Raw genomic sequence first — 72,089 nt, forward strand, 5'->3', positions numbered from 1 at the left:
AGAAATCTTTTTTTTTTTTTTTTTTTTGGTGGCAAGTCAGGGGGAGGGGAGGTGGTTCACAGGCAAGTTTGTTTGCCATTTTTGTTTTATATTTCTTTCCCCTTATGTTCTTATAGATATTTTTCCTGTCTTATGCAAGGTATGTTATGACAATCAAACATTTTTTAATGATATGAGATCTTTTTTTGACCACCTATTTGCAGGAAATATGTAGCAATGCATGCAGAAGGCAATGTTGAAGGCAGAAACAAGTTTGTGCTTAGATTATTTATTTAAGCCCTTTATTTTCCACAAGTCAACAGTTTGCCAGCCTGAGAGATGTTCCCCAGTCAGAGACTCTATAAATAACATATTTGCAAAATTTTTGTAATTCCTCAATACCCAAACCGTCTCTGATTTTTCTCCATTGTATTAAAAGGGAGACGGAAGCTGTCACCACCTTATAAATCTTTGTTCTTGCCTTAAAGAAGGATGGTGTTTGTTTTTTGTTGTCTCTGTGTGTGTCACCTGCTTTGGAGGACTGGTTTCTTATGGCTTAATCTGAGAATTATTACTGAAATCATGCTTTCTTAGGTGTCTTTCTGAGGCCTTATTGGGCATCAGCTGTATGCTTTAGTCTGTCCTCATATGTAGTCATATAGAATCTCGCTTATGTTGAAACTCAAGTATTCATTTCCTTTTCTTGTTGCCATTTGTTATTTTTTGATTTATAAGCTACGAAAGTCATGTTTTTTGCCCTACTTATAACATAAAGTTTTTTAATGTTTATCTCAGGGCTTATACCTATAATATTAGTGCTTATCCCACTGAGTTGAAATGCCTAACAATATGTTGCTAGAAATAGCATATGTTTCAGGGCAATTTTATGTGGCATTCAAGTTAATTCTTTTATGTCCTATAGGCACATTCTATACTATCCAGTGACCCTAGTGTAGTTAAAAAGAAGGTCATATATACTTTAATTTTATTGATCTTGAAACCATTTTCTAATTGTAAAATTTAGAGGCTTTGAAATTGGGTGTATCTTAAACTTTATGTTGTCTGATGGTTGTATACATGCTTTGCTGATTATTAAATCTTTGACAAGGCAATCTCAATTACTTTATTCTTATGAGACTATACAACCTGCTTCTAAATGATTCACTTCAGAGAACACTTTGAGGAATCCATTGTGATTAAAAACATGAATTGACCATATAATATACATCTTTACCACAGCCCCACTTGAGAATCTAATAAAAGCTATACCTGTTCGACCCATAGGTGAAATTAAATGATAAATCACATATGCACAAAAATATTTTACATCCAAATTCACAAGATTTTCAAATTTCTTGAATATTAACCATGGGCAAGGTATTCTTATATTTCAGATTATGAAGTCTTTAGAGTAAATGTTAAATTTATAAACAGGTTTAAAATGAAACATCTTTCTTAATGACCTTGGAACCTACCCTTGAAATCTAACAATAGACAATTTAACTCTGATTCTGTGACTAATATTGAGTACAATTTACACTACATTTCTGTTTACATGTTTGACTTTCAACTTTTTTTTTTTTGCTTTCAACTTTCTAATTTGAATGGTCTTGCCTTATTTCTTAAAGGGTAGAATAATTGTAAATGTCAGACAATATCACTTTTGATAGTTACCTTAAAAATGGTAGTTGCCAAGCAATCTATATTTTTATCAAAATATATGTGTGAATGTCATTAGTAAATAGCACTATCCAAATTTTGTCAAGGAAAGTTAAACTTTTGAAAGATATAATTAGGTTCCAGAAAACAAAGTAGTTTAGCAATATAAATGTGTTCAAGAATTTAAAATTAAAGGTAAAGTAAATGTATCCTGTTTTAACTCAATCTGTTCCTTTATTTACTTAATATCCATGTTCATATCAGTATAACTTATGGAATATTAATTGTCTCATTATTACAATGAATCTCTATCACTCTAATCTTTATAGTGCTCACAAGTAACGAAATATATTACTTCTTAATGTATTATACAGAATTTGTGCTTGAGAGCTGTTAATTAATTTATCTATGATAGCTCTAGGTTGGACATTAAACTCTTGTTACCATTCAGAAAGCTCATCCCACCCCCCCAAACATGAATAGAGTTAAGAGTCTATTTCATTTCTTTCCAAAGTCTAGAGTAAATCAAAACTAATAGTATGTAAGTAAATAAGTAAGCAAGTAAATAAATAAAACATCAATATCATATTTATTGTCTCTAGGGGTAGGTGAACTCTGCAAAGTCATAATTGAGCATAAACGGTTCAGTCTCCAAGTACTGTAACCTCTTGTTCCGAATGAACATTTGTGCACATGGATGTATATAGACTTTTGCACATAGCAGGTTGGCTTATCTCTGAATGTGTATTTAAAAAAAAATTAGTGTTTTATTTTGGCATTGTTTCACACTTAAATAATTTCCAAAATAGTACAAAGTATTACCATGTACTCTTCACACGGAATCACTAAATGTTAACTATTCCCCACATTAAAAAAGAAATGCTTTCTCTGTGCCTCTTTCTGAAATGGTGAAATACTTAAGAGTAAGTTTAGACATAATGTCCCATTAGCTCTCAATGTGTCAATGTACATACCCCAAAAAACAAGAATGTCTTATATATATGCACACTGTGATTTTAAAAGACAGGTAATTTACAGTGTTATGGAATTATTTCTTCTATATTCAAGCTGTATCTATTGTTTGCTTATTCATTTTACAGTAAAAGAAAATTCAGTTTGTGGATTCAACCCATGAACATATGCCACATCCAGTTGTTATTGATTTTTAATTGAATCTAGAATTGTCTTTCAATCCTTTTTTAAATTTTTATCTTTCATGATCTTGACATTTTCTAGGAGTGCAGGCCAGTAAGGAAGTGACCAAAGAATGGTAAAGATGTGTGAAATGAAAATAGGGGTCAGCTCGAAGTACTCTGGTTAGCTGAACTGGGGACTATTTGATCATCACAGGAATAATGGCAGTAACGGATTATAACCCATTAATAAAATAAGAACTCATGAGTCCATACTGATATATATACAAATTAGTAAATAAAAAAGGAAAGCTTCTCCTTAGAGCATAATTTCAACCCCCAAATGCAGAAGCAGGTGGGGTCCCTGGGAGGATCAAAAGCATCTGCCTTTGGCTCACGTCATGATCCCAGGGGCCTGGGATCAAGCCCTGCTTTGGGCTCTCTGCTCAGCAGTGAGCCTGTTTCTCCCTCTCCCTCTGCCCCTCTGCCTGCTTGTTCTCTCTCTCTCTCCCTCTCTTTCTCTTTCTCAAATAAATAAATTAAACCTTAAAAAAAAATGCAGAAGCAGAAATGCAAATGGATTGTCACAATTTGGCAAATGCAATAGCTACAAAAGATAATGGCAAAAATCATCAATGGATGCTATAGCTATCAGAAAAAAATATGGTGAAAAATAAGATATTTCCAGGATCCCAAATCATTTCCTATAGATACTTATTGATGCAAAAGAGTTAAAACAGCAGCTTTACAACAGAGAATCTTAACAGACACCTTAACCAAGTGGTAAAAGTTATCAACACCAATAATGAGATGTCAAATGTCTCTTAATATAATGCACTGAGAAGGACACATCAGCATTTCTGTGATATTCTGGCCAAAATGGATTATCCAAACTTAAAGATGAGAAAACATGAGATAAAGCTAAATTAAGGAACATTCTACAAAGTAACCAATCAATACTCCTTAAAAATAGTATCTGAAAAATGAGTTTTTTCTGTTTTGCCCCCTTTTTTCCCTTGGTGGAACTTTTTTTCTTTTTTTCTCCATTCCATGTTTTATGTTCTCTTTTTTGTTTCCCCCCCCCCTTTTTTTTAATCTCATATAAAACTTCTGGACATAATGCACTCTAGATGTCACCATGAGAAACTTCGTCATGTAACCTCATCTCAGCTCAGTTCAAAAAATATTTATTGTGGGAGTACCCTGATTATAGACATAATTCCTCTTTCCCTATCTATACAACAAAAGCTTTCTTTTAGGCCCATTCACTATGCTCTGTTTTATAGTAATATGACAGTGATGATTAATTTACCTTACTGAGACCTTCAAGGGGATGGTCAATGGCTTACTCACCTTTGCTTCCCAGGCAGTATGCATTGCTAGTAAATAAGTTGAATTTGAAATCTATGTTGGGGTCTTGACACTTTCCCTTTGTGTGTCCATCAAGGCATGCCACAGATCCTCTTATTCTCCTATAGTTCACATCATGTTTCCATATTCCTCCAACTTAACTCAAATAGATCTATCTGTAGTGCTCACCATTTCTTCCTAGCAGTTAACAACTCAGTTTTCTAAAGGAGATTCATTTGTATTTGTCTTTTTATAGGTCATAGAAGCAGTTATGTGAATATTGGTCAAAAAAGAATCCAAAGCCACTCATAATACTGTGTTAGATGTAGCATTTTTAAATTATATTAAAAAGAAAGCAAACTTTAAAAAAATATATAAAGCCTTACCTTTAGCAAAATTCCTCCTGAACATGCCCTCATTTAGGACATTTCTGGCTACAATAGGTTGCAAACTTTATTCTCCTAAAGTATTAAATGGAACTTTTTTTCCCCCTTGAAGGTCTCAGGAAGGTAAATTAATCATCACTGTCATATTACTATAAAACAGAGCATAGTGAATGGGCCTAAAAGAAAGCTTTTGTTGTATAGATAGGGAAAGAGGAATTATGTCCATAATCAGGGTACTCCCACAATAAATATTTTTTGAACTGAGCTGAGATGAGGTTACATAATAAAGTTTCACATGGTGACATCTAGAGTGCATTGTTATGTCCAGAAGTTTTATATGAGATAAAAAAAAAGGGGGGGGGACAAAAAAGAGAAGAACATAAAACATGGAATAGAGAAAAAAAGAAAAAAAGTTCCACCAAGAGAAAAAAGGGAGCAAAACAGAAAAACTCATTTTTCATTTTTTTTTTTTTTAACTGATGTGTGATTTCTCCCTTTACTAGTCAATGATTGGATCAATTTTGTAGCTGATTTTTTTTTTTTTCTGTTTTCAGGTAGGATAAACTGATTCACTATGGTCTTTAAAAAAGTCCAAGAGAAATTTAGATTTGAGTTCCTTTTATTGTGATATTTCAATAAGAGAATGAATAATTAGGAGGAAATGTGTTAATAGAGAGATTCTCATGTAATTATCCATATGGGAGGTTGACAATTAAACCCAACATTGGTTACAGCTCACCTTTTTCAAAAGCAAGTTTCTAATATAAAAGATTTTTCTGAAGTACTGCTTTTACCCTTGAAGATAATAAACCTAGGTTCTAATAATTTAAATGTCATTGAATGATCTGTAGCTAGTATTAAACCATATTATCTGCATTTTACATGTTTTACTGTTTGCAATTAGCTTTCTCTATTCTCCCTTCAGGCTTACATAACCCAAATAAAACTTCTAAAAGTTTTAAAATATTCTTATTTTTTCATCAAACTTAATAAGAATGTGTTGCATTTTATAGAGATTAGTATGGCTATTCTTATATAGAGATTGTATAAAATTAGGAAAATAATACATTGATATTTATTAACTTAATAGTTGATATTGAATAGGGAATAGCTAACACAGTATTCATCAATATAATTTTTTTTAATACTACATCCCCAGTTGCATTATATGGGTCAGTAAACTACAACCTGTGCACTAAATCCATCCAGAAGTCCAAATGTGACCTGTGACCTGTTTTTGTAAATAACATTTTATTGGGAAAAAAAAAGCCATTCCCATTCTTTATATAAACTTTGGCTGTTTTCTATAAATTTTCTTTCTATAATTTTTTTTTTGACTTAAGGATTTTCCATATAGAATGAATTTCCCACAAAACTTAAAATATTTACTATCTGACGTCTTACAAAAGTTTGCTAACTCCTGTGTTACAAGAAAATTTTCGGGCAAAATACCTGAGAATAGGTTGTACATATTTATTTATGTTAGGGAATATTTGCAATAAATGTTCACTTAGCTTCTAGTTTTATTTAATAGTGAAAAAGAAATTTTAAACTCAGTGAATTTTAGAAAAGAGTATTAAACGAAGTAATTCCTTATTTACTAATCTAACCCATTTTCAAACTGAGGTAAGTAGATAAAATATTGTCAAATAAATATTATATATTTTCCAAAGACTTAACCTTTGCAAGCATATATTTTGGCCCCATTTTGTATTATAAAGAACATGATTGTTTAAATCACTATAAAAATTCTAGGGTTTTGCTATTTCTTTCTGGTTTTACATGGATTCACCTATATATCTTTTTAGTCACTGATATTCACACTTATTTAGGAAAATCAATTCTCCTTTCTTTTGCAAATGATGAGTGGTATTCAGTTTAAGATACCATAAAGTTGTATTTCTGAAGAAATATTTAAAATGAAGGCCACTACTGAGAAAATTCATTGGTCATTTCAACCCGGTTTGTACATATATATATATATATATATATTTTTTTTTTTTTTTCAGTTATCGTCAATATAAGGACATATTTAGCCAGAGCAACTCCATCTTGGTTAAAAGCCATTTTGTTGCTTGTGCAGTAAAACTTAAAATGACCCTGCCCCCCTTCCCCTAGAGAAACATACTTAGAAGTAAGTCTGGGAAACCAGTAAAATATGGTCAGCTAGTTCCTGATAACAGAGCCCAGAATACAAGGCCAGGCCGGTCAGTTCCTGAGAACAGAGCTCAGAATACAAGGACGGGTAGGGCCAGGCGGAGACATCCCATCAGTAAGAAACACACATACTTTTTCTCTAACCACCAAAGAATGTAAACCCCCCTTTGTTTGGGTGCCAACCTTGAGCACCAATTCTGACCAAAGTAATAGGTCAGGTCAAACAGCTACTATAGGGTAAATTGTAATTCAATTGGCCACCTGCGTGTGGCCTAACATGACTATGCAATATTACAATCTCATTGGCCACCTATGTGTGGCCAGGCTTTTGCTCTGTGAAAGTTAGTCTGTGAGGCTGGGATGGGTCGCTCTCTTCGGAGACGGCCCTGACCCTTCAGTTAGTTGATTCATGAGCCTGTAAAATGGGGGTGGTCGCTCTCTTCCGAGGCAGCCCTGACCAGTCAGTCAGCCAATTCTTAAATCTGTAAGCTGGGGGTGGTCACATTCCTCAGAGACTGCCCTGGTTGGTCAGTCTGATTTCTAATGCTTAGCATAGAATAGAGCTTTGCATAACTTTCACCTTGTTTCAGTCTTGTTCCCCTGGCCAGTCAGTCTGACTTCTAATACTTATCATAAAATAAAACTTTAAATAACTTCCACTTTGTCTCAGTTTCATTTCGTTTAATAACGGACCTAACAGTCAATGATTTTTTTTTTTAAGATTTTATTTATTTATTTGACAGACAGAGATCACAAGTAGGCAGAGAGGCAGGCAGAGAGAGAGAGAGAGAGAGAGAGAGGGAAGCAGGCTTCCTGCGGAACAGAGAGCCCGATGCGGGGCTCGATCCCAGGACCCTGAGATCATGACCCAAGCCGAAGGCAGCAGCCCAAACCACTGAGCCACCCAGGCGCCCCCAGTCAATGATTTTTATACTGAAAGTCAGTTAAAGTGATTTTTCTCTTTCTATCCATAATGAAATATCTACATATGCAAAACAATATTTAGCAACCCGTTTCAGTAATAAAATAGTTTTCACTGATTGATTATGTTCAGTAGTTGTAGTTGAATGTGAGAAGTAGCTTGAACTTTCTATTTCTATTAAGCTATGGATATAACAATTTTAAAATTTCATCCATGTGCTGCTTAAAGTCATATTGAATATCTCCATAGAATTACATTTTAGGAATTGCTTATCAAATGCAACAGTTTCTTTAACCACTATGGACTCGGAAACTAAAGGATATAAAGTGTCTTGTGCCCTGTTACCTAAGTTCTCATTGCAAGGCTCCTTCTTCTTAACCTGCTTCTGCTATTAACACAGTATTTGTAAAACTAGTACCGAAAATAGTAATTCCATTTTACTGTAAATATTGCTGGAAGTTTTCAAAAACAATCAGGCTTACATGCATTAAATTGTGGAAAAGTAGTTAAGAATGAAAAATTTAAAAACATATATTTTTTATATACATATGAAAAATTTAAAATTACTCATCAATTTGGCATGTCATAACTACACATAAAAAAGAGACTGTTTCCATGCTAATTTACTACCTCATCACATTTGAAGGAGTAACAAAGACTGCTTGAGTATTTGGACAGCAAAAGTAGTTCAGTGTGGATAACCAAAAACGAATTCAACTAATCCAGTTAGATGAGCAATAATTAATAAATAACTGATATTCATTAGAAATTGAGACTATATTAGCTTGTTCTGTTTAATCAAACAAGTTTTTTATTTTTGTTCAATTTAAGTTATTACAGAATGTGGGCTGAGCACTTTTTTAATATATCATTGCTTTCATACACAAGAATAGCTACACCTTTTAAGTAGAAAAATTTGAATCATAATGAAGTCACGTGGGATTTTTTCCTGTTGTTGGTCTCCTTAGGTATCAATAAAAAGCCTTGTGGGTGAACACAGTAATCTAACTTTTAAATTATGCTTCTCAGAGTTTATAATTTTATTTTAGTTTCAAATTATTGCCCTGGTTTTAGCTCTAAGATCTTTCTTTTTTAGAGGCATAATTAACAAATGGAAAATTATTATTTCTCAGAAAATAAACAATAAATATAATATTTGCATACAAATGAGAAAATAGGAAGTCAGTATTTTTAATAGAAACAATGGTTTTAAACTACTTATATGCAGGGCAGCTTTATATATAGAACTTTAGAGAGAAACAACAAAAATTAATCATTGTTTAAAGGAATATAAGAATATTCAAATAACTTTAATAATAGAAAGTAGTTTTATTAAAATTATCATTGTTTTTGTTATGACTTCAAAATCTTCCTTTTGCTTATTTCTTAGGGTTAATATATATTTTTTCTTAATTTATTTATTTGACAGACAGATCACAAGTAGGCAGAGGCAGGGAGAGAGAGAGAGGAGGAAGCAGGCTCCCTTCTGAGCAGAGAGCCCGATGTGGGGCTCAATCCCAGGACCTGGGATCATGACCTGAGCCGAAGGCAGAGGCTTTAACCCACTGAGCCACCCAGGCACCCCAGGGTTAATATATTTTTATCATTAATTTTTAATTTCCATTTTTAGCATCATGAACTTTTTTAGTCCTTTCTTCCATTTATCTCTCTTCCTTTATTATTGTTTTATACAAACTGTTTTAAAATAGAGTTAGTCACACTTGATAAAATGTTACTACCTCTCTTGATCTTTCCATCTTCCTGCATCATTTCATCTATTCGTCTTGTAAACTCTGCAACAAGCAAATCATTTTTGAACATCAGAAAGTAGTCAAAAGTATCAATTTGGTAAGCATACATTTTTACCAAAACATAAATTTTTAAGCATACACTTAAAAGTATAAACTTGACTATAATATGGTGGTTGGTTTGGTCAAATGTTAGTTTAGGTGTTGTAATGAAAGAATTTTGTGAATAATATCTGCAATGAGTTCATTTTAACCAAAAAAAAAAAAAAAAAAATTCCTTGTAATGTGGGTGAGTCTCATCTAATCACTTGAAGGCCTTTTGAGAAGAAGAAACCTGAGAGAAAGGAATTCTGCTTAAGACTGTAACATGAGGGGCACCTGGGTGGCTCAGTGAGTTAAGCCTCTGCCTTTGACTTGGATCATGGTCTCAGGGTCCTGGGATCAAGCTCCACATCAGGCTCTCTGTTTAGCAAGGAACCTGCTTCCCCCTTCTCTGCCTGCCTCTCTGCCTACTTGTGATCTCTCTCTGTGTCAAGTGAATAAATAAAAAATCTTAAAATTTAAAAAAAACAAAGACTGTAACCTGAATAACTTGTCCAGTTTCCATCCTGCTCACACAGTTGTAGAGTCTCGTGAGTCTGAAATCTACACAGCAAACAAGCCACCTGGAGACTCAGGCAAGAGTAGAAGTAGCAATCGTGAGTCTGAAATTTGGAGAGCAGGACCGCATGCTGGAAACCTAGGCAGAAAATATGTTACTTTCATAGTAACTTTTGTAATCAAAAAGAGTGAGTTTTCCTACTCTATTATCATGACTGTTTAAATATTAGGGTTTCCTTGAATATGCATATTAATTTTTTCATGACTTTATTTATTTATTTGAGAGAGAGAGGAAGAATATGAGTGGGAAGGAGAGGCAGTAGAAGAGGCAGACTCCTCACTGAGCAGGGAACCAGATGCTGCCTGATTCCAGGACCTGAGATCATGACCTGAGCCAAAGTCAGACACTTAACCAACTGAGTCACCCAGGTGTCCCTTGCATATTTATTTTAGGATCAGTTTATAAACCCTACAAAAAGCCACCGGGAATTTTTATAGTATTGCACTGAATCTATAGATCATTTATGGACTAGTGCTTATCCAAGAACTTGAAATGCCATTCCACTTATTCAGGTCATCTTTAATACCTTTAAATAATGTTTTGTAATTTTCAGTGGTAGCAGTCTTCTGCTTCTTTTGTTAAACTTACTCCCAAGTATTTAGACTGTGTTATGATAGTGTAAATGGAATTTTTTTCCGTCTTAATTTTTGGATATTTATTCAAATCAGAAATGAAACTGACTTTTGTATACTGCTCTTGTATCCTATAAACTTGCTGAAATTATTTATTAGTTCTAATAGGTATTTTGGATTCCTCAGGATTTTACACATAATATAATGTCATATGCAAATAGAGATAGTTTCCTCCTCCCTTTCTAATCAGGATGTGTTTTATTTCATTTCTTTCCCTAATTACCCTCTAACATTGGCGGTACAATGTAAATAGAATAGATGAGAGTGAACACCTTTGTCTTGTTTTAGATGTCAATGGGAAAGCAGCTTATTTTTCACCATTATATATTATGTTAGCAGTGAGCTTTTTGTTTAAAGGAAATCTCATTTATTCCTACATTTTTCAATTGTTTTATCAATTCCACAGTCAGTGTACAAATCTTTTAATATACCACTGGACTTTTTTTTTTTTTTTGCTAGTATATTATTAAGGACTAATTGCATCTGTCTTCTTAAGAGATATTAACCTTTAGTTTTCTTCTCCATGGCATCTTTGTCTGGCTTCACAACAATGTTAATACTAGCCTCCTAGAATGAGTTGAGAAATGTTTCTTACTCTTCTAGTTTTTGGAAGAATTTTTAAAAGATTGATGTTAAATATTTATGGCATATAATCCTTCTAACATGCTGTTAGTTACCTAATTTGTGGAGGATTTTTATATCTATATTCATCATATATACAAATACATGCGAAATTTGTCTGTTGTTTTCTTGTGAATTCTTTGTCTGGTTTTGCTATCAGGGTACATTTGCTTCACAAAATAAGTTGAGAACTATTCTTCCTCTTCTGTTTCTCAGAAGAACTTTATAAAAATGAGTTTTAACTTTTCAAATATTTGGTGGAATTCACCAGTGAATATCTGGCCCTGGGCTTTTCTTTGCTCAGTGTTTGATTATTCATTCTCATGTTGTAGGTGTCATTATTATTACTTTTTGTGTGTTTTGAGTCAGTTTGGTGGTTTGTATGTTTCTAAAAACTTGTCCATTTCATCTAGTTGATCTAATTTATTGGTGCACAATTTTTCATAGTGTTCTTTTTTTTTTTTTTTAAAGATTTTATCTATTTGACAGAGAGAGATCACAAGTAGGCAGAGCGGCAGGCAGAGAGAGAGAGAAAGAGAGAGGAGGAAGCAGGCTCCCTGCAGAGCAGAAAGCCCGATGTGGGACTCCATCCCAGGACCCTGAGATCACAGCCCGAGCTGAAGGCAGAGGCCCAACCCACGGAGCCACCCAGGTGCCCCTTCATAGGATTCTTTTAAAATTATTTTTATTTCTGTAAGGGTTATAATATTTTCCTTACTTTGATTTATTTTTTTTTTAATTTTTATTTATTTATTTGACAGAGAGAGGTTACAAGTAGGCAGAGAGGCAGGCAGAGAGAGAGAGGAGGAAGCAGGCTCCCTGCTGAGCAGAGAGCCCAATGCAGGACTCGATCCCAGGACCCTGGGATCATGACCTGAGCCGAAGGCAGCGGCTTAACCCACTGAGCCACCCAGGCGCCCATTACTTTGATTTATTTCTGATTTGAATCCTTTTTACTCATGGTAAGTTGGCTAAAGTTTTCAATTTTATTAATCTTAAAAAAAAAAAAAAACTGGTGATTCACAGACCTGTACCCCTGGGGATAAAAATATATGTTTATAAAAAATAAAAAATCAAAAACAAACAAATAAATAAATAAATAAATAAAAATTATAAATAAATACACCTTTAAAAAAGAAGGGGGGTGCCTGGATGGCTCCATCACTTAACCATAAGGCTCTTGGTTACACCCCCGGATCATGATCTCAAGGTCCTGAGATCAAGCCCTGAGTGATAGGTTTGCACTCAATGGGGAGTCTGCTTGAGATTCTCCTTCTCCTTTTTTCTGCCCTTCTGCTCTTGCTTTCTTTCTTTTTCTCTCTACAATATAAATATTTTAAAAAAACACGTTTGTTTTATTGATTCTATTATTTTTCTACTGTTTGTTTTATCTACAATCTAATAGTAATTATTTCCTTCCTTCTAGCTCTGGACTTGGTTTACTTTTTATTTATTTTTTTCTTTCTCTGCATTCTTGCTAGCATTTTTTATTTTCACTATTTTTTATTTTAGTCATTTTAGTAGTTGTGCAATATCTCATTGTGGTTTTAGTTTATATTTCCTTTATGATTAATAATACCAAATATAATTTCATGTGTAATTTTCCATCCATATATCCTTCCCATTGAAGTATTTGTGCATATACCCTACATATTATTCAACATACTATTATTCTTTTACTATTGAGTTTTTAGAGTTCTTTATATATTCCAGATGCAAGTCCTTTGACCCGTATGTTGTTTATAAATAATTTCTCCATGATCTGTAACTTCTATTCATTCTTTTTTCTTTTACCTTTAAGCATAGCAGCAGTTTTTAATTTGATGAGGTCCAATTTATCAATTTTTTTCTTTTTTCTTTTTTTTTTTTAAGATTTTATTTATTTATTTGTCAATATTTGTCAAAGAGAGAGAGAAAGCACAAGCAGGCAGAGTGGCAGGCAAAGGCAGAGAAAGAAGTAGGCTTTCTGCTGAGCAAGCAACCCCCCACCCCCTCCACCCTGCCAATGTGGGACTCAATCCCAGGACCCTAAATCATGACCCGAGAGGAAGGCAGAAGCTTAACCGACTGAGCCACCCAGATGTCCCAATTTTTTTATTTTTTCAATTGTACTTTGGATATGAAATCCAAGAACTACTCATGTAGGCCTGGATCCCAAATATTACCCCTCATTTTTCCTAGAAACTTTTACATTTAAATCCAATATGCATTTTGAGTTAGTCTTTATACACAACGTGTGAGGCTTAGGTCATAGGTTGAGGTTCCATTTTGTTTGTTTTTTGTTTTGTTTTGTTTTGTTTTTGCCTGTGGATGTTCTAATTACTCCAGTACAATTTTTTGAAAAAGCTAGCCTCCTCAATTGAATTGCTTTTGTATCTTTGTCAAGAAACATTTGGGCGTATTTATCTGTATGGATCTGTCTCTGAGTTCTCTATTTTGTTCCATTGCTTTATGTATTTATCCTTTGCCCATAGAATAGCCCTGCCCCCATTCCATGGTTTCACTTTCTGTGGTTTCAGTTATGCTCAGTCAACCAGGGAAATATTAAATAGAAAATTCCAGAAATAAGTAATTTATAAGTTTTAAATTTTGTGCCATTCTGAGTAGTGTGACAGAGTCTCATAGTCTCCCTCTGTCCTGCCCAGGACTTGAATCCTCCCTTTGTCCAGTCTATCCACATTGTATATAGTAACCACCTGTGAGTCACTTAGTAGCCATCTTGGTTATCAGATAAATTGTTGGAGTACTGTAGTGCCTGTGTTCAAGTATTTTACTTAATAATGGCCCCAAAGCGCAAGAATAGTGATTCAGTTCAGATATGCCAAAGAGAAGGTGTACAGTGCTTCCTTTAAGTGAAAGAGTTGAAAGTTCTCAACTTAATGAGAAAAGAAAAAAAAATCATATGCTGAACTAAGATCTCTGATCATATCTACTATGGTATATTATTATAATAGTTCTATTTTATTATTAGGTATCTTGTTAAACTCTTACTGTGTCTAATTTGTAAGTTAAACTTTATCACAAGTAGGTACATATAGAGGAAAAAAGAAATACAGGTTTCAGTACTATCTGTGGTTTCAGGCATCCACTGGGGGATGTGGTATATTATATTTATTAAGTATTTATTACTTATTAGTTTTATTTTATTAATTAATTTTCAAATGAGAAACAACCATTGTCTGTCTGGAATATTTTCAAAGTAGTCATAGGATATAATTATTTTTAAACATTGCTGGATATGATTTGCTAATATGGGGAATAGTTACATAAGCTTTTGAATTTCTCTACTTTTCTCTTAGCATAGTGTGTTTGATTCATTCTTGTTGCATGTATCTCTAATTTTTCTTTTTATTACTTTCATTGTATGGATAAATAGATTTTGTCCATTTTCTGATTTAGGAACACTTGGGTTGGTTATACTTTCCACTGGTTATGAATAAAGCTATGATAAGCCTTTGAGTAAAGGCTGTGTGCAAACATAAATTGTTAATTTCTCTGGAGTAAATACCTGGGAGGAATCTGTATTTCAAATTGTTAGAATATATTTAAATTTGTGAGCAATGACCAGGATATTTTCTAGGATGATTATAAAATTTTATAGTTTATATTCACAAGTACTTGGTATGATCAATTTTATTTGTTTGCTTCAATTTTACATTTCTGTGGTTAAGTATGTAGTAGCATTTCATTTTGGTATTAACTGGCACTTCTCTAATGCCTAATGATGTTGAGCATTTTTTGACGTGCTTATTTTTTATCCATAATTCTACTTTGTTGTAGTTTTGTTCAAATATTTTGATCTCCTTTTTGTCATTGTTTGCTTTCTTATTATTGAACTTACAATTTTTTAATATATTTCAGACATAATTTCTTTATTAATTTTTCACAATCTGTGACTTGTCTTTTCATTTTCTTAAACTTTGAATATCAGAAGTTATTACTTTTTATGCAAACCGATTTGTCAACTCATTTTTTACACATTATTCTTTGGTTTTCTAAGGAGTCTGTGCCTTAGTCAAGGTTCCAAATATATTGTCATGTGGTTCATCTTAGAAGTTTTATAATTTTATGCTTTATATTTAAGCCTTTGATCCCTTTTGTGCTAATGTTTATATAGGTTATGAAGAATAGATTGAGGTTAATTTTCATGTTAGTAAAATTTTTGTTTATTTAATTCCCAAAAGGTATCATATATACTGTGTGGTAGTATTTAATATAGTAAATAATACAATTTTTTTATAATCAAACTTCTTAAAAGTCAGTTAATTGCTCTTGACCTTTTTTCAAAATATCTGGGCGGTAGCAGTAATAGCACTGCTTCAATTCATATTTTCTTGTATGCTGAGCTAAGCCATACTGTCCTATAATACAACTTGACCAAATATATTAAAAGATCCCAAGGCTTATGTTTCAGAGAACTTGTTTCATTTTCATAATTATCTAGAGTTGACTGATATGTTACTAAAAACTCAGGCATGGTTCATAAACTTGATATATGCATTTATATAATTATGTACTACATATAAAAATAGTGGGAATGCAAGATATGTCTATTTTTAGGGACTTTATATTAAAATTTTCAAACAATTAATATTTCAAGACGTCTCAATCCATTGCTTTTTCCTTCCCCTAGGTAATTGTTTATATTTTTGATATTTAAAATGAAATATCTTTAGGACCTTAAGGGAAAGAAAACCAAGATCATAACAAAAAATTCTATAGGATATAGTGATATATATGTATATGACTACTTAACACATTCTTATTCTCAAATGTATTCTTAAAACTAAAAGTAATTAAGTTTAATGTGAATCATATTTAAGGAGATAGTAGACACTGTTGATACTCAGAAGTATTGTTCACCAGTCTCCGTTTACTGAAATACAATTTATATATTGTATACAATACAAGATATATTTTTTAAAATTTGATTTATTTATTTGACAGAGAGAGAGTATCTGTGTGAAAGAGAGAGAGAGAGCACGAGAAGGGGGATGGTCAGGGAGAAGCAGACTCCCTGCAAAACAGGGAGCTCGATGTGGGACTCCATCCCTGAACTCCAGGATCATGACCTGAGCTGAAGGCAGTCGCTTAACCAACTGAACCACCCAGGTGCCCAATTCAAGATATTTTTAACCTATAAACACCTTGTTTATTTATTGTTAATTTATTATTGAGTTATGGTATAATTTTGAGTATTATTTTTTAAAGTATCTTCAATTTTCTTCTCCTGAGGTTACTGTCAATATTGATGAGAGCATTTAATTCTGAATAGTAAACACATAAATGAATGAATAACCATATTCTGTCCATTTATTTTCAATTATTCTTAATAAAAATAACAAAATTATGATATGTTTCTGGGAGAATTATAACCATAACCTATAGGATTTTAAATTATTTTCCAAATACTCTCTAAAAACTAAACAATTTTCCACTTGATCAAGTAGGTATCTTGATGTTCACCTAATTTTTAAGTGGATATGTAGTTTAAATATTTTATTAATACTTTATTATTTTACTATGCTGTGATAATGCCAACTTTATTAATAATCTAAGGGAAATTATTTTTTAACATAGTCTACAAAACAGTTTAATCTGTTTATTTCACCTGTTAACTTGTGACACTTGTTTGCTCCCTCGTTCGTTTTTTAGTTCCCACATTCACTTCAATTAAAAAAAAAAAAATTGTGCTGAAATGCCTCAGTACAGGCAGATCCCCTTATATCTCTGCACTGAGAAATACAATAGATGAGTGCACTCTTTTGTCTCTTTTGTGTCCTATAAAGATACATATGCTTCTTTCCTTGTTTTGCTCTATTACATCTCAAATTAAATGCTTCATTGTATAAAGAAAAGAATTACTGTGTTAAGCTTGACACAGACATCTTTTCATGCTCTTTCAGGAACTTCCCTGAATCAAGGGACTGACAAAATGCCCTTCCTCAAACTTTCTTCAGCTATCTGAAGCTAACTTATGTCTGATTCCTTTTCCAATGCCCAAAATGAACATTTGTCCCATATAGTTTTCTAAATTTAAAGAAAAGTGTATGTGAATATCTCACCAAATCATTACTTTATTTGCACTATTATAACTCTGAAGTCCATTTTACAAAGTGGCAGTGTAATTATGAAATGCAATGTTCTGCCTGTGTAAAAAGACCTGTAAAAATATAGAATTAAAGTGTATTGCGTTCAGATTAAATACTTACATGTAATTGTTCTTGAGATAATTATTTCTGTATTGTATTTCTTGAGTTTAGAAAGAAAACACAAAAGACATGGGTTATAAATGCATATATTTGTGTAAATTTGTTTATATGCTTATTTTATATATTAATAAAAATAAATACAACACTAGCAACTTCACATTTTTATGTTATTTGTACTTTAACTGTTCAGCTACACCCTAAGCTAAATTTTGTCCTCTATTTATCCATAAATTATTTTGAAGTGAAAATGTTGGTATGCATAAATTATTCCATAGATCTTAATAACAAGATAAAGATAGTAACAACATCAAAAGAATGTTAAAACAGAAATGTTGTTATAATCTGGTGTAAAAGGTTATGAGAATGGCTAAAAAGCAGTTAGGAGGTATGGTTTAAAGTAAGTTGAAAGCCACAGAGATACCTGTATGCTTTGTTTAATTTTAACAAAAATATGAAACTTTTATTGGAAGATTCTGATGTGATGAGTCCCATCTGCTCTTATTTTGTTATATAACAATTTGCATAAAATCTATTAAGTTTTCTCTATTGCATGCTCCAGGAATTTAATAACCCAGAATTATGGATGATATACTGTACTTGGTAACAAATGTTAATAAATAAAAATTGTACTTCAAGATAGAAATGCATATAGAAACTAATATGTAATTTTAGAGAAAATAAAATGATTGCAAATTGTTTTCATCATTTTTAGTAATTAATTTGTTCTAATTAAGAAGGTGTGATTTGTATTTCTATGCTTCTAGTTCTTTGGAGTGTTACAGAAAATGAAGTTTCATCATTAACTTGGTTGCACATAATGGGTATCATAAAATGTGTTTTCTTAGTCTTTTTCTTCTCACTTACTTTCTCTTCTTTATAAAGTAATGAATCCACATGAAATTATGTGTTAGCTGTAAAAATGGAAAGGTTTGCTTAAAATTTTTTGTTATCTGTGCAAACATGGTATTTACAAAGCCTTGGGTACAAGAATGCTATCCCTTTCTGCTCTTTAAGAAAAGTTATTATTCTCTCTTCCAATCTGAATTATTCCTAAGTTTGGCCTCCACTGGAGGAAAGAATACTCAAGACATATTTTCATACCAGAGTAATCTTTTAGCATAATACCTACACTTTAGATACATGGGTTCCATCCCTGTACTCTGCTAAAGCTAAGGTTATCATACAATGCAAATGTATTCAACCTTTCATTAAGGACCTCTATTTAAATTGCAAATGTTTGAAGAGTCTATGCAGGTGTTTCTGTACAAATGGAACATACTACAATACATAAAAAAGAGCTTTGGATCATAGATCCTTATACTCAAATTTGGATTTTAACTCATGTTAGCTGAGGGAACTTAGGCAAAGTTATTCTTTAATGATAAGGGTCTTTCCAGAAATAAGGAAACCCAATAGTAATCACTATAAAGGATTAATGTGTAGATCAAATAAAATAGAAAATATGTTGCCAGTGCCCAGCATGGAAAAATAACAAAAAATGGTAGCATTTTTAAAGCAATTCATTTTTGTGTCTATTTGAAACCATGAAGCAGTCTGTCTTTGTAAACAATAATTTGTGAAAACAAATACACATTATTATAATATTCCCGACACTTTTTATAATTTTACATTTTGTCAAGCAACAGCACAAGTGAGACAATGTAAGTGTGATGTGTGTGCGTGTATTCTCTCCTTTGTATCTGTCAGCCCCATTAACGATAAATAAACATAAGTCTGAGTGACAACAATAATTCATATATTCATGTGGTTTCAAGTCAACCAAAACCTATTATTTTGACCTATTTATCTTTGCCATTATTGTTATTTTAGGAAGGGGCTAAAAGTAATTTAGCTTTTATTCTTAAGGTTTTCTCTTAATTCCCCATGTTTTATTCACTTTGGAACAAAAATTGAGAAAAATGGCCTCGCCAGCCAGACAGCCAACCAATCAACAACTGACTATTGAGTATGTATTATGAGCTGGACACAGATGTGTCCAGCACATAATACCTCCAAGAAATAACAATGAAATAGTCATATTTTCTACATGAAGAGAGTCTCAGTTTAGTCAAATATACACAAGTACAGTGCAGTAAAATGTGTTTCTTATATGGAATATATAAAAGACACTAAATGAGAGTGACCGACCCAATTATTGACTGAGCAGAGATATGATAGTCAACATAATCCTTGAAAATTTTCTGGAAGTATTAATGGGAATTCACATAGTAGGGAAAAAAATATGTCAGTTGTTTGAATAACAACAAAAACAAAAGGCCTAATAGTTTAAAAAAGGATGAGCTTCAAATGATTATAACTCCTAATATCTCTACTCAGTATTTTTCCCAAATAACTTCATATTCCTCCATTATTAATCAGTATAATGTTGTTTAGAGTGATTATTTTAGAGGAAAATTTTAAGATAATAAACCATATATAGTAACTATTATTTGACAAGGTTATCAAAAACTACTAAATATCAAAAGCCCTCCATGTAATATTTGATAATGTTGCTACTGTCTCCCCAATTTATACATAAATATATTTTGGTGAAAGCAGATAACTATTTCTTTGATCTGTGATCATATAACTGATAAATGAATGCAACTATGTTCAAAATAACCTCCAGCTTACTAAAAATTGTACATTTCTGTCTGGTTATACCACTTCTGACTCTTCTCATTTTTAAATCCTTTTATTTTATCCCCCACCCCCGGCCCCATAGAGTAACTAGTTTAGTGGCTTGGACAGAGCTATTTCTCTATATCACACTTACCTCACTCAAAACACATGTAGTGAGTGCCTATTATTGGTTGAATACCCTTCTAGCTTTGCGCAGTGGCAGTATCTTAGCCAATGAGGTTTATCCGAGGCGCGATTATTGCTAATTGAATACCCTTCTAGTCACAGTAGAAAACTAAACCACTCTTGCCTAGAAACCTGTCCAATGTGTAAGATCCATAGACCACAGGTAATTGCAGTGTATAACTTGAACACATGAGTCTAACATGTCTGGAGTATAATTATGATCTTCCTATTTCTGTAAATGAAGTTTAAAATGTTGACACACACTGTCAAAACAAAAATTGCACTGAACAAAGTTCAACATTCAAGGATACTTTCTGCAAGGCTTTTGCAATAGTGAAGAGGGGACAGAACTCATTTTGAATGCAATTCCATTCAGACAAAGGGGGGGGGCAGGTAAACACTGGAGGAAGATAGTAGAAAAGTACTAGAGGACTTCAAAGGGGCAGGGATTCATGGATGGGCTGTGCTAGATGCATTCTGTTCTTCCTGAGTTTGCAAGTTCTTTTTTGTTTGTTTGTTTCTTTATTCATTTGAAACAAAGAGAGACAGAGAGAGAAAAAAAAGGGGAAAAGCTCATGAATAAGGGAGAGAGGCAGAGGGAGAGGGAGAAGCAGACTCCCTGCTGAGCTGGGAGCCCAATATGGGCTCTGTCCCTGGACCCAGAGATCATGACCTGAGCTGAAGGCATAGGTTCAACCATCTGAGCCACCCAGGCACCCCCACAAGTTCTTTCATTTTGATTAGGTAGCTTGCATTTGCTCATTAGTGCTCATCACAGTTAGTCTCTTGCCTTCTTACTGAGACAGGCAGATAGGGGTGCTGTTTTCCTTGATGGTTACATTTTAAAGGAATGGCTCCCAGGAACTTGAGAACATTACTGGGTTGTAAAACTGGTGAGAGGCTTTTTTAGGAGATTTACATCTCAAGGGGGCAGAGAAAGAGTTTACATGTTTTCTAGAGTAAATTCTCTAAGAAAAAAGTCAGGGTCTAGAGTCAGGTAGAAGATTAAAATTTAGTCAAAATGAGGGAAACATTAGGCTTCCTTGGTCACTAAACATGCTGGATTGTCAGGAAGCACATTTTTACATACTGTTTCTTCCTTTTTATCTCCACTGTGTTATTCAAGGCCCTTGGGTACTTAAATCACACTCTGGTCACTTAAGGGTTAGCAAAGTCTTGTTTAATGTATTTTGTTTAGAATGAAAATCATTGCTTCCAAAACTGATATAGGCAACATTTTCAACTAGGAAATCTAATATTTTTTAATAACTAGATTTTTTTCTGCCCTTGAAAAATTCAAAAATCTGTCCTCTTGAGCATTTGTATTTGTAGTCCTTATCTCTTGTATAATCTAAAGGAAAATTACAAATTCCATAAGCAAGTCATGGGAAGCCCTGGTGTCTAAAAGTCCACTATAGCCATTTAGGTCACTGATCCACTCTGACATGTGGTATAGCTGTTGGATATTCTTTAAGTGTTCTTTGGCTTTCTCTGAGCCCAGAACAGTGTGGCCTCCCAATGATGAAGTCTTTGATAAAATCTTATTTTTGCACGAGCCACAATGAATTCATCTTTATTTAAGTAGACTTACCTATAGTCAAGGTATAGTGAGTATTTACTGTAGATAAATGATTTCAGAGAGTAATTTAAGAAGCTTGTATCTCACATGTATACCAGATCATGCTCATATTTTGAAGGTGTCCTTTTAGTTGAAAAACTATCGAATAATGGACCAATTTCAAATGTCATCATTACATGAAGTTCTCCACTTTTTTCTCTCTCTACACTATTTATTCAATGACCAGCATGAAGATATGGAGTTTGATTTTACAATATTGGCAGAGGTTCTAAGTCATTTGAGATAACTAATTTGACTATTTTATGTAGTTGCATTGGACTAGACATCTTGGCCAGCATCCAGGGGACAAAATTTAGCAGACAGAATTTTTGGAAAATAAGCAACCCATGTAAACAAAAGGTCTTAGAATTTTAGTTAATTTTTTTTATAACTCTGCTTCCTGAAATAACTAATCAAGCTTATTTACATTATTCAGCTAATAGTATTCAGATGTAAGGATAAAAAAAAACAATGCTTTTAAATTATTGAAATATTTCAATAATGTTGAGTTTAGTCTGCAGGCAACCTTTTATGAGTGAGATCAATAGTTTACAGTAAATCCAGTAGCAATACATAATTATTAAATCAATCAATAAATTAATTAACACAGCCCTTATGAGAGGACTGGAAAACTTAAAAGTCAAGGGGAAAAGAAAGCTAAAACTATTAGTTTACAATAAGGCTATCATTGTAAAAGATCAACCTATATTTTTAAAATCTTCTCAAGATAAATTAATTACTTTTCTAAAGTATATTCTTTTTATTTTACATTTTAATATTCTATATAATATTATTTTACATCTCTGTATGTAAACCAATATTGAAGACCCAGAATAATAAAACTTGAACAAATATGCCATAATATTAGAACCAACTGATTTGTCATTTTTTTTAAAGATTTTATTTATTTATTTGACAAACAGAGATCACAAGTAGGCAGAGAGGCAGGCAGAGAGAGAGGGGTGGGGGAAGCAGGCTCCCTGTTGAGCAGAGAGCCCAATGCGGGGCTTGATCCCAGGACCCTGGGATCATGACCTGAGCCGAAGGCAGAGGCTTTAACCAACTGGGCCATCCAGGCACCCCATGATTTGTGATTTAACACACACAAAAAGTCTTAAATACAGTCCACTAAATTAAACTGGGACATTTATAATTCAAATTTACATTGGTAATCCTAAATATAAATAATCCTCAGAGTCTTCATATATAGGAAAAAATTCTTCTGTAGTGTTTATCTAGTAGCCACTTTTAAAGCTGTGTCTGGAAAAATCAATAAAAATAAGATTCAGGAAGTTTTTCTAGTTTAATTTTAACACAGAGCTTATAAGATTTAGCCTAATAAAATTGGGAAAACAAGAAAAATTAAGTTTGTGAAATTGATTTTTAAAGAGTAGAGATTTTCTAGAGCTCAGCAGGTATGTGATGGGATTAAGATACTTTCATAGCTAAAAATATTATTCAAAAAACAAAGATGAATTCAACATGGGCTTGGTTGCTATAATTGTCTACAGAATCAGGATTTAACTGTCATTTTAAATTATACTTTTTAGAGAGGTTATGTTAAGTGTGTGTGTGTACGTGTAGATGTGTAGATGTTTGTATGTTTTAACACAAAATGCAATGAACAGAAGCCATCTGGAAGTTAATTTCAATTAAGTTGCATGGAGAGGCAAAACACAGAATCATTTTAGTGTAACAATGACGCTGGCTTTTAGTAGAATATCCAATAAGGGAGATTTAAAAAAGAAGTTTTCCTATTCACTGTCATTCCAATATTCACAGAAGAAATCAATCAAATAAAAATCCTTATCTTCAAAGGTCAAAATATGGGCGTTGCAAGTTGGTAAAAAACATACTCGAATTCTATGGCTGTTATCAATCTCAGCTCTTCAAAATGCAAATGGCAGAAAACACATATTGGCTTAAGAAAAAAAGAGTGCTTATTAGCTTAAGTAACTCAAATGTTCCAATATGGTTATAGATGAACATTCAGATGGTCAGGCCCTTTATTTTATATTTCCACTTTAAATTCAACTGGATTTCCCCACCATATGAGTTGATCTCCAGCAGTACTAACCTTACTTTCTATTTTTTTGGCAACATCAAAAGAAATAGATTGATTACACTTAAAATAGCTCCACCAACAATTCTAGCCTAAGTCTCATTGACCTGGGGTTGCATACCCATCCCTGTTGGTCATACCGGGTTTAAGACTTTTGCAGTCATAAATATACACTGTAATGGCAGTTTTACACAAGAAAGTCTTATTTGTTGCTCAAGGCATGACTGATGTAGATCAAAAGGCTCTTTCCCGTCCTTCAGTCATGTCATTTCTAACCTATGATTTTAAAATCTCTATAGCAGGGGAAGAGACAGAAAACACCAAAAAAGCACTGTGAACTGACTTGCCAAGAATTTAATCACATGCACTCACCTGAGTGAAGGGGAGCTTAGAAAATATACTTCCCTATAAGTCCAGAAAGGAGGAAATGAAATAGGATTGTTTCTGCCACATGTTTCCTTTCCCGATCATTTTTCAGAGAGGTTTGGTTCTCTAATGGACCAGACATATCCATTTTTGAATCTGGGGTGGTTATGGAGATCAACATTGTTCAGTTTCAGTGAGAATTAAGATGGATGGTGTCACAAAGGAATATAGAGTTCCTTTTATAGCCAAATGAGGGAATAGAGACAAAGATACTGGCGAGGCTCAAAAAACCAAACTGCCCAGAATGTAAACAGTTGTTCTTAACAAGATGAAAATAGAGAAATATATACTTTTTCAATTTTACCAAATTGAGTCAGTTACATTTGAGTAACTGGTTTTTAAAATCAACCTTATCTTCTCAAAAAAAAAATTATATATATATATATATATATATATATACATATATATATATAAAATGAAATTGATAGGCTAAATCATTGATTAAAAATTTCAATGGAAAATACTATGCTTAAAGATGCTATATTTTATTAGGTATATAAAAGTAGAATTAGGGACGCCTAGTTGGCTCAGTGGGTTAAGCCTCTGCCTTTGGCTCAGGTCATGATCTCAGGGTCCTCAGATTGAGCTCCACATTGGGCTCTCTGCTCAGCGGTGAGCCTGCTTCCCTCTCTCTCTCTGCCTCTCTGCCTACTTATGATCTTTGTCAAGTAAATAAATAAAATCTTAAAAAATAAAAAAGTAGAATTAGAATTATATTACTGTTTGTAATAGGTAACTTGTAGAGTTAAAGGGCTCTAAAAGTATCTGAGTTACTGATACATACCCAAATCTGTGAAGATTATTTATGTATTTTTTAAATTTTTTAAATATTTTATAATTTATTTGAGAGAGAAAGAACAGGGGAAAGGGGAGAGGGAGAGGGAGAAGCAGACTCCCTACTGAGCGGGGAGCCCCACATGGGAGCTCTATCCTAGGACCTTGGGATGGTGACCTGAGCTGAACCAACTGAGCCACCCAGGGTGCCCAGTCTGAAGACGAATTTAGATTTTTTCAGGAATAATATATTCATGGAATCCTACAATTAGGAAAAAAGCATAGAAGTCATCTAACTCAACAAGAATATTATATGCAAATGCCTTATTCATGACCCCATGTAGAGTATATAGAATATGTGGTAATGGTTGTCATTTTTATATTTAAATTTAAGTCATACACTAATATATTAATAGCTACCACATTTTATTTATAAAACTATCATCAGAGTTTAAAGAAAATTCAGTTTTACCTAAAAGTTTTAGTAAGATTAATAGAATGTTCAAGTGTAACCAAATAAATGTGTTGTACAGACAGGAATCAGAAGTTCTGAACAGTAGTGTATGTAAAGCTAACATCATTATTTATTTCTTGGCATTTTATTTCTCAGGTACCAAGTTGAATTGATCTGCTATCTTTATTAGAATTTTTTTTTATCATAATGTATTATGTAAATGAATTTCTAGTCCATCATAGTCTTGTTTAGTTCTTTAAAATACTATATAATAGCCTTAGGTTATAAACCTGTATAGCTACATTCAGTCTGGATGTACCTAAGGTTACTGACCCCTATCCCCACGCTGAAGAAATTTTGTGTAAAAATGTGGTATCAGGGATCCTGGAAAGGTAGAGATTGTTCAGGGCCACCTGGAAAGCGATCCTGCTGGCTTTGTTATGATGAGATAGTCTGGCTGAGGCAGTGTTTTAGTTACCAAGGGACAATACTTATAAAAGCATTTATTTTAAGAGAAGTGCAGAGATTAGCAATGTGAATCTTTTAAGAAGATGCTGCAACCTGGAATATAAAAAGATTATTGAAAGACAATAATGTGTCTGTGTTTTCAGCTCTAACAACACATGCATGTAGTATGTCCCTAGAGAGAGAGAGGAGGACAAGGGAAGCCATACTAATTTATATTCATTTACTTGTTCTCTGTGCAAGCAATTACTGAATCCCTGGTTAAGTAAATCAGAAATAAATTTGTCTCTTCCCATCAATCCATATTCCATTTGAAAATTTCCAAAGAATATTCATTGAGTTTCTATTTATATTACAGCTCACCCCTGTGAGGTAATTAGTTAACTCAATTAGTTAATTCATTTTCCCTTATCTAAGTAACTCAAAATGACCTTACTGAAATTTATTAAGTGTCAAAATCTAACTTCCTTTCCACAGAAAATTTAGGCCATAAAACAATATATTATATGACACCATGAGAATGAAATAACCCAAATCCAGAAAGGGGGAAATTCTATAGTGACCACATTTAAATAATGCATTTAAATAGTTGACCCTTGAACAACACAGATTTGACCATACAGGTCTATATATATAAATGCAGTAGAGCACTATAAATGTATTTTCTCTTCCTTATGATTTTCCTAATATTTGCTTTCCAGGGAGATAGACCAACCAAGAAACAAACCCTTAACTATAGAAAACACAAACTGATGCTTACTGAAGGGGAGGTGGGAGGGAATGAGTGAAATAGGTGATGGGGATTAAAGTGTGCACTTGTGATGAGCACTGGGTCTTGTATGGAAGTGTTGAATCACTCTATTGTACACCTGAAACTAATCTTACACTGTACGTTAACTAACTGGAATTCAAATAAAAACTTGAAAAAGTATTTTTCTTTTCTCTAGCTTATTTTATTGTAAGAATACGGCATATAAAATATGCAGCATTCACATTATGTTTTAACTGTTTATGTTATCTGTAAGGCTTCCAGTCAACAATAGTCTTTGAGTAGTTAAATTTGGGGTGAATATAAAGTTATACACAGATTTTCAACTTCACAGGAGTTAGCATCCCTAACCCCCATGTAGTTCAATGGTCAACTATAATCAGCAGAAAGAGATAAACTGAGGGAGAAGCTTTAATAAATTTTAAAATGGTCCATATTTTGATCTTAACTCAAACATCAAAAACAGCAACAAAAAAACAGCAAAGCTATATTTTTGATACTCTTCAAAAAGAATATAGACCATAATACATGGTATGAATGAATTATTTTTAAACTTTTTGGTGTGCTAACAGTATTATAGTGAAATCCTTATTCACTTGTGATATACAGTAATGTGTTTATAGGAGAAGAAAAAAGTGTTATTAGTTTCTTAGGGCTGAAGATGAAGTTGGGAGAGACTGTGATTTAAGTGAAATTCCTTAGAATTTTATGCTGATGGCATTCTTGAGTATTAGAGCCATGTAGCAGTAGTTAGCTGAGAAAGAAATGAGGTTATGCTTAATGTATCAGACAGTATCACCACTGTGGCACTCAGTAGGGTGTAACAATGAGTTATAGCAAGAGGCATTCTATTACTTTGCATACATATGTATAATTTTTTTTTTTTTTTTAAAGAAATAACAGGCCCACAATGGAGTCACTGGTGCTAAGCCTCATGTCAGCAAACCAAGATTTAACACCTAACCTAACTGCATTTTCAGCCCCTTCCAGGAAACTAACCTTAAGTAGTCAGTCTGGAATTTCCTGATCAGCACTAGTGAGGTAAACCGACAGGCCCTTTATATCCCCTAAACAAAGGCGACCTTGTTTGAAATAATACATTCTTTGCCCACTTCTCTCTATAAACAACTTCCATTTTGTACAGCTCATTGGATGGGGATCCTTACTATTCACTAGATGGGATGATGCTCAATTCATGAACCACGGAATAAAGCCAATTAGATCTTCAAATTAACTCAGTAGAATTATGGTTTTTGCAAAGTTCATATATACACATACACACATATACACATAGACATATATCTAGTTAGTTCTTTTCCTTCTGTCCTTGAATATTTCATAAACTTTTGAGGAGGAACCAAAATAATTTAAATTGGCTGTTTAAAAAATTCTGTTACAAAGCTTAAAAATTAAACTGAACTTTTGTCCCCAGTGAGAATATTATAGTCCCAAACAGTTTGAAAGGGATGTATGCTACATTAAAAATTTTTCCCACAACTTTTAAGATAACTCTATATTTTTATTATCAAGGTGGATATATTTTAATTGAGATCTAGTTTTAATATAATTACTGACATATTAACACCATCAAAATCTAATAATTAGACATTAAAAAACCCAAAATATTTTGATATTTCAATATGAAATTCAATAAACACTCTGTATGTAGGTACTTTTATAACCCTAAAAAAAGCTTTAAATAAATGTTTAGACATTATGGGCAAGATGGTACCAAATGCTATGATTTTTTTTTTTTTTTTTTTTTTTTTTAAAGATTTTATTTATTTATTCGACAGAGAGAGATCACAAGTAGGCAGAGAGGCAGGCAGAGAGAGAGAGGAGGAAGCAGGCTCCCTGCTGAGCAGAGAGCCCGATGTGGGACTCGATCCCAGGACCCCGAGATCATGACCTGAGCCGAAGGCAGCGGCTTAACCCACTGAGCCACCCAGGCGCCCCCCAAATGCTATGATTAATGTTACTAAACAGTTTCTATTATAAACTTCTGTTTTCAGAACCTGACATGATTCTGAAAAAGTCTCGGTTTGCACTAAAGTGTCGCATGTTTTGCCTCTTTCCCTAGGTGATTTTTTTCTCACATGTGGGAGGAAAATCTGTTCCCTTTTTCCAGCAAGTGAGAATGTGGGAAATATATTTTTCATTGTAAAAATAATTTGCTACCTATTTGTATTTAAAGTAGTTCAAATGACATCCTCATATAACTATTTAAAATAATTCTTTACTTTTTATTTTGATTATAAAAATTACACATAATTATTGTAGAACCATTTAGAAACATAGAAACATTTAAAGAAATATAAAAATCCACACACAGAGATAATCACAGTTCATATTTTTTTCTTTGCCACCTTTAAAAAAATACATACAATTATTGTAAAAATTAGAATATACAAATATATAGCAGCAAGCCATGTTTTAAATATCTTAAATTGTAATTCTAAATGTCTCCATAATAACTCATCAATGAAAGAGCTATAACCTTTTAATCAATTATCAATTATCTCCAATTTTTTATTATAAAAATTTCAAGATGGGATATAACCTTATACACACAAATATGGTTGTTTTGTTTCAAAAACTTTCTTGAATTGGACAAATCTTCTTTTTGTTAACTGATATATGATCTCCCATTTATTGAGGACAAAACTAGATTATTTTCCCATCATCCTTTACAATTATGGTGACCACATAGCTAATTTTTCTCCAATCAAATGTTAGTAGACTTAATGGGCATCGCTTGAAATCTTCCTAGTAAAATCTCTTGGTATGACACTCCATGTTCTTTTTCCATCTTGGAAGACTGGCAAGATCCCCTTGGAAATGGTTAAATTTAATATCTGCTATGACCTTAGCTTCCTAATAATTATCTGAAGAAAAGTTTGCTGATGACTTGAATACTTGCTCAGGACTTTTAACTTGAGAAACAGACTTCTTGTTCTTTAAGATACTATAAGTTTATCATTTATTTACTTTTTAAAGATTTTTTTAAATTTATTTTAGAGACACAGAGAGAGAGAGAGGGCACTAGCAGGAGGGGCGAGGAAAAATAAGATAATTTCAAGCAGACTCTGCTGCTGAGCGTGTAGCCTATATGGGGCTCAATCTCATGACCTGAGCTAAATCAAGAGTTTGTAGCTCTCAACTGACTGTGCTACCCTGGAATACCTTCCCTCCATTTTAAAATATTTATTTATTTATCTATTTGAGAGAGAGAGAGAGAGAGAAGCTACTATAAATTCAGAGTATTTTTTTATACCACAGTTTAGCCTACCTAAACTAATAACATTTGAGGACTTTTTTTTAAAGATTTTATTTATTTATTTGACAGACAGAGATCACAAGTAGGCAGAGAAGCAGAGAGAGGGAAGCAGGCTCCCCACTGAGCAGAGAGCCCAACGCCGGGCTTGATCCCAGGACCCTGAGATCATGACCTGAGCCAAAGACAGAGGCTTAACCTACTGAGCCATCCAGGGACTCCACATTTAAGGATTTTTAATATGTATGATTAAACTGTCTTCCAAAAACTTTATAGTAACTTATAGGTAAAACAATACTGAATAGTATTACCAAGTCAGCACACTTGCAAACATTGGGGACTTACCAAACGTGGCCCTAGTAGGGAAAAAAAAGCGGGGGAAGCTTATATTTACATAATTCACATTTATAAGTCTATATACAAGGTTATGGATCTGAATTGTATATAATGAGATTACAAGGGATAGAATACTGGATGTAGTAACATGGGCTTCACTACCACTGCAGTCCCTGAAACACAAAGGGAGAGAGGAATTACCTCAATTTGAGACAGAGAAGGGTGTGTTGAATGGCCGTTTGACAAGAGCCAGAAGGCAGAAATAGCCAATTTTGATTTTGTGCACACATCCCAGACACCCAAGCATAGAAATCAAAGTCAGAGAGTGATTCAAAAGAGAAACCTAACAGAGTGGGCACAATGCACCCCGTTTGCCCCTTAGTATGTATTTTTATTCTTCCTATGGGTAAAAGGTACACAAATCTCTTTAGCATTGTTATCATAAAGAGTTAGTGACAATTCAATCACTGCTACGCATGCAATCTAAGAGGTGAGTTACCAGTGTTCTTCATAAAAAATAGTGTAAAACAAAGAAGGAAAAATAAGTAAATAAAACATGGCTGCTTCCCTCCTTACTTCAGGAGCTAATCCTAAAGCCTAAGCCCATGTTTTCTTATACATTGTGCTGGCAGCTCGCTGTTTAGGGGTTCTTTACAAACCTGGATGAACATTTGTTTTTGTGGAAACTGAGCTTTTGTAATAATGTCTATAGTATCTATTGGATTATTGTGGTTTACCATTGACCAGAATTTAAGAAGAGTCATAAATAACACTCCAGTCAATTTCCTGGGTTCTGAACATAGTCATTATTGCTCTGATTGTACAGAAGCATTCCAATGTGGCTGCTAATTTACCCTGGCCAATACAGTTACCCACATATCTGACTGTTAGTTAAGCTATGAATATAAAATTGCCAAGAGAAGGTCCTTCCCCTCCCTGTAAGAAGTGAACTGGAGGAAATAAATATCTAAACATTATTCTCCTCTCTGTCTTGAAACCTCAGTCAACGCCTTGAGCTGGAGAATTGGCTAGAAACCAGAGGGTAGAGGTATGCTTCAGAATAGACCATACAGGTTAGCACTGGTGAACACAAAGAAGAGTGAAAAGGTGCAGTATAGGTCAGAAGAAATAAAATAATGATAGCCAGAACTGGAAAAATTATTTTTAACATTCCATTTTCAATGGAAAATTCAAGATCATAGAGAACAAATAATAGAGAAAAATATGATTAAAGTAGTATATGTATTCCCCTTCCATATTTTTCATGGAGAAAAATCCCTTAAATACTCACTCTAGTAATAATACTAGATATATAGTATATACAGATACACTAGGTGTATAGATATACTATAATAGTACTCACTTAGTAATAACCCAATTTATGGTTTTAATCTCTTGACATACAGAGTGCTTTGAGCCTATCTGGCGAATTTCAGCTTTTGAGATGCATATGTCATTTTAAATCACTAAGTTGGTATTTTTGTTTATATATTAGTCATGTTAATCTCTTTCAAGTTTGCTGGTGTGATTTTGAATGATATAATCTTGTTCCTTTTTGTTTAATGTGAGAAGCTGAATGCAGATGTAAGATCTTCAAAACAAGTAGCCTACTTCACAAAATAAACAGCATCTGTCCAAGACTATTAGAAGAAAATTCTAGAAACAGGAGAACGATTTTTCAATCTCCTTTGCATGTTTTGTTCTCTTTATCTTTTTGATTATGTCTTTTCTCATTGTCAGTTTAAGTATATTTTTATATCCAATGTTCTTGGTACATCACAAACTAGTTTAAATTTTAGGCAGTTAGCTGTAGAATACAAAACATGCTCAGGTGTTTTGTTTTGCTTTGTTTTTGGCTTGCCAAGAAGAAGGATACATCACTGCTAATGACTAACATTTTACACAAACATTACAATCTAAAAGAAAGGTAACTGGGCTATCTAAGGTAGACTTGGAATCACGAAGGCTTGATAGGATCTGGACAATAAGAGATCATGGCTGTCAAGTGCATTCTGTACTTTACGAGCATGCTTACTATTATTTTTATTTGCCTCACATATCTGTTGTCTAGAATCTCGAATGGCTTTAGACAGCACAGGATTAAACAAATGACTAAGAATTAAAAGAGGATAAAATATTATTGATGAAACTTCAAACACCTATAAGACCTCAAACTAAAAAGGTCTTCTGAAGAGGAAACTGATCTTCATGAAGAATCAACACATAGTTGAGCATTGGGACAATTGATAATGGTGTGTCTTACAGGAATTATTGATAAGGAAAAAAAATCATACATTCACATGTATAGTTAGTTAGCTAGAAAAGGCTCAGTATTCTTTGTCCATAAAAATGAATAACTATAAAAACCAGTTTAAAGCCCAACTTGATTATATTGGTCACCTAGAGAGGTCATAATGCAACCCTACAAACTGCATGGCTTAAATAACAGAAACATTTTCTAATTGCTCTGCAGACTCTAAGTCTAAGACAGGGTGCCTTGCGTTAGTTTATGGTGAAACCTCTCTCCCTTGCTTATAGATGGCCACTTTCTTGCTGTGTCCTCAGAGGGCCTTTTTTCTGTGCATACATAATCCTGGAGTCTCTTCCTGTTCTCACAAAAACATCAGTTAATTACCTCTTTAAAGGTCTTATCTCCAGATACAGTCACTGTAGGGATTAGGGCTTCAATATATGAATTTGGGAAAGGGAGGAGACACGAGTCAGTCCATAATACTGACTTATCAGTGACAACCTTCATTAGTTACCAGCTTCTGAAGGACAGTAAAATCAACTAGTAATATCCAAGCTCCAGTAAACATACTTCCTTGGCTAAAGCTCAAAATCTCTAAACACACCTGCTTCTAAAAGAGTACCAATTTCTGGTCCTGTGCTTCCTCAATTCTTAACAGCAGTTTAACTTTTTAACAGTGTATTCCCATAAGTTGAAGTTTAGCTTTTCTTTTTTAGATATCGAGTGAGTCTCTTCCTTTCAAAAAAAGGTATATATTACAATTTCTGGATTTAAAAAATAGCAAAGACCAAATTTAAAGTGTGTTTTATATTAAATGCATGGTGACTTCACACCTAAACACCCGTCTCCTATGATTTATCATTACTATAACAAAAGCAGTCTTTCTTTTCATCGTTGCTCTTCCACAAACACCTTTTCCCTTTTATGCTCCTTCAAAACATTTAGAATAACTCAGTTTTCTTCAATCTTTAATCTCCTTAGACAATTTCTAGTGACATTGTTCAGGAGCTATAGTTTTTATTATCCTGTCTCTTATATTTATAGGATTACAGAACAGTAAAAATTAGGAGAATATTCTTAGTCCTTTTATATATATTATATATATATTGGTTTTGCCACCTTGGAATCTGTAAAGGTTATATGACATGTGTTTTATTTATTTATTTTCCAAGATTTTATATATTTAAGAGAAGCAGAGAGTACAAGCGGGATGAGGGGCAGAGAGAGAAGCAGGCTCTCTGTTGAGCAGAGCAACGGATGTAGAGCTCGATCCCAGGACCATTGCCTGAGTTGAAGACAGATGCTTAACCAACTGAGCCACCCAGGTGCCTCATAACATGTGCTTTAAAGAAAAACAACTGGATAGTTTTTAACTTTCTGTCTTCTTATTTTCTATGTTACTGGAAGAAATCAATTTTGGTTACTTTGTCAGTGTTAATATAGATGATTTAGCCTGTATATGGCATATGTCACTAAAATATATATGAAAGTATGTTGTAGAGTTTAAGATGTCATATTTAATATTATGTATTTATATTGTTTTATTTAAAACACTGATAAAGTTAGTTTTATTTTAAAGCTAAACTATGATCTTTAGTTACTAACTTGTATACTTGTTATAATTTATATATAACATTTTATTTATGCAATTATTTTTGTTTGTTTACTTATTTTTAAATATTTTATTTATTTGAGAGAGAGAGAGCGTAAGCAGGGGGAGCTGTAGAATGAGAGGGAAAATCAGGATCCTTACAGAGCAGAGAGCCTGATGTGGGGCTTGATCCCAGGACCCTGACATCATGACCTGAGTCTAAGGCAGACACTTAACCAACTGAGCCACCCAGGTGCCCCTACATATTTTATATTACATTATTTTATATTATAATATAAAATATTGTAAAATAATATTACAATATTTTATATCACATTATTTTATATAATTATTTATATAACAAATACAATATAGTGTTTATGTTCATATAAGATATATATCAACTTATCTTAAGACTGTATTAAAATTTGCAAATATAATAAAAGATAATATTTCATAAAATAATGAAACTTACACTTTCTAGGAAATTTTTGGCGATAATTAAAATCTCTTTTTTAAGTTCTTTATTTTTAGAAAGACAATATTAAGGGTTTCTAATAACCACTGATGTTCATTTCTGAGTTTAAAAATAGTCTTGCAGTGCCTGGGTGGCTCAGTGGGTTAAAGCCTCTGCCTTCAGCTCAGGTCATGATGCTAGGATCCTGGGATTGAGCCCCGTGCATGGGGCTCTCTGCTCAGCAGGGATCCTGCTTCCTCCTCTCTCTCCCTGCCTGTGTCTCTGCCTACTTGTGATCTCTGCCTGTCAAATAAATAAATAAAATCTTAAAAAAATAAAAATAGTCTTGTAAAGGGATGCCTGAGTGGCTCAGTTGGTTAAGCATCTGCCTTTGGCTCAGCTCATGATCCCAGGGTCCTAGGATGGAGTCCTACTTCAGGCTTCCTGCTCTGTGGGGAGCCTATTTCTCCCTCTGCCTGCTCTGCCTGCTGCTCCCCATACCTACTTGTGCTCTCTCTGACAAATAAATAAAGAAAATCTTTTAAAAAATAGTCTTGTGGGTGCCTTGGTGGCTCAGTGGGTTAAAGCCTTTGCCTTCCGCTCAGGTCATGATCCCAGGGTCCTGGAATCAAGCCCTGCTTTGGGCTCTCTCTTTGGCAGGGAGCCTGCTTCCCTTCCTCTCTCTCTGCCTGCCTCTCTGACTACTTGTAATCTCTGTCTGTCAAATAAATAAATAAAATCTTTTAAAAAAATAGTCTTGTAACTATTTCTTACATATAAGTATTATATATGTTCATATCTTAAACCTTCTGAAAATTTTCTTTGATTTTGTTTTTCCCAAATTCAGCTTAATAAAACTGTTAAGATTCTATGGCCAAAGGAAAAACAAAGATTTGTTTCTTCACTTTAATTAAAAAAAAAAAAAAAGGTCACCTGGGTGGTTCAGTCAGTTAAGTGGCTGCCTTCGGCTCAGGTCATGATCCTGGGGTTCTGGGATCGAGCCCCGCATGGGACTCTCTGCTCAGTGGAGAGCCTGCTTCTCCCTCTCCCTCTGCTTGCTGCTCTTCCTACTTGTGCTCTCTCTCCATCTCTCAAATAAATAAAATCTTTAAAAAAAAAAAAAAGAAAAAAATGAGAATAGTTTGGTTTGTTTGACATCCTTTAGATTTTAATTATCTCTCATTTTGAGGGCTCCTTTGTTTACCAAATCTAGGGTAAAAAAAGAAAAAAAAAAGCATATGCCAAAAAAGAAATGAAGGCATTCTAGGTTAATTATGTATAATTAAAACATATTAATATGAGTGTTTTAATGACTGCATACTTCTCAGGTTAAAAGAAGCATACTTAAGTTTTATGTATGGACTGACGTAATAACAATCAACAAATCAATTTTTTAAATGAAAAAAACAATTGCGAAATACCCTTGTCAATCATTTACATCCACAATACACTTCATGGGTAAATTAAAGCTTCGGGAGATTTGCTAATGTCTTCCTTATCACTTTCCTCACATCGTTATCCATCAATGTAAGACCCTAAACTCACTCACTGTATTAAAAAAGTATTCATGCCCAATACAGACCTTATAAAAACTCTTTCGAATATCCCCAATTTAATGTTTTGTGTCAATGATTCATAGCAAACAGGTGTAAAGATGATGACAGTATCATAGACATAAATTCACCATTAAAATACAAATGTCTCCCAAAAGTTAAATAAACTAAAAATGACTAAATTGCTCATTCTTACCCAAGCTTTCCAGCTATCAAAAGATAAAAAACAAGTATGTATACACATGGTAGATATGATTTTGGGATGTGCCTTGATCATTTTGAATGATTTGTCAAAAGAATCTTCCTGACATCTATAGGATTGCCCATAAAAATAGAACAAACCAATTAAAATGAATTTTAGGTGACTTGCTGTTACATTGGTAGGCATCAGAAAAGTGGAATGTCAAAGCACTGGCTTAGAATTGCAGAATGTCTTAGCTGATGACCACAAAAACCACCACTAACCAAACCAACTGCCCTCAGGAATGAACTATAAGTATGATCTGGTCATTGTTACATCATTTTCATGATAGACTGATTGAGGCTTGTCCTTGCCAGTGAGCTACTGTTTTAATAGTAACAAAAAGCAAAGATAGCTTTTTTTTGCTCCTCAACTGGGGAATTCCAACATACCTTTTCAGTAGTTAAGGATACAATGTCTTTGGGGCTTGCACTAAAGAATTTTGCATATCCTTGCTTTGATTTAAAATACCCATTGTCTATATCATGCTCATCTACAGGGTACACTTTATGCAAAGAACTCTAAAGGAAGGTAAGTGTGCTTAATTTAGACGAGTGTCCTTGAGGAATAATAATATTCCTTTTTGTATCTTGTGTGAACTGCAATCTAATTATGGAATAATGTAACTAAAAAAGACTTGCCAATTTTGTTTCTGATTTGTTTTTAACCACAAATGAGCATAAATATGCTCTGGAGGCCAACTCAGTAGTTTAAATCCAAGAACTAGTGTTGTTTTAGATCATTTTGGGGGCCCCGAGTTTTTCTTTGGTAGTCAATGGGAACTTGTGCTATAACAAACACTTCTTGTTGCACTTAAAAATGAAAAACGAGGATCAGGTAGAACAATAAATGAATAGTGTAGTGAAAATGAGCACTTGGCTTTCTAGAGGAAGCCTAGTTATTCTTTGAGATATGCCTTCCTGGTATGTGTTTGTTCTTCTATGTTTCTGCTTTCAGAGATTATTAAGACTTATAATTATTTTGCAAATGGAAATCACCTGTATTGCATTGGCCAATACATTCTCTCCAAAGGCCTAAATGCTACTGTGCAAGCATTGTCACAGAACATGATTCAACAACACATCTTGCAGTCAAAACACATGAGCAAATTATTCTAGTTCAACTTCTCAACACAATTCTAAAAAAGCATGGAATGAGGTTCTAATAGCATCACGTAGGAGCAATAAGCAGGTAGGCCATCAGAAACAACACTCACAGAATATATACAAAGATTAAACAAGTCCTCTCTGTGACCACTTTCTGGCAATTTTTAAAATAAGAGAGATACAAAGATACTATATATTTAAAACGATGACTATGCAGTCTTCATTTTCTGACTACTTCTTTTATACAACACTAGCCAAGCTTCCTCTCACCTTCCAGATAAAATCTCAGAGGATGCCCAATAACTAAGTCCCTGCCTCCGCCAGCACTCAATCCAGAAGTATCCTTAGTTTCCTTAAACCCCCTTTAAAATCATCCAGCTCAATCCCAAATCCTATAAAAAGCCCCTCACAACTCCCTTTTATCAAGACAGCCCTGGTTTTCATATTCTCTTGCTGCTGAAATCTAAATCAGCCTAACTATGAATTCAAGAGTGTTCTTAATGGTCTTTGGCTGATGAGCTCTTTTTTAAGGCAATACTTTTTGAGGGGCTTTAAAGAAATTCATTGATTTTAGTTAATCTTACATTTACTATTTGAAAAAAATAAAAACAAACAAATGATATATCAATAAAGAGACAAAACCATTAAGCTTCATTGGGATATATACCTCAAGAAAATATTTCGGCTACCAATTATCAAATATCTCAAATCTAATAATTTCAATGTATTTTTCATGTATATGCAGATCTGTAATACCCACAACTCTCCAGATTTGTTTTCCTCTATTTTCCAATATTATCGTCTACAGAATCAGTGCAGTTTTTCACTGTTTACTCAGTTTTGTCAAAGTCCCCTGAGTCTGCTGATATGCCGGGCATGCAAGCTGAGTTGGGAGGAAGGTGTTATTTGACCCTAAGGGAGCACAAAAATTTATTTACAACAGAATGAAGTTCATGTGAAACATTTGCCACATTTGTTCACAGGTGACATATATTAAAAGGTAAAATATGTTCTTCATTTTACTTAGTACATAGATTTTTTTATATAAAGATATGGGAGAATTTTCTTTTGCTTAAGATGTGCTGAAAAATTACTATCAGATTTGAATGTATTTCATGAATATGAAACATATTCAGCAATAGAACTTTGGAATATGTTTCTCACAGTGCCACCTTTGCTGGTGATTTCTTCTTTGTTTGGACTGCCTTTTGCCTCATCAAGTTGATGGCTAATTTGCTTCATTCTCTTTGGCTCATGTGTCATCTCTAGGAGTCCATCCTTGAACTGTTTAGACTGAATTAGTGTCCCCTTTTCTGTGATTCCATGGTACTCTGTACAAATCTATCATCCCATATACCTAAATGATTTTTTTTTTAAATTCTGTGAGAGAAATCTTATCTTACTCATTTTGTATCCACAATGTCTAGTTCAGTGATTAGATAGTAATATTCCAGGAAATGTGTGAAAAAAATAAATGAGTAGTTATAATCTCTTTAAACAGTAAAATCTACTAGAGACAACCAGGTGCTTCTTATTTAAAATACATCACTTTGAAAACCTAACAAATACTCCCATATTTGCTATTATGACTGATTAAGTGTTCTCTGCAGTGTATAATGAAATTACTTTCTTTGTATTGAGAGAGATTCTATTGCACTATTGAAAAAATATCAATTAGATACTAATTAGTCTTGCTTTCTGCTTGTGGAGGGCTTGAGGTGAATGGGTGTGGAAGAGAATGGGAGCAATAATTAAGTAAACATTTAGGCAATTCAAACCCTGTGCTCCTTGCAGATAAAAATGCAAATCAGGTTTGCAATTTAACCTTCACACAGACAACCAGGGCAGATGCTAATGAATCTAACATGTTTGTCATGAGTAGTTTAGTTTTAAAATCATTGATTTCTTTACAAAGAGAAGCAGTGAAACATAAACTGAAGTTGTTATGCTGCACCAAACCTGGAAAATTAAAGGCTGCTAATGGTCTTTTGTAATACATTGTGAGAATAATGATTATGAAAATGCTCCGCAGTTTTGATGAATCACTCTCATCTGGCAAGAGGTCTTGACTTATTTGACAGAAGGTGCCTTGCATAGATCAGCATAGAGAAGTGAGAGATAACAGCTATTGTGCTACATAATAGTGTAATAATACAACATTTACAGGGTTTTAAGTGCAAGCGAGAAACAATAAAAGTGAAGAATTTCACAGTTAAGGAGGAAACATACCATTCTGCCCTTTAGCACAAAGTCACAACCCAGAATTAAGGGACTCATGATTCGGGGTGAATGGCATAGCTGCTTTCTTAAAAAAATAGTCTGTACCAATTACTCAAGCCTTACCTTCTCTTTCTTCCTTTCTTTCTTTCTCTCTCTTTTTCTTTCTCTCTTATACTGAGGAATACACAAACTTTCTTTATAACACCAGGGTAACCTACCTTAAGTCTTAATATTTTACTATTTAAGGTTTTATTTATTTATTTGAGAGAGAGAGAGAGAGACAGCACATGCAAGTCAGGAGAGGAAGAGAGACAAGCAAACTCTGAGCTGAGTGCAGAGTCCGATGTGAGCCTCGATATCATGACCCTGAGATTATGACCTGAGCTGAAATCAAGAGTCAGAAACTTAACCACTGAGCAACCCAAGTGCTCCAAATCTTATTATTTTATTTCTTAGCTCAAAAAATATGCTGGTGACTAATGCCAATTTTATGATATCTAAACATTCTGATTCAGCTTTCTTGTTTGTTCCAAACTGGGATACCTCACTTCTCTGTTTATTAATTCCCTCTCCTCCAGTTACACACTCTACTAGAATTACTGTCTCTTTCTTGAGGGCTTCTATTTGCAGAAGTCAATCTCCTTCTTCAAAGTTCCTTTCTTTCCTGTGACTAATCCATAATAATCCTTACTCATTTTTAAAGGCCCCTGCAAGCCAAAACTTCTATAAGAATAACAATTTTTACTGAATGCTCATTATTTTTACTGAATGCCCAAATGGGCTAAGTGGTTTATGTGCGGTGACTTATTTTAATCTTCATAAAATCCTGAGAAGGACATAGTAATTATTACCATTTCACAGGTGAGGAAACCCAGATTGAAAGAAGTTCTATAATATTCCTTAGGTCTAACGTCTACTATGTGGTAGGATTTGAATTTGGCTCTGATGGATGGACTACGAAGATTCCTTCCTGGGGTGCCTGGGTGGCTCAGTGGGTTAAGCCTCTGCTTTCGGCTCAGGTCATGGTCTCCAGGTCCTGGGATCCAGTTCTCCATTGGGCTCTCTGCTCAGCAGGGAGCCTGCTTCCCCCCTCTCTTTCTGCCTGCCTCTCTACCTACTTGTGACATCTCTCTCTGTCGAACAAATAAATAAAATCTTAAAAAAAAAAAAAAAAGGATTCCTTTCTGTGCTCCTTGTGAACATGTTACTCTTAATTCAGAAATTAGCTATTAATTATCTTATTGTTATTTTCACATGAATAATGTAATCAAGGCTAGATGATAAGATGTAAGAAATCACAAGTTATTTTTTCTTTCTGAATCTCTAGAATATTTAAAATATTTACTATGAAATTTATTATTCAATATACAATGATATGTACACATGAATAGGCACACACACAAACCCCAATCCTGGTTTTAAAGAACATATATCAGTTTATAAAATAAACTTACTTTTTTAAAGATTTATTTATTTATTTTGGGGGGGAAGTGCAGAAGGAAAGAGCCTTTCAAGCAGACTCCCAACTGAGCTGGAGCAAGATGTGGGGCTTTGTTCCAGGGTCCAAGAAATCATGCGTGACCTGAGCCAAAACCAAGAGTCAGATGTTTAACTGACTGAGCCACCTAGGCACCCCAGAAAAATGAATTTATTAAAATGGGAAGTTAACTAATACTCATGATAAAAATAATAATTTAAAAGAGAAAATGTAGACATTTGGTTGAAATATAGAAAATTGCAATAGGAGAGTTTTGTTTTATTTTGTTTTGTTTTTAGGGTTTATTTATTTATTCCAGAGAGAGAGAAGGAGAAAGAGCATGGGGGAATGGGCAGAGGGAGAGGAAGAATCTCAAGCAGAATCCCTGCTGGGTGGGGAGCCCAATGTGCATCTCCATATAATGACACTGAGATCATGACCTGAGCTGAAATCACAAGTCAGATGTTTAACTGACTGACCCACCCAGGTGCCCTGGAAAGAATTTTATTAAATGTCTGCAATGAAATCCTGCATTGACCTGGGGACTCTGAAATCCCCAATGAATTTACAGTTTATAAGCAGAGGCAGATCAGTAAGCCAGTGAATAAAACAAGGACTATGAGAAACATATTGTAGACATAGAAGCAATGTATAGTTCTTCTAGGAATATCTTCCTAGAGACTTGGATGCCCAGGATGATCTAGGGTGACTGAAAGTTAGCCAGGAAAATGAAGTGGAGAAAGATAGTCCATGGCAAAAGATAAAAAGAGATAAATTGGACACCAGGGAAGAGTGGTCATAGCACATTAGCAGAAAATCAAATGATTCAATGAAACTGGACTTAAAAGTACAAAGGAGCCAGTGGCTAGTGATGAAGCCATAGGTATAAATGCATGCTGTGTTCCTGATTGTCTTTCCTGCCTTTCTACAAAGCTTTGAGCTTTGCCTGGAGAACTTTGGCCGTTCAATAAAACTTTTTACGAAGAGAGGTATGCAATTAAATACCTTATTTCTAAAATTACTGTGGTAAAAATGCTGAAGGTGATTAGAGGGGTTAACAGTGAATTCTGAAACATGTTGTTACAAATCAAGAGTGAAATAATAAAGCCGCGGGGAAGGATATTTAAAACATATTCAGAAACTAGAAACCATGGAACTAGGAAAAGAACATTTGAAAGAATAAGAGAGAGGGAATTGCAAAGAAAGAAATGTAGTATGTAACTTAAGAAACTGGACAGATGTGGAGCAACTGGCTGAAAAGGCAGAACAAACATGCCAACAGCACACTGCGGAGATGATAGGATCAATTTGAATAATTATATTTATAATGCCAAGAGGAGGTTTTCAGTGGACAGTTCGGCTCTCATAGTGAGGTTTCCTATGAGATAAAGATATGGTGGAATCTTTGGTATTTAGGCAACAGAGTAAATTCCATTACTTTGGGTACACATGCATAGCACAAAAAAACAAGCCAGTAATTCATCTCCAAAGAAAGCAAATTTAGAGAATAAGCAATTGTAGAGAAAGCAGAATAAAAGAGTGGGCCAACACATGAGAGAAGAATGAAGGGGAAACACGCAAGGGATGTCCGTCAGTCGATTTGTTCAGGAAAACAGAACCACTTCCATATTTCAAATGGGGAGGGTCTGAAGGAGAGGATTGGTTTATAAGTGTCTGATAAGGGAAAGGAGAACAAAAATCTAAAACTGAGATTGTTCTGAGATTAATAATTTCAATAAACCTCTACCATCCCTAGGCTGATAAAACAAAATGTGTTGCATATATTGCAAAATTGCTCTGCCTCTGAAGCGGCAGAAGATCCCACCGTGTTCTCCGCTGCCTTTGCCACATCACCACAGCCTTAGAAAAATCCAGAAGCCCACACCACTTTTTATGCTAACGTAGCTGGAAAACTTAAAGGCTCTCACTGATGTTGTTGCCCCAGGCAAAACCAGATCCCTTGATAAGGTCCACACTACCACGGTTGTTATGGCAACGCTCTGCCTCTGTCAGTGCCTATCCACACCACCTGAGCCACACAGCCTGAGAGGAACCACGCGGGTTCCTGATACTGTTGGAGGCACATCCAGAAGCCAAAGGAGAGGGGCACGTGACTTTTCCCTTTCTTTTCTCAGTTCTAATGCTTTCCACTGGGAGAATCTATCAAGAAATGTAGTTTTCAGGCTTCTGACAGAGCAGAGAAGGATAGAAGTAGAGTTGAGACCTAACAGACAAAATAGGTACCCAAAATTTTGAAGAGGATTGATGATGACCATCACTGAGGGGTTTAGGTTAGATGGCTTTTCTAAAATGATAAATCAATCATTTATCTTTCTAGAAGTATATGAAGGTTTTTTACCCATTCCCCACTATCATCAGATATTTTATTTGTTTTGGTAAATTAGATAGTGGAAATAGATGTAAAAGCACTGCTTCTCATTTGAATTCCAATAATTAGAAGGACTATCCACTGGTTCTGGTCATTTTCTTAAAATAGGTGAACATATTTCAGGGCTAATTTAGCTATATGTTGTAGCTGTTTAGAAAGATATTTTCAGGAGTGCCTGGGTGACTCTGTTGGTTTAGTATCTGACTCCTGATTTCAGCTCAGGTCATGACCTCAGGGTTGTGAGTGAGACCAAGTCCTAAGTCAGGCCCCACGCTCAGGCAGTAGGAGTCTGCTTATCCCTCTCCCTCTGCTCCTCCCATCTCCAATGCCCCCCCCCCCCCCAGTATCTTGGTCTCAAATAAATAAATAAAATCTTTTTTTAAAATTTTTTTTATTTATTCATTTGATGGAAAGAGATCACAAGTAGGCAGAGAGGCAGGCAGAGAGAGAGGAGGAAGCAGGCTCCCTGCTGAGCAGAGAGCCCGAGGCGGGGCTCGATCCCAGGACCCTGAGACCATGACCCGAGCTGAAGGCAGAGGCTTTAACCCACTGAGCCACCCAGGTGCCCCTAAATAAAATCTTTTAAAAAAGAAAGAAAGAGAGATACTTCCAGGAAAGCCATGACCGCACATATCTACTTATCTTGGGCAATATTGGTCATATTAATACTTTTGTTTTCCAGCTAAACTTTCAACCATCCAATGTTTAGTTTGAGTTCCTCAAAGACACATCCTGATACAAAGACTTGGTTACAAGTATTTTATTTAATGAATGAACGCAGGAAATATCAAGGGATAAGGAGGAATACGTCTCAAACTTAGGGGATTTACTGGACTGTTTCATGATGCTTCCTTGCCCAGATGTAACATGGTGAATTATGAAAAAATGTAGAAAGGAAGGGAAGAAAATCAATAGAATGTGCTAACAGATTGATTACAGCTTTAAGAACCTGACAATCCCACAGTGGTCTCTTTCAGAGACTGTAGAGAACACTCCTTAATATTGTTGCCTCAAAGCCAAGGAAGCTGGGGTATTCTTCAATTTGTAGTTCTCATGGTTTTCTCCCTATGTATGTATATATGTCCAAACTTCTCCTCTGTAAACATACCAGTCATATTGGATTAGAAACCATCCCATTCCATCATGATCTGGTCTTAACTAAACAGGTTTCTAGAAAGTTCACATTCTGAGGTACTGGGCATTAGAACTCAACTTAATGAATGTTTACCGGACATATTCCAACTGATAACACCATCCACAGTTACATAAAGTCTCTCTTTGTGGATTGTGTGCATGTATGTGCTTTGCACACTTGACTGAGCTTGCCCCTAAATGTATGTATATATGATTGTAGTGCTTACCCAAACCAATGCCATGATGATCCATCCAGCATACAACGAATGGCCTCTGGTCACACAGCTTCTTGATGTAAAGAAGATAAGGCTCAATAGCCTATCAGATGTTGCTTTTTGAATGGACAAATATCATCTGCTGCAGATGGTCTTTTTCCAGAACCCTAGGGATCCGCATAATGTCTTTCATCCTGGAACTTGCCAGAGACACCATATGCCATCCTTATCTATCACAGAAAATTCTAGCACTTTAAAGTAGGCTAGGTCAGATTGCAGTGCAGCTTGTTAAAAAGGCTGAATTTGCTGAAAAGATCTCTCTTTTGTTGGACCCCATTCAACATGGCAGCCTTCTGAGTCCTCTGTTGGAGCAATATTCTCAACTGTACTATGCACTGTCTACAAAATATAAAGTATTTGAATCATGTAATGTTCCTCCTTCTACATGGTAAGGATTGCAACATGCAACAAATTATTCTACACTCTGGAGGGGATGTCACCAAAACACTAGATGTTAAAAATGTCCCTATTATCATAGGTCCTATAATTTTGTGAGGTTTACTTCTACCATTCTGCAGGGCCTTAAGAATAAGTTCCACTTTTGACTTGGCAGTGCTATAAAATCTAAGGTGCTTTTCCTTTTTCCATTTGATCCCTTGACTAAAAGGGAATAGTTTCTAGGTCTTTAACTTGTCTTCTCTTACCATAACCCCATTTACTATATAAGGCACAGAACAACCATGAGAATTCTGCCCGCCATGCTCTGTATGTGTGTGTGTGTGTGTGTGTGTGTGTGTGTGTGTGTGTGTGTGTATTTCCATACTGTGTAACGAAAGACCAGAGAAAAGACAGCAAAATATCTCCATGGAATTACTGGGCCCACTGTGAGATGGCGTAAGTCCATCACCCACCCAACAACCTCATTTTACCCTGCTCTAACAGAGGAGATGTAATTGAATTTTGAGTCCCCTGGTATCATTATAAACTTATCCTCTAATCACCTGCTCTAATAAGGTCCAGATATTATCTTAACCAAGTATATAGTGTTTCTGATAAACAACTGTAGACCCTTCTGGGAAACAGAAAACAAATTATCATAGATTCTTCCTGTGAATATTCAGTTTCCTTCCTCAAAGAGATGCTTCCTCTTCAACTGATGGTTTCTTAGTCTGAAAACTGGCTCAGTTCTAGAGAGTGGGTGAAAGATAATTATTTTTGAAAGCATGAACATCAACCTTCTCATCAATAGCTCTTGATTTTTTAATTATGTATGCAAGCACTATCTTCACTGACTAGTAATTTGCCTTCTACGGGGAACATTATGTTCTATTACCCACAGTCTTCGTCCCTGCATACCACGGCCAGCGGGTAGCCATTCAATCTTGCTGTCCATTTTCGTTCTACCCATCTTGCCATTGACAGCTATGTGCTGCCTGGTCTAACCCTTCCAGAACCTTATAATCATAGATAGCATCAAATACAGTTTCATAGATTATTATTTTACTATTAACTCTTGCATACTAATTATTCTTACCATGCTATGCTACATTAAGATACCACCACAAAATTTAATGTTGTACAAAAATGAATGTTTATTTTTTTCTCTTGCTGGTGTGCAGTTCAGCTGGGATGGCTACACTATACATTGGAGGTTTGCTGGGCTTAGTAATGAGCATGTAACTGGGTCATGTGTCTTTAGTGTTCACCCACAGTTTTTCTTGGATTAGTGCTTACTTGGAACATGTTCTTATGGTGATTGTAGATCGTGTGGGTGGACAGAAAAACATGTATCTTTGGGCATAGGCTCAATCTACTGTCACATTAGCCTTCATTTCAATAGGCCAGTATTAATATGTTTGAGCCTTTGCACTCTGGTTCATGGCACAGTCACATACAAAGAGTAACAAAGTAAGAAATTGAGAAGAGTATTCCAATCTACCACAATCCACTGTCTTGGTAAAAATCATGCATATTTCTTCCACATGTCAATTAATTCGTTCCATCCACAGGATACCCACAAAGTCACATCTCATCAGGCTTGAGGTCTAGAATCTTATAATCTTCATAGGGTTAGATAAGAATTCTCTTCATCCAATACTCATTAGATTAAATTATATATACACACACACATATATATAATCTCTCTATACTCAACTTAAAATGGTGGTTAAAGAGAACACCACAGTAGAAATCACACTATTCAGTGGTGCAAAGCAATTTTGAAAACCTCTGGCTACTATTCTGAGGTCCCATTGTGCTGGAACTAATATGGATTTTTCCATATCAACCCAGATTTGTTCCCTGAGAGTATCATCTAGACCTTTGTTCTTCATATTTTTTTTTTTTAAGATTTTATTTATTTATTTGACAGACAGAAATCACAAGTAGGCAGAGAGGCAGGCAGAGAGAGAGGAGAAAGCAGACTCCCTGTGGACAGAGAGCCCGATATGGGGCTTGATCCTAGGACCCTGGGATCATGACCCGGGCCGAAGGCAGAGGCTCTAATCCGCTGAGCCAGCCAGGTGCCGCTTCTTCGTGGTTCTTGATTGTGCTTCTGAGAAATCCTTCATTTGTTATCATCTTCCTTTGGCAAATCATAATCGATATTAGAGAATATACCCTCCCTGGTGACTGAACAGTTCTGTCAGCATGATTTCTTTTTTTTTTTTCCAAAGATTTTATTTATTTATTTGACAGACAGAGATCACAAGTAGGCAGAGAGGCAGGCAGAGAGAGAGAGAGGGAAGCAGGCTCCCTGCTGAGCAGAGAGCCCAATGCGGGACTCCATCCCAGGACCCTGAGATCATGACCTGAGCCGAAGGCAGCGGCTTAACCCACTGAGCCACCCAGGCGCCCAACATGATTTCTATATATAGAAAATCGGGACCTAAAAGTATTTTTACTTTCTAACAGCCACCAGTCCCTTTTGATTCAAACTGGTGGAATCTTTTCCCGTATAGCTTTGGGTTACCACCAATGAGGGACTGAATTATGTTAAGCTTTGTTGTTGCTGTTGTTGTTGTTGTTGTTTTTGTATTACCTTAATGAAAGCATGTCCTCTGGGCACTTTGGGGGAATATATTTATCTGATGCTTCACAGTATTTATGTAATAAATATATTCTTCTTTGTCAACATTTCTGAGGTTTTCAACACTGCCTTAAAACTCTACCCAGCAAATCCACATCTTTATCTCATTTACCAAGTACCATTATTGTTTTTCAGCTTGGAGAGCCATTCTAGCAACATAGTAAGTCAGGTTCCTGAGTTATGGGATAATGATCTCATATCAATGAATCTCTACTGTCTAGCCTTTCCTATGACCTAGCTTAAAACTTGCAAGCTCCACACCCACATATATTCTTCTGGTTCCTATTGGTAACTTGTAAACTAATTCTGTTGCTCTTCTCTATTTTTATTTTTAATACATATTTTTCCTTCTTTCTTCCTTCCTCCCACCCCTCCTTCCTTTTCTCTCTCTTTCATTCTTTCTTTCTTTCTGTTTGTCTCCCACACATGTGTGTGCGCGCGCGCTCGCTCTCTCTCTCTCTCTCTCTCTCTCTTTTGGGAGGTGAGGTAAAAATCCATTTCTCCTCATTTTAGGAAATGTTTCTTCACTGCCCAGGCTATGCTTATATTGGCTTAATATTGGGTCTAGAAGCACCATGGAGGCAAAGTTATATTTTGAGGAAGATAAACATAATCTTTTGAGGCCCTTTCATGGTTTCCTGGCAATGGGAGACCTATATCTTCGCCTGACAGGGAAGATATAGAATCCTGGGAATTGAGATAGGAACGTTCAAACTTCCTGTTTCCCCTAGGTTTAGAGCATAGACCCTATGTTTAGAGCCTAGAAGGAGTCCCTTTCACCTTGCTATAGCAAAGCAATCCCAGGATTCTTCCCTGTCAGGGCTATAACTCTTCTGCAGTGTGAATTTAATTAACTTTTAAAAATATATTGACTCCCTCCAACCTTGGATTTTACCTACTTATCTGTCATCCTTAAAATATGATCTCACTTCTTAGTACAAACTCTCTTAGCTTTGGATTCTTCCAAAGAAGTTCCTGAGACAATTGTACACATACTTTATTTAGGAAGTGATCCCAGAAAGAACAAAGGCTGAATGGGTAAGTGAGAAAGTTCTGAAAATTATACAAGAGAGATTAGTGTTAGGAGAAACTAGGTCTTAACTCCACCTCAAAATCTGAGACATAGTATAGAATCTCCACTTAGGACTGTCCTATAAAGTGGCAAAGGTTGTTTCTACAAGCACTTACCCCTTATTGGTTGACATACCAATACTTCTCACCTATCCTTTATATAAACCATTGGAGCCCCCACAAATAGAGATAGTCTCTATCCTGTTAAGAGGGTAAGGAAAAGAGAAAGCTATCACCATGTAAGGGAACTATCTGAAGACAGCTTTCCAGGTAGGTAGACAGGTTTGGGGTTGTTTATCCAACAAAGGGAAAGTTTGTTTATACCAAACAAAGATATTATATATATATATATGTACATATATACACACACACACACACACATACACACAGACTGCAATACATTTGTTTTGTTTAGCATTGCTGATTTCATTTGAATTAGTATGGAAGGCAGATCTAATACAGTAATTGGTACAAAAGATTACCATGCTTTAAAGAATGAGTTAAAGTTTCAGAAACAAAGCTTGAATTAGTCTCTAATTCCTCAATAATACTGAATAAAATCTACCCCAAAGTCAGTATCTTGGACCATAAATCATGCATTCTCATGGAGTTGCAAGTCAGGCTTTCTTTTTCAGGTTGGAGTTCCCGGAAAGCTCTGCTTCATGCCATAGTTCTTCAGGGATAAACCCAATCCACATGTCTTTCTCTTTTTGGAGCCAACAGGCTACCTAGGATATGCTCTTTTCAGGGTGATAGCATAGGTACAAAAAGGAAAGCAGCTCCACAGTAGGTTTCTAAATGCCTAATCTCAGTAGTTACCCATTGCCATATTCATCAACATTCGGAGGTCAGAACTTCACTGAGACTAAGGTGAGGTAAAAGGCACTCATCTGGATGAAAAAATTTGAGGAGCTTCCACAAAATTCAGAGAACAAAATAAAAAATATTTTGACATAATATTTTTAAAAATTTTATTTGTTTATCTGTGAGAGAGAGAGAGAGAATGAGTGGGGGAGGGGCAGAGGGACAAGTAGACCCTATACTGAGCAGGGAGCACAAAACAGAACTCTATTCCTGGAACCTAAAATTATGACCTGAGCCAAAGTCAGACACTTAGCAGATTGAGCCACCCAGGTGCCCCTGATACAATATTTTTTAAATGTAAAAAGTTCCATAAAAAACAAAATATTTTTTTAAATGAATGTTTTATTTTTATTTATTTATTTTTTAAAATTTTTAGTTACCTGGTGCTCATCAAAACAAGTGCCCGCCTTAATCTCCACCACTTACTTCACCCATCCCCTCACCCATTTCCCCTCTGGCAGCAATTAGTTTGTTCTCTATAATTAAGAATCTATTTCTTGTTGTTTTTTTTTTCTCTTTTTTTTCCTTTTGTTCATTTCTTTTGTTTCTTAATTTCCACATATGAGTGAAATCATATAGTATTTGTCTTTCTCTTACTGACTTATTTCACTTAGAGTTATACTCTAGCTCCATCTATATCATTGCAAATGGCAAGATTTCATTTTTTATGACTGAATAATATTCCATTATATATGTGTGTGTGTGTGTGTGTGTGTGTGTGTGTACATACATATATGTGTGTGTATACACACACACACACACACACACTTCTATTGGACACTTGTGGTGCTTCCATATCTTGGCTATTATAAATAATGTTCCTATAAACATAGAGGTGCCTGTAGCACTTTGAATTAGTATTTTTATATTCTTTGGATTAATACCCAGTAGTGCCATTGCTGGATCATAGGGAAGTTCTATTATTAATATTTAAGGAGTCTCCATACTATTTTCTACAATGGGTGCATCAGTTTGCATTCCCACCAACAGTGCATGTGGGTTCCTTTGCTCTACATCCTTGACAATACATGTTATTTCTTGTGCTGTTGGTTTCAGACAGTCTGACCCGTGTGAGGTAATATCTCATTGTAGTTTTGATCTGCATTTCACTGATGGTAAGTAATGATGAGCATCTTCTCATGTATCTGTTGGCCATCTGGGTGTCTTTTTTGGAGAAATGTCTGCTCATGTCTTCCGCCCATTTTTAAGTTGGATTATTTGGGTTTTGGGTGTTGAGTTTTGTAAGTTCTTTATATATTTTGGATACTAACGCTTTATCAGATATGTCATTTGCAAGTATCTTCTCTCATTCCACAGGTTGCCTTTTAGTTTTGTTGATTATTTTTTTCACTGTACAGAAACTTTTTATTTTGATATAATCCCAGTAGTTTATTTTTGCTTTGTTTCCCTCCCCTCAAGGGATCTATCTAGAAAAATGTTGCTGTGGTTGAAATCAAAGAAGTTACTGTCTGTGTTCTCTTCTGTGATTTTTATGGTTTTAGGTTTTGCATTCAGGTCTTTAATCCATTTTGAATTTATTATTGGTATGGCATAAGAAAGTGGTCTAGTTTCTATCTTTTGTATGGTGTTGTCTAGTTTTCTCAACACCATTTTCTGAAGAGACTGTCTTTCTCCCATTGGATATTTTTTCTTGCTTTTTGAAAATTAATTGTTCATATAGTTTGGGGTTTATTTCTGGGCTTTCTAGTCTGTTCTATGATCTATTTGTCTATTTTGTGCCAGTACCACAATGTTTTTATTGCTTTAGCTTTGTAGTATAACTTGAAGTACAGAATTGTGATCCGTCCAACTTTGCTTTTCTTTTTCAAGATTGCTTTGACTGGGGTCTTTTGTGGTTTCATACAAATTTTAGGATTGTCAGTTCTAGTTCTGTGGAAAATGTTATTTTGATAAAGATTGCGTTAGATGTATACATTGCTTTAGGTAGTATAGACATTTTAACCATGTTTGTTCTTCCCACCCATGAGCATGGAATGTCTTTGCATTTCTTTGTGTCATCTTCAATTTCTTTCATCAGTGTTTTATAGGTTTCAAAGTATGGGCCTTTCACCTTTTCAGTTAGGTTTATTCCTTGGTATGTTACAATTGTTGGTGCAACTGTAAATGTAAATTGTTTTCTTAATTTCTCTTTCTGCTGCTTCATTTTTGGTGTATAGAAATGCAACAGATTTCTGTATATTGATTTTGTATCCTGCAACTTTACTGAATTTGATCATCAATTCTAGCAGTTTTTTGGTGGAGTCTTTCAGGTTTTCTATATAGGGTATCATGTCATCTGCAAATAGGAAAATTTTACTTCTTCTTTACTGATTTGAATGACTTTATTTCTTTTTGTTGTCTGATTTCTGTGGCTAGGACTTCCAGTACTATGTTGAATAAAAGTGGAGAGAGTGGACATCCTTGTCTTATTCCTGACTTTAAGGGAAAGACTCTCAGGTTTTCCCCATTGAGGATGATGTTAGCTGTAGGGTTTTTTAAATATATGGCTTTTATTGGGTTAGGTATATTCCCTCTGAACTTACTTTTTTGAGAGTTTTTATCATGAATGTTTGTCAAATGCTTTTTTCTGCATATATTGAAGTGATCATGTGGTTTTTATTCTTTCTTTATTTTTTTAAAAATATTTTATTTATTTATTTGACAGAGATCACAAGTAGGCAGACAGGCAGACAGATAGAGAGAGAGGTGGAAGTAGGCTCTCTGCTGAGCAGAGAGCCGGATGAGGGGTCGTGATCCCAGGAGTCTGGGATCATGACATGAGCCTAAGCAGAGGCTTAACCCACTGAACCACTCAGGCATCCCTCTTTCTTTTATTGATATGAGGTATCACATTGTTTGATTTGAAAATATTGAATCACTCTTTGAACCTAGGAATAAATCCCACTTCATTGTGGTGAACGATTTTTTTAATGTTATATTGAATTCTCTTTGCTAATATTTTGTTGAGAATTTTGGCATCCACATTCATTTAGAGATTATTTTGGCCTGTAGTTCTCTTTTTGGAGTTGTCTTTATCTAATTTTGGTATCAAGGTAATGTTGGCCTCATGGGATGTATTTGGAAGGTTTGGGTTTTTTTTCCTTTTCTTTTCTTTCTCTTCCTTTCTTTTCTTTTCTTTTTCTTTTCTTTTCTTTTTTTGAATAGTTTGAGAAGAGAAAGTATTAACACTTCTTTAAATGTTTAGTAGAATGCACCTTTTAAACTATCTAGTCCTGGACTTTTGTTTGTTGGGAATTTTTTGATTATTGATTCCATCTCTTTACTGGTAAATTAGTCTCTTCAAGTTGTCTATTCCTGTTTCAGTTTTGGTAATTTCATGTTTCAAGGAATTTGTCCATTTCTTCTAGGTTGTCCAATTAATTGGCATATAGTTTTCATAATATTCCTTATTATTATATATCTCTGGTGTTGGTTGATTTCTCCTTTCATTTGTGATTTTATTATTTTAGTTCTTTTTTTTTTCTTGATAAGTCTAGTCAGGAGCTTATCAATTTTATTAATTTTTCCAAAGAACCAGCTCCTGGTTTCATTGATGTATTCTATTGTTTGCTTATTTTTATTTTTAGCTTCTATATCATTTATTTCTGCCCTAATCTGTCTTCATTATTTCTTTCCTTCTGCTGGTTTTGGTTTTTGTTGTTGTTGTTCTTTTTCATCCTTTTTAAAAAATATATATTTTTTAAAGATTTTATTTGTCAGAGAGAGAGAGAGAGAGAGCACAAATAGGGCAAGCAGCAGACAGAGGGAGAAGCAGACTCCCCACTGAGCAAGGAATCTGATGTGGAACTTGATCCTGCGACCTTGAGATCGTGATCAGAGCCAAAGGCAGACACTTAACTGACTGAGCCACCCAGGTGTCCCATTCTTCTAGATGTAAGGCTAAGTTGATTATGATTTTTCTTGCTTCTTGAGGTAGACCTATATTGCTATAAACTTCAATCTTAGAACTGCTTTTTCTACATTCCAAAGGTTTTGGACCACTGTGTTTTCATTTTCATTTGTTTTCATTTTTTGTTTGCTTGTTTTGTTTTGTTTTGTTTTTTTTAATTTTATTTCCTGGTTGACCAATTCATTGTTTTGTAGCATGTTATTTAACCTCGGTGTATTTGTGGTCCTTGTGGATTTTTTCTTATGGGTGACTTCAGGTTTCAAGAGTTGTAGTGAGAAAAGATGAATACTATGATTTGAATCTCTTTGAACTTGTTGGGACTTGTTTTGTGGCCTAATTTGTAATTAATTCTAGAGCATATTCTGTATGTACTTGAAAAAAATCTTTATTTTGCTGTTTTAAGATAGAATGTTCTGGAAATATCTTTTAAATCTACCTATTCCAGTGTGTCAATTAAAGTCATTGCTTCCTTATTGATTTTCTGTTTAGAATATCTGTTCATTGATGTAAGTGGGTTATTAAAGTCCCCGATTTTATTGTATTACTATCAGTGAGTTACTTTGTTTGTTATTAATTTTTTATATATTTGGTTACTCCCAAGTTGGGGGCATAAATATTTATAATTGTTAGATCTTATTGAATTGACTTCTTTTTTTATGATACAGTGCCCTTCTTAATCTCTTGTTAAAGTCTTGGTTTAAATCCAGTTTGCCTGATGTAAGTATGGCTACTCTGGCTTTCTTTTGACATCCATTTAAATGATAATTGTTTCTCTATTTCCTCACTTTCAATTTGCAGGTGTCTTTAGGTCTAAAATGGGTCTCCTGCAGACAGCATATAGATGGATCTTAGTTTTTTTTTTTTGTCCATTCTGATATCTTATGCCTTGATTGGAGCATTTTGTCCATTTGAATTCACAGTAATTTTTGATAGATTTGTATTTATTGCTCTTTTATTACTTTTTTGTTGTTGTTTCTGGATATTTTCTCTGATCCCTTTCTAGTCTTTATCACTTTTGGTCTTTCCTTCCCACTCAAAGATTTCCCTCTAATATTTCTTCCAGAGCTGTTTTAGTAGTCCCAAACTCCTTTAGCTTTGGTTTGTCTGGGAAACTATCTCTACTACTCTACATAATAGCTTTTTTGGATAGAATATTCTTGGTTGCAGATTTTTCCTGTTAACTTTGAATATATCATGCCACTCTTTTTTGGCTTGGAAAGTTTCTGCTAAAAAACCCACTGATAGTCTTAAAGGAGTTTCCTTTGTATGTAACTGTCTTCTTTTTGTCTTGTTATGCTTAATTTTTTTCTTTTTTCTTTAGCACTATGTTTTCCATTTTAATTACAATGTCTTGGCATGGATTTACTTTTGTTGATTTTGATGAGAGTTCTCTGTGCCTCCTGGATCTGGTATATCTGTTTCTTTTCCCAGATTAAGGACATTTTCAGCTATTATATTTCCAAATAAGTTTTCGGCCCCATTTTTTTTTTCTCTTCTTCTGGGACTCCTATAATACAAATGTTTTCACGTTTGATGGAGTCACTAAGTTTCCTGAGTCTATTCTTATTTTGCATAATTCTTTTTCTCTCTTTTGTTCAACTTGATTTCTTTCTGTCATTCTGTATTCTAGGTCATTAATTCATTCCTCTTTTTCTTCTTCCAGGCTTCTGTTCACTCTGTCAAGCATGTTTGACATTGTTTATTGAGTCTTTATTTCCACTGTTAATCCTTATCTCTGTGTTAATGGTCTCACTGATATGCTCCACTCTTTTCTCTAATCCAATAAGTATCCTTATGATCATTGCTTTAAATTCTCCATCAGGCATGTTACTCATCTTTTTCACTTACCACTCTAGCTATAGCCTTGTCCTGTTCTTTCATTTAGGAAAAATTCCTCTGTCTTCTCATTTTGTTTAACTGTCTGTGTTTGTTTCTTTGTGTTAGGAATGTCAGCTGAGTCTCTGATTCTTGAGAGTAAAGGCTTTATGAAGAAGAGGTCTTATAGTGCCCTGCCATGTGGTGTTTCCTGTTCCCCAGAGACTGGCACTTCTAGGAATGTCTCCAATGTGTGCGGTATGAGCTCTGCTATTGTGTCCTGGACACTTTATCTTCAGGCAAACTGTCTATGGAGGGTCTCTTTGCCTGCTGTGAGCAGCATTTTGTCCCTGGCCTGAATGTGGTGCATTTTTACTGGATATACTTTGGTCTGCTTTTGAAATGAGATGTGTCAGCCCTGTCACCAGAACTGGAGTCTCATGTAACTCAGATTGAGAGACATAGTGTAGGCAGCTGTTTGAGCTGGTCTTCTGGGTGAGGGGGCCCACTGTACTGGGACTGAGTCAAAGATGATTAGAAAAGGTGGTTCTTCCAGAGGGCAAGGTTGTAGAATTTTGTGTAAGCAAGTTAGGCAAGGAGTGTAAGTGATTCACTGATTTCTATAGATGGTTCTGTGTTTATGATGGCAGGCAGAAAAGAGGAATGGCACCTGCTAGTCCCTTTGTTCCCAGAGGAGTCTTTCTGTGAACACTGTCTCTCTCAGATATGCTCTTAGATGAACAACTAACCCCCAATACCTCTCACTATGTGTCCTAGTTGTTCTTCAGATTGTTGCTTCCATGCTGTATGTCTGCAAGCTATTTGTCCTGCCTTTTCTCCAAGAGTGGCCCTAACATCCTCTGTGGTCTTCCAGAGCCAAGCATGCTGTCCTTTAAAACTCCAGGCTTTAAGCCCCACTGGTCGCAAGCACTCACAAAATTTAGGCCTTCTCACTTTCCAAGCCAATTACTATGGAGGTTCCCTATGTGGGCTCCCCTGTGTGCTAGTTTGTCTCTTGTCATTCTCTGTGACCCTGTTTCCTTCCCTACCAGTGGCCATGCTCCTTTTCTCACCCAAACTGAGTCTCCACACTTCCTAGCTTCTTTGATGTGGCATCTTCTCTATCATTAGTTGTGGAATTTATTTTGCTAGTCTTTAGATAAATTTCAGGAATATTTAGGATGACTTGATACTTGTCTAGTTGTATTCATGGGATGAGAAGAGTCTAAGGTCTTCCTACTCTGCTGTCATCTTTCATACTAAGTTAAACCATTTTATTGAGATATGATTAACATATAAAAGATTGTATAACTTAATGTATGCAACATGGTGATTTTGGATATATATATATATATATATATATATATCTGTGAACCCTCACTATATTCTCATCTTCAAAGTTTCCTCTCACCATCTTTATATTATTAATTTAATTTAATTCATTCATTCATTTTATTCTGATCTTAAATGTGCATGATTCTGGCCATGCTTCATCAGCCTCACCCTAATCCTGCCCTGCAACTCTTATACTCAAATCTAAGTTGATATGGTGAAAAAAAAACACTCAACCTATGGAAGTAGTATTTGAAAAATAAAACATTTTTGAACAAAAATCTCACTAAAAAAGAAATGGTGCATTTAAAAATTTCAATAAATAAGTTATGTCTATGGGACATGTGAGGGATAGAATGATAAATTTAGTAATGAGAGGATTTTCAGGGGGAAGGGAAACATGCTTATACAAATAATGACATGAATAAAAGCCCATATACAGATTTTAAGATGAATTTTCAGATAAAATGACAAGTAGTTTGATGAGGAAAAAAGACAATATTAAGTAAAGAAACAAGCTTTCTGGAATAATTTTTGTATAGTTTCCAGAATCCACAAAAATTGTGATTCAGGAATAGTAAAGGTCCATTAGAGTAACTACACAAATTTTGTGTTAATGAACTACCTAATGAAGACAAATGTTCTTTTGGAAGAGACACACTATTAATACATTTCACATATCCTCAGTGAATATTCTGAAGTATTATGTTAATTTGGATGAAGTTGTGTCTTATTATTAGTAAGCTATTTTTTATATACTACTTCATGGAGATTTTTCCCCTAACACACTATATAATGATTATGAATTATATTGTACATAAACCAAGGTTTGTCTTTTTTTAAAACAAATTGAGACTTTTTAGTCACTTAGAAAAGCTGGAAAATATCATGGCTATGTAAAAAAATAAGAATAAGAACTATAATTTTGATTTATAAATATTTATATAATATATATTTGTTTATGTTTACATTTATTCTTTAAGTTGTATTTGTGATTTTCAACATATATTGGTGGGATTACTTATTGTCATTTAAAACATAGAAATCACATATTCATCACAATTTAAATCTATTTTATAGTTTCTTACCTGATTTTAATTACCAACTTTTGTTTTGTTACCACTTGGGATACTGAATATATATGTGAATTCTTATGAAATTTTATAAAGTAATTTCTATAATGGTAATAATCTGAAGCTTACCAACACAGAGTAATTTCTTTTAAAATATATCATCTTAGGGATCCCAGGTGGCTCAGTCAGGTAAGTGTGAGCCTTTGGCTCAGGTCATGATCCTGGGATCCTGGAATCAAGCCCCATGTCATCTCTCTGCTATCCTGCTTCTCCCTCTCTCTGACTGCAGTTCCCTCTGCTTGTGCTCTCTCTCTCTTTCTCTGTCAAATAAATAAATAAATAAAATATTTTTAAAATATACATATCATCTTATGGGTTTTACTTACAGCATATTCTATATTTATCTCCTTCTCTGAAAAGTCTTCTACATATACAAAATATATTTACTTATAAAACCTTTATCTAACTGAAAATATAAAAGACACACTTATGATTGATATTCAGCAAAAGCTTTACCTGTTTTCATTAAAATAGCTTAATATTATTGGTCAGAGTTATCATTTATATGCAATTGTGCTACATAAGATGACAACATTTATTATGTTGAAGAATAACTTTTAAACAACTGACACAATTTTTTAGTGATAAATCACCAATAGAAAAATAGGTCTTCTATTTATAAACTTTAGAGAAGATACTGACAAAATCCTAAAACTATTTAGTTTATATGTGTTATGTTTGACAAGACTAAAAGAAATAATTCTACTTAGATATAGTTTCAATATAATTTAAAATTTTAAGAGTGCAATGTATTGCTGATGACATACTTTCCAAACTCATATGCTTCATTTCTAACATTTTGCATTCTAATTTAATAAAATTGAAAGTCGTGATTTTTAAGTAGCTTTTGGGGGATTTTCTATATAAAAATAAATTTTTCTATTTATCAAATGAACATGCTTTTACTCTGTTTAAAAAATTCATATAGTTGAGTCGTAACTTTAAAATCCGTACTAATGGGGACAAGTATCCAATAAGATAGAGCAATCTTAAGATGGAAGGTATAAGAAATAGAAGTCAGTTCTACTAGATAGGAGATAATAACCGAAAACCAATTCAAAATGGAACATAAATTGCTATATTTTGCAAACAAAAAGAAACCATTTATTTTAATTATTATATTTGTTATTTAACTATGTTTGTTATATATTAATATTTATTATTATTATTTTAAATAATACTTTTTTATGAGATATATTTATTTATTTGAGAGAGAGAAAGAAAGAAAAAGAAGAAGACTCCGTGCTGAGCAGGAGCCTGATGCAGGGTTGTATTACTGGACCCTGGGGTCATGACCTGAGCTGAAGGCAGACACTTAACCACCTGAGCCACCCAGGATCCCCTTTTTTATATTCATTATTATCTCACATTAATACCTTTGTATTAATAATAAAGGTGCTTACTTTGGAGAGATATATCCTTTCCATTAGGTATTATTTAAATTTTTAGACTTTAGATTTTTTAATATTAATTAATAAGTATAAATTACCCCTACTTATTCACCATTTCTGACATTTCTCTGATTTTATGTTAACATATAAACTACTCCTTTGTTTCTTTTTTTATTCTTAAGCATTTCTTGTTTTTTTTTTCATTTTCCTTTTTTGTTTGTTCATTTGTTTTTTCTTAATAAGTAGAAAATAATCAAATATTTGGGATGAGTCAAATTTATATTGATTGAGTCATAAAACCACAATTCTATCTAAAAATTGTGACTTTATTATCCTTAAATTTGTATATTCTAAAATATTGTGACAGATGTAAGTTAAATTTATCAATATAGTTAGTACATCTTTGAATATACCTCTTGAGTTTGGTATCATGGACATGGTATTAATAACATCAAGTTCATGAATCAATATTATATTTAAATGTTCACACTAAGATGACTTCCAGAATGGTGTCCTAAGGGCATACAGTTAACAGAAACATTTTTTTTTTTCAAGAAATTTTAATTCTCAGAAAGAACAGTAAGGGTTTGTGGCATTTGAGCCATGATCCACTTCCTTCCCTTCCTGTACCAGCTCAATCTGATGGAGGCCATTCCTCTGTTAGGTCCATGGGAAATATAGGTTTCCACTATTTCCACCTCCTGGTTTAAGTCTACTGTTTCTCCTCAGGAGGAGTAAGATACAGAAATTCTCAACTCCCTAACTCTGTTACAGAGATGTTATTTCAGGCAAGAACAGCTGAAAGGTCTAGACTTTCTACCTCCACCTAGGGCACAAGTTCTATCTCAGATGGGGTAGGCTAAGAATAATCAGACATATCATTATTGTCCTAACTCTCTGGTAAGGCTTCAGTGGCTTATAATTTTTGCTCTGTGAGAGAGTCTGGGTTTAGGAAAAGAAACTGCTGAAGATTTCCACAAGAATTAACTTTATTTACAACAGAGGGTGGGGAAGTTCAAGCTCAAGGGCATTCTCTAAAACAATGGGAATTTTGGTGGTAGGTTATTAAAAGGAGGCCAGTTGTGCCAGGATATCAACAACTTAAATCATAGGCTGACTAGAAACTCAATAGAGAGAATTAAGGAAAGAGAAGGTAAGAAGAGCCCTTTTAGGGTTTGAACAAATCTGAAAGACCAGTATCAAAAAACAAACCCATAGAATGTATCAAATATAATTGGATTAGATTGTAGAACTATATAACCCTAGAACATTGTTGAATACAAAAGTATAAGCAGTTGATAATTATAGAACCTAAAAGCTGGGTATAATTCTAAAGTGGACAGTTTTACAAAGAGGGAAAAAGATCATCAAAGAGAGCACTATTAAAAACACTGTTATCCCAAGGTGACTGCACACCTAAGGCTAAATGTTGACAGGAGGAATAGCAGCAGCTTTAAACAGTGAGGGAAATGTATTTAACTAAAATAGTCTAGCCTAGTCACAAATAAACAAATAAATAAGCACACATTACCAAAAAACAACTTTCAAATGTTAAAGGAGGGAGTTACTGAAAATAAATTATCTAAAATTTCCAATTTTCAACAAAAACTATGAGAATACAAAGAAACAAGAAAGTATAACCCATCTGTAATAAAAAGTAGACAATAGAAAATGCCTTTGAAGAACCCAGAAGACAGAGTTAAGAGGCAAAAATTTCAAAGCAGTTATTATAAATATGTTAAACAAATAAAAGGAAGCAGTGTTTAAAGAGGTAAATGAGACATGATAATGTCTCATTAAATATAAAATATCAATAAAGAGATAAAAATTATTTAAAAAATAAATTGTAATTTTGGAGTTGAAAGGTATAACAACTGAAATAAAAAAATTCGTGAGAGGGACTCAGCTATAGATTTGAACTGGCAAAGATTCAGCACACTTGAAATTAGATCAATAGAGATTATGCCATCCAAATAAGCGAAAAAAAATGAAGAAAAATAGATATACTCTTTAATGCATCAATATTTGCACAAAGGAATATCATAAGATGAAAAGACAGAAAAATGAGCAGAAAAGATATGTAAAAATTAATGGCTAAAACTTCCCAAATTTGAATTAAAAAACAACCAAACAGTAATCAATCCATGCATCTAAGAAAGTCAATGAACCTAAGTAGCAGAAGGCAAAGAGACACACATGCAGACAATAGAATTAAAAAGCTGGAACACAAAGGAAAAAAGCATACCTTTTGAAAGCATCAAGGGAAAAATGATTCAATAATACAAAGAAACCCAAAAAATATTTATAGCTGACTTGTCCTCAGAAGGAACAGAGGCCAGAAGGCAATAGGATGACATGGTAAAAAATACTAAAAGGAAGGGGAAAAAAAATGAACCTATCAACCACGAATTTTATAGCAAGTCCAACTATCTTTCAAAACTCATGGTGAAATACTTTCCAGGAAAACAGAGCAGAGGAACTTTCTTACTAACAAACTCACCTTTGAAGAAATAATAAAGGCAATTCTATAGAATGAAAGCAAGTGATCCCAGACAGTAATCCAAATCCAGTAGTTATGCAATTATAAGGAAAGTGCAATAGCATTTTTATTCTACTCATTTTAATTAATTGTAAAGGACTTGAATAAAAAAGTATATATAGAATTTCATTGGTGGACCCATGATTACAAGAAAAATAATATATTTGATAATGATAATAATCACACAAAAGAGATGGCTGACAGCAAAACTGTAGTGAATCAAAAAAATGAAACCAGATGATGTTCTGAATCCATGACACCAAATAAAGACAACCAGAAATGGTAAGTAAAAAGGTTTATTATTATTATTATTATATTAATAATAAACTTTATAAACATACTTGAACTCTTTCCTTTTCTCAGTTCTTAAAAGGCATGAAGTTATGTAAAATAATAATTATATAAGTGTATTGTTGAAATATAAACATATAGATGAAATATTTACAGCAATAATAACAAAAATGGAGAATATAGCAACATAGTAATTATATGTCTGTATCTCACTGGAACTAGCTTAAAGTGTGAATAGATTTTGATAAGATGTATATGGTATACCATAGTGTAATTACTAAACAATAACTCAAAAGTATAATGAAAAATAATTACAGGAATTTAAATGTTATAAAAATATTTACCTAATGTAAAAGAAGCAGCAGAAGATAAATAAGGGGGAATAAGCCACTCAACATATAGAAAACAAAAAGTAAAATGTAATGCAAAATCTAACTTTATCAACAATAACATTAAAATGTGAATGGTTTCGGGGTGCCTGGATGGCATAGTTGGATAAGTCTAGTACTCTTGATTTCAGCTCAGGTCATGATCTCAGGGTCATGAGATAGAGCCCCATGTAAGGCTCCATGCTGGGCATGGAGCCTACTTAAGATTCTTTCTCCCTCTTCCTCTGCCCTTCCCCACCCATACACCTCTTTCTCTCTCTCTCAATAATGATAATAATAATAATAATAATAATAATAATAAAAAAACAAAGTATGCTGGTTTAAACAATCTAATCAAAAGGCAGAGATTTTTGAACTGGATAAAAATAATGCAGCTACATGATATCTATAAGAATCATACTTTTGATTTAAAGACACAAATAGTTTGAAAGGTAAAAGATGGAAAAGGATATCAAGCAAACAGCAACCATAAAAAAAAAAAAAACTAGATTGGTGAGGGTGGGAGTCAAGATGGTGGAGAAGTAGCAGGCTGAGATGACATCAGGTTGCAGGACATCAGCTAAATAGCTTATCAAACCATTCTAAACACCTACAAATCCAACATGAGATCAAAGAGAAAAGAAGCAATTCTAGAAACAGAAAATCAACCACTTTCTGAAAGGGCACACTGAGGAGTGGGGCCCTGAGCTCTCGGCTCCTCTGGGCCAGAGACTGGGAGGCTGCTATTTTCATTCCCATCCTCCGGATCTCTATGGAAAGTATTCAGGGAACAAAAGCTCCTTAAAGTGAACCTGAGCGGATTACCTAGCCTGGCCTCTGGTAAGCAAGTGATCCCAGACAGTAAGGGTGGTGCAATTCTGCCTCAGGCAAAGACACTTGAGAAGCACTACAACAGGCCCCTACCCAAGAAGAACAGCAAGAAATCCAGCCATGACCAAGTTCACTTACCAAGGAGAACAGCGGAATTCCAGAGGAGGAGAAAGCAAAGCATGGAATTCATGGCTTTCTCCCCATGATTCTTGAGTCTTGCAAAGTCAGTTAATTATTTTTATTTTATTTCTTTCTTCTGTTAAATTTCTTTCAACTTTTACACATTCATCTTTTAATGTTTTTTAACCAGTTTATCTTAACAATACTTTTCAAAAAAAATTTTTGAACCTACATTATTATAGTCATATTTTATAGGGTTTTTTCTTCTAAAAAAATTTGGGATACAACTTCTTCTAATAGATCAAAATATACCCTAAATCTAGCACAGGGCTTTGTTCTAGACTCCAGCCTGAGCAAATTCTCTCCACTTTCTTTTTCTTTATTCTCCCAACCAATTTATCAACTCCTTTTTTAGAAATTAAAAAAAAAATTATCTTTATAGTCATATTCCATCCCTTCATCATGTTTACCCTTATATATGTTTTTCATTCTTTAAAATTTTGGTAGTTTCTTTTAAGAGACCAAAATACTCCCAAAATTAAGTGGGTTACCCTGTTCTATTAATCAGTCTAATATATATATTTTTTCATTATGTTTTTCTTTTTTAAATATTTTTTTCTGAACTTCTTTTTACTCCCTTTCTTCCCTCCATGATTTGGGGTCTCTTCTGATTTGGTTAAAGCACATTTTCCTGTGGTCTTTGCCACCCTTTTAGTATTTTATTCACTCCTTCATATATTCTTATCTGGATAAAATGACAAGGCAGAAAAATTCACCCCCCCACACACACACACAAAAGAACAAGAGGCAGTACCAAAGGCCAGGGACCTAATCAATACAGATATTGGTAATACGTCAGATCTAGAGTTCAGAATGACAACTCTCAAGGTGCTAACCAAGCTTGAAAAAGACATGGAAGATATTAGAGAAACTCTGTCAAGAGAAATAAAAGCCCTTTATGGAGAGATAAAAGAACTAAAATCTAACCAATTTGAAATCAAAAAAGCTATTAATGAGGTGCAATCAAAAATGGAGGCTCTTACTACAAGGATAAATGAGGCAGAAGAGAGAATTAGTGATATAGAAGATCAAATGACAGAGAATAAAGAAGCTGAGCAAAAGAGAGACGGACAACTACTGGACAATGAGGGGAGAATTCAAGAGATAAGTGATACCATAAGACAAAGCAACCTTAGAATAATCGGGATTCCAGAAGAAGAAGAAAGAAAGAGGAGAGCAGAAGGTATATTGGAGAGAATTATTGTAGAGAATTTCCTTAATATGGCAAAGGGAACCAAGCAACAAAACCCAGGAGGCATAGAGAATCCCCCTTCAAAATCCCCCCTAAGAATAGGTCCACATCCTGTCATCTAATAGTAAAATTCACAGGTCTTAGCGACAAAGAGAAAATCCTAAAAGCAGCCTGGGACAAGAAGTCTGTAACATACAAAGGTAAAAAAAAAAATTAGATTGGCAACAGAATTATCCACAGAGACCTGGCAGGCTAGAAAGAACTGGAATGATATATTCAGAGCACTAAACGAGGAAAAAAAACAAAACAAAACTGGAATGGCTAAACTAATATCACACAAAAAGTCCCTAAACCAGAAGTATGTTACCAGAGATAGAGACATTTAATAATAAGACAGTCAATCCATCAAAAAGATATAACACTTAGAAACACTGATTCACTTAAGAAATGAGCCCCCCTCAAAAAAGAAAAGAAATGAGCCCCAAATTAATGATGCAAAACCTGATAGAATTGAAGGGAGACATAAAATTTAATATTAATAGTTAAGACTTCATTATTTTATTTTCCATTATTAGAAGAAAAAACAGTCAGAAAATCAGCAAGAAAACAGAAGACATGAGGACCACTATAAGCCAACTAAGACTAACAAACATCTATAGAACACATAAGTATTTAAATGTATATTTTTCACCAAATACGAGATATTTTATGACATTATTTTTTCAAGTATGTTTCTGTTGCATAGATAAATTAAAGACTCTTTGACATAAACTCTGTTTCCAGTGAGGCATTTCTTTAAATATTTTGCTTTCATTTGATCACAATGGATCATTTCTACTAATACACTAACATTTCTTCTACCATTTGTAATACTCTTTAAGACCCACATAATAAACTTTTAATTTTAAATACTTGATTTTTAAAATTCATCAATTTCACTTGGTTAATATGCATAGCTTTTGTTTTCTTAGAGATTCCCTGTATGTTACTTATTATTAACATATTTTCTTTAAGCAAGTTTATACTAACTGCTTTAAAGATCTCAAAATCTCATTATCTACAAATCATCCCTGACTTACAATAGTTCAGTTTATGATTTTTCACCTTCATAATGGTGTAAAAGTGATATGCATTCAATAGAATCTGTACATTGTATTTTGCATTTTGATATTTTCCCAGGCTGGCAATGTATAGTACAATACTTCACTGTGATGCTGGGCAGTGGCAGCAAGCCGTAGCTCCCAGTAAGCCATGTGACCACAAGGGTAAACACAATCCTTCTGTGCCCATACAACCATTTTCCTCCATTTTCAGTGCAATATTCAATAAATTACATAAGATCTTCAACACATTTTATAAAAAAGGCTCTGTTTTAGAAGATTTTGTCTAACTATAGTTCTGACCCCAATCAAGGTTGGCTAGTAAAGCTATAGTATTTGATGAGTTAGGTGTATTACATGCATTATTGACTTAAAATATTTTCAATTTATAATGGGTTAATTATAAGTCAAGGAAGAACTGTATTTCTATTTTGCTTGTTTTTGATGATATGTCACATTTATCTTCTCCTTTACAGGGTGCATAGTTTGATTACATACAGGACAATACTGGTAATATGTTGTAGGCTTTTTGGACTCTTTTATTTTCCTCAGGGCAACATATGCATGTATTTTCATATTAGATAGTTCATTTCACTGGTATATTTCCCTTGCAGTCAGCAGTAGCTGAAGTACTGACTCTGTTCTGTCTTCCACTATTGTTGTTATGAACTGAACATTTGTGACCACCCGCAAAAATTCATGTGTTGAAATCTTAACTTCAATATGATGGTATTAACAGGAGGGGTCTTTGGGAGATGATTAGATAATGAGGATGGCCTCCTCATTAATGGGATTGTGCCCTTATAAAAAATAACTCAGAGATCTTTCACCCTTCCACCATGTGAGGATGTAGCCTCATGATGACTCTCTGCAATCCAGGTCTTTTACTTCCATTCTCCAGAGATGAGAAAAATAAAATTCTGTTGTTTTTAAGACACCAATTCTATGATAATCTGTTTTAGCAGCAAACTTAGGAAAACCACTTTTACAGATCCATGTGAATCTTAGGAATTAGTCTGTGCTTCAAACAGAGTTCATACCAAGACTCTTTCCTTTCTAGAATTCTCTCCCACTATCTATGTGCCTCTGTAGTCATGAAGTCTGTCTTGTTTGTTAACCAGTCACAGGATGTCTTCTGATTTAATTACAGCTTTCCTCTATCATGAGGAGTGATAAGGTTCTGAACCACATAATCACTGATGGTAGTTTTCTGTTCTTTTTAATGTTCTACCCAACCACTTTCCAACTTCTCTTGAATTTTGTCACTTTTTGGGCTGGCAAGTATTTTTAAGCAATATTTTGTTCACTGTGTGTGTGTGTGTGACTACTAAAAAATTGTTGGATCAAGCTATTCCACCATTATCAGAAACAGAACTCTTGAACTCTGAAATAAAATTTCAGTGAAAGGTATTCAATTTTCCCCAAGTATTTGTTCCTCAAACATTACTATATATTAAGGGTCTCATAGCACTGATTCAGACTCTGAATATAAGTTGTGTCAAATACTTATAAATTGAGATACTGATTACATATAAAATCATTTTCTTTGGGATATTTTATGTCATCAGTATCATGGGGTGTCCAACACTGTCATTTATAAAATTAATTTTGTCAAAAATTAGTTACGCTCTCTCCTTTCCATTCCTTCTTCCCTCCCTTCTTTCTACCTCTCTTTTCCTCTCTCTCTGAATACATTTGTCATTGCTTTGACAACTGATTGTGACATAATTTTTTAAAAATGCAGATTTGAAGGAAACATGCAATTTTTAAGTCTTTTCTCCTATTGGAAAAAAAGTTTCTTTCTGGCTGGAAATTGTTCTATGCTTCATTAAATGTACTTTAATTGAATATTACTTTGGAACTTTGGTGGATTCCAACTGCTTTTGATATTTTATAACATATAATACCATCATAACTGCAATGAACATATCAGAGCAACAAAAAAAGTAAGGTGTTAATTTTTTATTTTTAATTTTAAAATTCTATTTTGGTTTTACAAAGAAGTTAAACTTATAAAGTTCTTTGTAATTATCCATTCCTAATTCAAGACTTATTCATTATTTATATTTATATTTATGGCACTCTGAGGGCAATATTTATGTTACCCCTTTTATCAAAAGATTAAATTTAAGTAAGCCATCTATTAATAATTTGTATAGTTCCTATGAATAGAAGACATACCACAAGACAGTAGAACTGGGAAAAAGTGAAGCTTTAACATACAAAAATATCACACACCATAATGGAGCTTGTTGTAATAAAAATTAAATATAATGGGGAAATGACATGACAATTTGCACTCTGTTCATTCAAGGTTGACTAAGATCAATTGGCCAATATTGTTATTTTAAGAAATGTACATACTTTTAAAGTATATTTTGAAAAACACAGTGAAATATCCGAAAGAATCAATACTCTTTTATTCCAAATAAATGTCATACACATGTGCAAAGTTAAATAATTACTTTTCCTCTGATATAACTAAATAGCCACTTGGTAGATCACAGTCTTAAGGTGAGCAGCACCTAAGGATTGAAAACTGATACAGATATGCAACAAAAAACTAGTCTATATTGTTCCATAAATATTACTACCTATCAGTCTATAATCCTTTTCTGTTTTATAGAGCTGGCCCATGTGGTACAAGTATGACATTGATGTTTCAGTAATAACATTTCCTGATTTGTTTTTTCATTTTATAATTTTATATAGATCTGAAATAAAAATTGGTCATTAGAATTATTATCATTAGAGTTATTCTGAAATGCATATAGATGGAAGCGGATATCACTAAGCTTTTTTAAAATTTTGTTTTATGAATCAGGCATAGCATTATAATTACAGAAGTTTGGTTTTATCTTGTATGTTCTATGATAAGCAGAGCTGATATTTAAGGAGCACTATAATCATTAAATACTGAGGGACAGAAGATGGTTAGTTCTTTGTATCTATTATTAGAGTAAAATGCTCAGAAGGGCACATCAGACAATGTCTATAAAAGAACATCATTGACTTAGTACTTAAATTTTTCATTAGAAATTTACCATAAAAAGCAATCTTTATGAGTACTTAAATAACCACAGAGTGGAAGACATTCTTGTCATTCACGGAAGAGCATTTAAATTTGAAATGAATTTGAGAATTTCCGGACATAATCAGTGTTTCTTAAATTAAAAATTAAGAGAAGAAAATGCAATAGAGAAGAAAAACAAACAAAAACAGGAAATATAGTATCTAGAAGCAACGTACTGATATGAGCTATCATTAAACATGAGTTGCTAACATTAAAGCAAAAAATAATGAGAAATTATATTAACAATATAGAAATAACTATGTAGGAAATATTAAGAGTATCATAGAATTTTGGTTAGTAACTTTCATAGGTATAATAAATATCTCTATTTTGTTCTAGTTTCTAAAACTTGGGATAAATCATTTGGGAAAGTACAAAGTAGAGTAATTAAAAGGATTAAATGATTAAAATGCAAAATATTTATTAAGATTAAAGGATTTCAGATTATTCAACCAGAAGATGAATAGTTTCTTGATAATGATAGAATACCTTATATCCTTTACAGAGAAGCTGATCCTCTATGCAAACTTGAGCTTGCATATCTGTTTGTAATTAATATTGATGCCATGACTGATTTTGCTCTAACTAAAAAGAGTGGCTGCAGCAACAACAATAGAAACTATAACAATGATGAAAACTAGTTGCTCAAAACCCACACTGTCTGCTGGTTGAGGTGTTGCACATGGTACCTACAGTTGCACATTGCCTTCTGTCCTCACTAAATTTGCTGGTGGGCTAGCTTGTCCTACCAAATAAAATCACTGGGAAAACACTGTCAGGTTGTGTCATGCTCTGTCACTGATCACCTTCCCCATCATTGCTCTCAGTTTTTAAGGGTTCTATTGTTTGCACGCTGCTCTTTCAGACACCCTAGGCATCTACACGTCCAGTGGTTTGTACAACCACTTTAAAGTCTCTTTAGCAGAGCCTTAGAACCCTGATCATCCAGAGTGGACTCTTGAGATAAAAAGCGTTTTATCACTCAAAGCAGCATATTCCTTCTCTAATACAGGTCTGTCAGTGTAAAGGCAAGCTTTGTGGAACCAGCCCTCATCATCTGAACCACAGAACATGGAAAATTGTTTGAGTGACTATTCTTTCAATATGTCATGGATGGTACTAGTACCATACTAGATACATAACAAGTTTTCATTATACATAATGGATACCTTAAGTACATAAAAGCTTGATCCTCTTTTGGATCTCTGGTGGTGAAATTCTAGGTTTCCAGGCCATCTGCATCATTCTTCAGGTAATCCATAATCATTTGGATATTGACCCTTAGGGTTTAGGGTAGGAGTGGAGGAGATGGCTCTGAAATTAACTTTGTCTGCGCCTTATTCTTTGCTTTCTTTCTAAATAAGAGGGAAAAGACAAACTTATATTCCTTTGTTCTCTCCTCCACCCCTACCTTGCCTCTATCTTTTTCCTCCCAGAGACTTTCCCTATGTCATCTTCTCTTTCCTCTGCCCAGAGGGCTAGCTTTGGTGTGGACACCAAGCTCCATGGATCCTAACTAGAGGAAGTGTCTGTCTCTGCACATTTTTTGAAGAAACTCAATGATTCTGAGTTGCCCATAAATGACTTTAAATAAAGAAGTTTTAGGATGACTACGAATTATTGATAACAAAACTATATTCCTTTAATATTGACTTGAAATGTTGAAAATATTAACCCTGTAAAGCAACAATTTAAATACACTTCTGAAGCATTCTACAACTCATCTAAATTTGCAAAGCTCTGGATAGGAGCTTACATAAATGAGTTGGTGGGACCTCTTCACAATATCGTGTTGATTTTTTTAAAAAATATTTTATTTATTCATCTGACAGAGAGAGAAAGAGATCACAAGTAAGCAGAGAGGCAGGCAGAGAGAGAGGGGGAAGCGGGCTCTCTGTGGAGCTCGATCCCAGGACCCTGGGATCATGACCTGAGCCAAAGGCAGAGGCTTTAACCCACTGAGCCACCCAGGTGCCCCACCATGCTGATTTTAAAATAGATCATATTTTGAAACTACTTCAAAGGAACAGAAGACAAGTTTCCATGCAGTCTGTCACTTACAACCTGTTTGACCTTGACAAGTTGCCAATTCTCTTTTGAGTTTTGTTTTTCTCTTCAATAAAACAGGAATAATGACCTACTTGCCTCACAGTATGTTATTAAAATCATAAGGCACCGTTTTTGAAGATGGAATATTACAAGCTATAAATTACTTTAAAAATTACATCATTTTCTTTAGACTTCTATCTAAGGTAGAAAGTCTCCTCTTAAGCATGCTTGAACATTCAGTATCATTTTATTTGGAGAAACCACCGGTAATTAGTTAAGATGTTAAGATTTGGAATTCATTGTCACAGCTTGTACTTTCTAAGCTCTCACCCATATGAACTGCACTCATTTCCTCTGCACAGCTTGACCTTTTCTAATTAATGCACAGGACTGCCTAACTGCAACTTGCATTGACATGCTGTGCCTATCAGGAATTGAAAAAAGTTCCAGCTCTATGAATCTCCAAACATTTGCCTTGAAAAAAATAGATCTTTAAAATTTTAGTTTGTTGGATAATACCCAAATTATTCTTAGTTCATTACTTCATACTTTTCAGAAGTGAACATTATCTAGTCTACTTCTTAATTTTCTTAAGTCCATCCTAAATAAAAAATTGTATTCTTTAAAGCCATTCTTTAAAAATGGTGGATGCATTAATTGTTTTTTAACAAATGAGAGTGATACATTTAAAATAACAATCTGACATTAAAAATTGTTGGGATGACATAAAAAAAAAAGATAATCTAAAGCAATTTAAAAAAAAAAAGATTTTATAAAAAGAG

General features: G+C 34.1%; 1 pseudogene; it reads left to right on the forward strand.

Annotated features, from left to right (window-relative positions):
• Positions 1–20,287: 20,287 nt before the first annotated feature.
• LOC131832785 (U4 spliceosomal RNA) lies at positions 20,288–20,369 on the forward strand (annotated as a pseudogene).
• Positions 20,370–72,089: the final 51,720 nt, after the last annotated feature.

This window comes from Mustela lutreola, chromosome 5, assembly GCF_030435805.1.
Source record: "Mustela lutreola isolate mMusLut2 chromosome 5, mMusLut2.pri, whole genome shotgun sequence".
Taxonomy (NCBI): Eukaryota; Metazoa; Chordata; class Mammalia; order Carnivora; family Mustelidae; genus Mustela; species Mustela lutreola.